Source organism: Thunnus maccoyii, chromosome 9 (assembly GCF_910596095.1).
Source record: "Thunnus maccoyii chromosome 9, fThuMac1.1, whole genome shotgun sequence".
In the NCBI taxonomy this organism is placed as follows: Eukaryota; Metazoa; Chordata; class Actinopteri; order Scombriformes; family Scombridae; genus Thunnus; species Thunnus maccoyii.
This window is the reverse complement of record NC_056541.1, coordinates 20,783,103-20,844,050: the sequence shown is the minus strand read 5'-3', so window position 1 is coordinate 20,844,050 and position 60,948 is coordinate 20,783,103. Positions and strand designations below refer to the sequence as shown.

Genomic DNA, 60,948 nt, shown 5'->3' with positions numbered 1-60,948 from the left:
GCTTATACTACAAGTGAGGAGAAAAATATTTGTGCTCAGATGAGACAAGTTTTTCAAATGTGGGAACTGAAAGAGGCTACAAAGGCTCCTCTGTCCCCTCCTGGTCTCGCAGACATGACTCAGGCTGAGAGAGGGAGATGATGTCTCGAAGTAACAGGCCTCCCTGCTTTTGGCTGTGATGCTGCAACAGCAAAATCTAAGGAACAAATCTTGGTCTGCTTGAGTCATAGAAAGTGTACATAAACAACACCTCTCGTCTGGTTATAGGTACCAAACTTTCTGCACTTACATGTCTGTCTATGCGCTTGTTTGCAGTTGTGCTTCTTCCACTCTTTATAGCCCTGTTGTGGGAAAAAAATAGGAAAAAATTAAAATAAATTGGTAACAGCTATATAAAACAACCATATTGATATATTATCGTTCACCAGTTCACAATGTAACCTTCTGGAAATAACTTGAAAAGCCAATTTTAAGAAACATACATGAAGTACACCCCGTATTATCAGTTGACACATGTGGAAGTGTTGCTTGACAGTTTGAAACAAACAGCGCCACATGCAGATGTATTAGTCACTCTCTTAACTGCCCCCACACTGAAAACATTGCACTTATGATAACTGGTGAAAATAATCACCTATGGTTTACAGAGAGCTCGGGAAACAGTTTGTATCCAACACAAACACTTGCAGAAGGATGTTAGGTTTCTCACTTTGAAATATTTTGCCTTCCTTTTTTGCCCCGTTGAAGTCATGGGAATGTTTAGGTTTAGATTCACATGTCAGTTCATTTGTCATTTTCATTTAAAGAACGGAGTCTTTTCCAGATTTAATAGTATTGCAGATTTAGGAACACAAACTTTGTTCTTTTAAGGTTAGTCACTATTTATCTACCACAATATACACTTCTTATTTAAGCTTATCTCATCCTTTACAGCCATCCAATCTAGATTGTATAGTAAGTAACACATCCAAAAGGTAATTAATATACATGCCCCATACAGCTATTTCATTTTGGACATCAAGTATAGCAGCTGTGGCCACCCAAGGTACTTACTAATAGGAAGTACTAAATACAGTGGTAAGTACCTAGAGATATAAGTTCAGAGGAGTGGTAATAGTTGCACCAGAATTACAGACATTTGTAGACTGTTGTGTCCATCTATCTCTCTTTCTCTCTCTCACACACACACACACACATGCACCACCCCACGCATCCCCTTGTTCTGTGTCCTAGAAATGTGCATTAAGGGATGGTAACAAGGTCCATATGTGGTCACTTCCTCCCTACTGGCCTAACGTGAGGGTGGAAGTATTAACAGGTCGACAGAATCCGTTGATTTACTCTCTGAAGGGAGAAGAAGTCCACGAAGAGAGAGGAAAGAGAGAGAGAGGCTTCCTTGTGTAATAACTTACATTGACATCAGGATGTGCATAAAGCAGTGCACCGGGAAGTTTTTTTCTTCCCATCATAGATCATGTAATTGGTCATTAGCATTTGGTGAGGTTGATCCCAAATTAAGACTGTAAATAACCAAGCAAAGCAAAGATACCCAACATCAATGGTTATAATTGTGTTTCTAATGGTTTTTGAGAGAAATGACAATTTGATCTCTTTTCAGATGTTGACTCTAAAGGATTTTTCATAGTTGTGGATCAACTTGTTTCTGGCAGTACTGTTCCTAACTATGTTGCGGAACAGTTCACAGTTTATTATACGAGTGCAGTCAAGCATTCACAAGGCAGATTTGGGTAAGAGGCAGAATTTCAAACAGCAAAGGGATGAATGCAACTTACAAAGAATTTAAAGCAAAGGCTCATGTAGCATATTGCATCATGTGGGTGCATTCGTGAGAAATTCATTTGTCATAGGGATGAATGTGCTTCTTTTAAGGTTCACTGGAAGTATGCTTTCCCAATGATCCCAGATATCAGTTCAGATATTAGAGATTCAGATGACTGTTCACCATCTGTTCATTGGGTATTGTATGAGTCCACACATGACGCAGAAATACAGGACCAACAGGAGGGAAATATAAACCATGGAGTTTGTAGGCCCAATAGAATGTGATAACTCTATAAAAAAGAGGCAGTTCCTGTGGATTTAGAGGCACTTTTCCTACAGCCTGAGCTTTGTGTTGTTTAGCGTTGTTGGTAACTACTGTGACTGATCCTTGAATACAAAGTTAGGATCCTCCATGTGAGTGACAAACAACTGCCAATGAAATGAATGCATTGTTGTCTTACTTAAAGCATTGAAATATGACATGCACAACACCCACAATCCATTTGTTAATATTTTTCCCATCCAGTCCATTTGCATCTAATTAAATGAAACATGTAAACAGTTCTTGTAATCTGTGAGGCTCCAACACAAACAAATGATTTATTGTTAATAATAAAATCACAGCAGAGAGTAAAACTGGAGGGGAGAAGTTAATGATCAGCACTTTGCATTAACTGTCCCCAGTACAGTACATTAATTACATTTAAAACCATTGGCGATGCTCAGTTTCCCATGAAGGCATACAAAGAGTGGCATTAATTATTGACATATGTTGGAGGATTAGTAACACATTCTTCAAAGTTGTGTTTGTTTACTACTGTCTAAGAAGGGTTCGAGTCATTCTCTGTGTGTAACAGACAAAACGCTTTTTGCACAATCCCCAAATGTGCCATATTTCCTTGTATTTAATGCGTCATTGTGGGGATCTGTCTCTGGGTGTTGTCACATGTCGTATGATAACTATAACAACACCCCAATGTTGCGCCAGAGGTAGATGGCAAAATGGGATTCCCCCAAAGTAACACAGCACTTTTGCATAGGGGCACATTCCATAAGGGGCAATAATTCATAATCCATAAAACAGTGACTATCAACTAGATTCAAATTGAACAGTTTCCTTCTGGAGTGTGCAGACTCTTACTTTTCTGTCTTACTGATAAGTGTCAACTAAAAGAAAATGGGACATCCATAATGATACACAGGCCACTTTGGGCTCAAAGAATGTGACATGTAGCTTCAAAATCATTTGATTTCCTCAATCAGAATTTAACCTTTCAGACCAACAAGTCAAACATCTACAGTAATGTATAGCAAAAATAATGATGGCCCAGTGTTTAAAACTGGAGACGTACTGTAACAGTTAACTATGATGACAGCAAAATCAATGTGATTCTTTGATTTTCTGTGAATGTTTTAAGTGCTTTCTCTCTCTCTTCGTCTCAGCACCAGGTGTTTACAGTTTTATTCTAGTGAAGGGAAAATAAAAAGGATGAGCATTTGTCTCCAAAGTGGCATGTAGCCATCTGAGTCACACAGAGATGTTTAACAGTAAAAATGGCGTTTTAATTGTTCAGCCAACCCGGCGATTTATTCATGAAACACATTTTACATGTGACAGAGGGCAGCTCAATATGTAGAAACTCAGTCTCATATTCAACACAAGACAGTTCAATATACATGTATATTTAGCTACTGTATGTTAACTTACAATCTCAAACTCACCTACCTTCCCTTCCCTTTGTCATAACAAAAAAAACATACTTTTCATTGTAGAATAATTACCATTTAGTGCCTTAAAATGGCAATCAACATGAAACTGGTAAATGAAGCCGATTTATAAAGACAGAATTTTGTGCCTTAAAGCAATGAATTATTGTAATAATAACGATATGTCAAAGACTGAATTGGGCTCAGACCAGAACCAGCAGAGTGAGTGTGCTAAGACCAGAGCCAAGGCCTCTCTGACCAGGTCCGTCAGCCCTAGTCCAGCACAACAAGCGTAATGAGAAACACATGGTTCCACAACCAAAAGCCAAGTCAAAACTTAGATCAGTGTGTGTGTGTGTGTGTGTGTGAAGCAGAGATGCAGAGATATACTCTCATTAAAACTTTTGCATCCACTGCTTTGTTAAGAGAACTTTGCACATATACAGAGCATTAAACATGATGTTCAACACAATTAAGACTCTTTCCTCCTCCCTCTGTATTCTGTCTTCTACCTCCATCTAGTGGTTAAAAGTAAATACAATTCTTCTACAGCTTTCCTGCTCTGTAGGAAAATCTTTTGTTTAATGCATAATATTTCTTCATCTCTATAACAGGGTGTAGGTATACATGTGTGATTTATATTTGCATTGTGTGTTATTAGTTGGTTGTTTGCTATAGCAATATAGTTTTTGATAGTAGTAACATCCAAGTCTGATAATCACTGTAGACTGCACAACAAACAGTGTGCCAGCTGTTCAATAACAGTTTGTCTTTTATCATCATTTAATAAATGGTGATTAAAGATATATTCAGACCTGAGACTTCATTACCATATTCATTTTGATATTAGTAAAATTAACATTAACAACCAAGAACACTGGTTTATGATCATCATTATAATTTGAAAGTGAGAATACAAAACACTCCGGCCTAACCTAAGTGCTAATGAGCAGTCACTTCTCTCTAACCGCCACAAGAGGGCGCTGGGTCACTGTTGCCTAAAAGGGAGGGAGCAACCAGGTGAGTGTTTCTCAAGGTCAGGATTACACATCACACTGCTTATTTCAGCAGGTAACTGCGTTTTCTATATACACATCAAGACGGAATACAAATGAAAATCCTGACGAGGGAAGACTTTGTCAGAGAAGATGAAACCAAGCTGAGGGAAATGTGCTCAAGAGGTATGATATTACAGCTAAAGAACACTTGCAATTTTCCTGAAAATACATATGACTTTACTTAGATAAAATGTTTTTGATGGATACAATCATGATTCTGTCCTGTTTAACTGAGTTACTCACTAACAAATCTATCTAACTGCTTATGATTTGCTTTCACAATTCCAATCACATCAAGCTGAAACTAAGGATGCCGCTGGCAGTGAAAGAAGGCATCACTAATAATAAGCCCCTCGCGACATAAACACACACACACACACACACACATATACACGCACACATATACACAGCCTACACTGTGTCAGGGAATGACAGAGAGAAGGGTTGGTCTGTCTTCAGCAGGGGCTGCAGTGGTTGCACCATTTGCTCACATGCTGGCAGATGCACACACACACACACACACACACACAGAAACCATCTCTGAACTCAACCATGAGAAAAGGATCTCAGCTGTGGAAGAGCTGAGTTAGCCACACACACACACACATACACACACACACACACATACACACACACACACACACAGAACGCCTGAGCCCCCATTGGTCGGCGTCTCTCCACCCCACCGCGGGAGTCTCTGAGGGGTCTGCTGCAGTACTCTGCTCTAGGGGCCTGGAAACGCTGGAGTGAGCCATTTTTTTTCTCTCCTTACTTCTATTTTTGGGCTAGATATCGGAGGACCACAGCCTCCCTCATTTTCCACTGTTTTCCAACGAACTGGTTCCCAGTGTACGCTGCCTGAACAGCTTCAATCCCTTCTCTGCAGATACAAAGAGCAGCAAGGCCTTGTAGCTCAGAAAGGCAATATGATACTACTGAGACAACAAGAATCTGTGCAATAAGCTAGCGAGGAAGGACGCATAAATCGTGCCTCCACTGCAGGGCCCAGGGGCAGCAACCCAGTGCTCAGCCAGCCATGTAGACTCAGGCCACAGCTAAAAGAATTTGGAAAGGACCCTTCCTGCAGCCCATCCCCCATACGAGAAGACATGATTTAACTAGTCTCCTCCCAAGTGAGCAAGGAATCCATGACCAGAGCTGTTATGTTTTTAAGTCAAACGTCCTGATTTACAATTTCAACCCTCTGTTGTAACAAAACTGACTGAACAGCTGTTTGTGTGTGGTTAACAACACTGCATAATAATTAATAAACAACATACTGCATTGTATTTAATTAGCAATAACATTGTGACGCCAGGAAAATATTTAAAAAAAAACATCCTGGATCTTAACCTAGTGTTTGAAAAGGACCAACTACCACAGTTTGTCTACCACAGTTTGTCTCACATCACACATCACAAAGGCTATTTAGAGCTCCCTCTACTTATCACAGGGGTGTTACACCTGGGGGAAAACACTGCAAATTGTAGGCAGGGGATAACAGGTGGGATGTTTATTCTGCCATTAATTAGTAAACACAAGTAGCACTGTAGGTCATAAGAAGAACTATCATTATCATTATTTTGAAATGCATAATGGAATTTTATTAAAACATGCTGACACTAATAAAGTGTTACTTCTACATGTGTCTGGTAATGTAGTGGTGGATTCCTACATTATTCACACAGAAAATGACCGTAATAATCAGGCTGTAACATAGAAACAGTGACACAACCTGGCACAACCTGCAGAGGATCAATCAATCTCATCAGGGGAAAGCTTTTCAACATCAGTCCTGGAGTGAAACACAAGAGTATCTGCCCACATTCATAAAATAGAGGGAGGTCCCTAATTCCACAATAGCCTATAGGGCTTCAGATTCATGTAGGAACCTGTCAGAGGGAAGAAGCATGTTTATGAATGAACAAGCTGCTTCTCTGCCCGAGTTCAGTGTGTAGTTTGTTGAGCAAACGGATGAATAAGGGCTCCTGTGTGATGTGGAAACATCCATCATTGCATTTTATTCACGTTGGGTGCGTTTTTACGCATTTCCTTATTATGGATGCACACATAAAAACCTTAATAAACTTTAACACAATAAAGATTTTGGTCGAAACGAGATCATTTACAATTTAGGAGCCGTGTGCAGTGGCTATTAGAAAGTTCACACACTGACAACTGTGAGGTTAGACATTTGATTGACAGTGTATGATTTTTGATGTTTGGATTTTACGCATTGGTTTCTGTATCTCCGCGGCCTCTGAGATGGGTATCCGGCTTATTGACAGTGGTGAATGCCAGCGGGCATTAGAACAGCAAGCGGCCATCTGCCAGCCTAGCGAACTAGCAACCCCACCAGCTGCAGTCGCAAAACGCCCTACAAAGCAGGACATGCATGCAGCTTCTGACGTCTGCGGCCACACTGCGCTACAAAGCCCAGAAAAGCCAGGAGCGGAAACAATGAGAATCAAGCTTATAGACGCCGCATAGGTCCACGACCAGCAAGTTTTCTCGAAGAGGCTGCCGTTAAGTGCACATCAGTTCATTTCGGATGACCGGTTTGTGCGATTATTTTTCCACGGTGAAAAAATATACATAAAAAGACTCATGCAGGGGCACTTTAATACCCCGACATGGCGACGGCAAGAAAAGGGAGAGAGCTTTTTACTATTTTGGAAACTAGCGCGGACACAGAAAGTACCACGGTGTGCGACAGCCAAGACTCTCCGCTAAATCTTTCAGCCGATGTGAAGTGGTTTGAAATTCCTTACAGAAAGCCAGACTCGGACGAGGAAGACGAAGTGCGGGAGGAGGAGGAGGACGGCGAGGGGGAGAATGGATTCACGAGCACAGCAGCCGCGGCGGAGACTGCAGACGCGGCCAGCTTCATCGCAGGAGGAGGCTGCAACATAATTTTGGTTACTGGTAGTAATGGGATCAAGCACGACGAGGAGGAGTACGCAGAGGACTGTTATTATTCTACCTCCACTAACTGCTCTGATACCACCTCAAACGATTCGGATATTGATTTCTCCGATTTGGAGGAGGAGGAGCGCAGGAGTTTTTTCAGCTTTGAAGATGACTTGGACGAGGATTGCACTTCTCCCGACTTCTGGGGTGAACCTGACCAGGTAATTTCAATCGAACCATTCTCTGCTGTCAGTGGCCCTCAGCACTCGCTGGGGGACGATGCTGACACCCGTGACTATTTCCGGATACTCTTCCCAGATTCTCTTTTTGAACACATGGTAGAACAAACAAACAATTACGCCCTCTATCGGCAAAGGAGGAGTGGAAAATCAGACCCCCACTGGCACCCCACTGATGTCAGGGAGATGAAAGCTTATGTAGGTCTGAACATTCTTATGGGCATCAATCAGCTTCCAGATACTGGCATGTACTGGGCCAGTGACATTTTCATAGGCAATGCAGGCTTTAAAAAAACAATGACAGCCAGGCGCTTTGAAAAACTCACCCAGTATCTCCAGCTGTGTGACCGTGAGTCTGAGCCTGTGCGTGGGGAGCGTGGATATGACGGCCTCTTCAAAATCAGGCCTCTCCTTGATGTGGTGGAGAACACCATGTGGGATGCGTACATGCCCAGTCGCTGTTTGACCATAGACAAGTGTGCCATTGTGATGAAGGGACGTTTCTCCCCCACCCAGTACATGCCCTCCAAGCCCCTGAGGAAGGGGCTGACAGTGTGGATGCTGTGTGACTCACGCTCAGGCTACTGCCACCGGGCCAAGATCTACATAGGCAAGCCTACTGAGGATGAAGTAGTGGCCTCCCTGGGCTACAGAGTTGTGACCTCCCTAGTGCGTGGCCTGGAGGGTCAGTACCACCACCTCTTCATGGACAGCTTCTTCACCTCAGTGCCGCTCCTCCAGAGGCTGCTGAGGGACGGACTATACGCCTGCGGGCCCACCCAGCCGGGGCGCAAAGGTTACCCAGAGGTCCTCCGCCCCCGCAATGTCGGCAAGCTGTCCCAGGGTGAGTTCTACCAGTGCCAGCGTGGCAACCTGGTCGCTACGGTGACACGGGATGTGAAGGTGGTTAGCTGCCTGTCCACCAACTCTGCACCAGGTATTGTGGGTATCAGTCCAGGACAACAGCAGCGTGAGACAGATGGGGAGGGTGAGAGTGACAGCATGGACAGTTCAGGTTTGTCTTTCGGTGTGCCACGACCTCTGCCCTTGCTGCTGTACCAGGAGAACATGAGGGGTGTCAACCTGTGTGACCAGCTGAGGGAATGCTACCAAGTTGGCAGGCCATGTAAGAAGTGGTGGCGCTACTTCCTGTGGTTCTATGTCAACCTTTGCATAGTCAACGCCTACATCATCCTGAGAGAGAGCCGAGGGGGCACGCCGCCAGCCGGCTTCAACGGCAAGCAGTTCACTCAGCGCCACTTCCGGGTGCGCCTGGCACAGCAGTTGATTGGAGACTACCAAGGGGCAAGAGGCATGGAGCGGGCAGCACGCAAGAGACATGCAGACTCACCCATAGAGTACGGACACCGCCTGGAGCGCATGTCAGAGCGCTCCCGTCGCTGCAGGAACTGCACCAACAAGGGACTTCGACATGAAAGTGTGTTCGGCTGCAAGATATGCAATGTCCACCTATGCAGGGGAGGGTGCTTCTCTGAGTTTCATAAATAAAATTGAACTGGTTTTTGTTTTTATATCCTTTGTGTAATCAAACAACTTGTGTCAAGGGATTTTTTTAAAACAGTAAAACAATTTGTAATTCCAAAGGTTACCACTACAAGTGCACAATATAGTCATACACTTTATGTAGAGCTAGTTTTAGGATAGAAGTATTATTGCACGTATAACTAGAGAAAAATAAACTGAGAAACTGTAGATTATTTGAATTAGTATAGAATGTTTTTTGGCAAATTGCCTTCTGTAACACTGACAGAATTGCCTTGTGTCACTTTTTATACGTTTAAAATATGATAAGGATTTATATGAAAAAGAAGAAATCAAACTTTTCTGCACTTACAACAGATCAGAAAATGTTTACTATGGAAAGTTTATCTCTCTCCTTTTCCAAAATAAATACTTCATTATGATGTACTTGATTGAATCATCTCTTTCTTAATGTGATTATAAGGCATGGACAATGCATTTACATAGCTTTGAAATAAGTTCAGCTTTAGTCACTCCTGTTCCTTCAAACACATGAAAAACTGTATCTGTGGGCCTTGAAGGGGACACAGCTTGGAGCAATTAGAGAGTAGAAAAAGCCCCTCAGTACTCTCCAGCCAACGGACCCAGTGATGCCATTTCTTTCTCCAACCGCACTACAGACACAGAGCCATCTGTGGCCCTATTACACTGGGTCCAAACCCAAAAAGTGGTACTTGTCACTGACATGATTGGAAAATAGTAGAAAGATGACAGAAACACACTTTTTGAAAGAAGAATCTTTTATGACTGATCGGTGGCGACTGGACACTCATTTGAATCATGTAAATAAACACATACACATAGTAAGGGTGTGTTGGATTAAAGCTGCTCCTGCTATCCCAAGAGGGGAGGACAATTAAATTTATAAATATTTCTAGAAATATTTATAGCTTGGTGTCCAACATAATGTGTATTTTAATCAAAGCTTTTCTGCTCACTCAGGATAGGAAGGTAAATGATGTAAGTAGGCAAAGATAGGCTGCTTCAGCAGGTCAGACTAACCGTCTCCTGTCTTTCTTCTGAGGTCTCCTTCCTCTCTCTCCCTCTTTAGCACACTGTCTCTCTCTCTCTCTCTCCATCCTCAGGCTCTACTGTGCCACACACACCCGCCCTTCCCCTCACTCCGCTCTCTTGCTCTCCCTCAGCCGTTCCCCAGCTGGGAGAGGGTTAGTCAACTGGACGCCCATCCCACTGATCTGCGGGAGCCCCGTGGGGAGTTACCATGGCAACCGTGGCCGATGAAGACAGGGAGTCGCCAGCAGGCCCGCATGGTTGTCATGGTACTCGCTCTGGCTACGAAGGTGGGAGGTGCCAGAGGCCACACCTCCCAACCCCTTCTCCAAAACTAGGCAAGGCTGTGGTGTGTGTGTGTGTGAGTGTGTGAGTGTGTGTGTGTGTGTGTGTGTGTGTGTAGCGAGCTGGCTGGCTGACAGCCTGCACACTGTCCGTGGAGCCAGACTGGTTACCAGGCAGGCTCTGCTACAGTGCAGCCAAGAACCACGGCTGCTGCCAAAAATGAACCACACTGCTGCTCTGGAGATGTCTTCACGCAGGTGTAGGATTCAGGGATCAGAGGAATCTGTCACACTGTCTACTGCCATCATACCAAACAATACTGATACTTTCTATTTTATTAACGAACATGAACCACACTGCTGCTTCATTTTTATGCAGGTGTGGGAGGTAAGGATTAGTTAAATCTGTTGCGTGTACACTGATGCATAGAACCATATTCTGATCTATTCAATCATATATTTTGAGCATTTAGTTTCCATTTTCCCAACATTTGTTGGGTTATATCAATGACTGTCCATCTTACTCCACCCATGTAGTCATTATACTGTCAAAGTCATCACAGTCACTTACAATAATTGAAACATAAAAAGCAGTTTAAAAGCTTTTTGGACATATTTGAATGTGATTTCATGTTTCCACTGTTTTCAAACAAGTGACACATGATGACAGGTCACTTGCAGCAGATGTGAGCTGAAATATTTTTCAATTCCCTCAGTAGCAGTGCAGGGGACATGTACACCAGAGCAGTGGAATCCAAAGCCTGCATTGGTCACTCTCTTTCTGTATTATTAATGGAGTTGAGAGTTGAACATTGTTAGTTTTCTTCTCTGTTTTGTGGGTTGAAAATGAAATCGTGAGGGCCTGCTTGTGCTGAGTCAGAACCAAACACTCTCTCTCTCTCTCTTCCTCTCTCTCTCTCTCTCTCTCTCTCTCTCTCTCTCTCTCTCTCTCTCTCTCTCTCTGTCTCTCTCTCTCTCTCCCTGGGTAGGTGGGTGTGCTGTATGTGGTGTCACAATAGCCAGATCTAATGTTTCCAGGATGGATCCCAACCATAGAATGCTCAGCTCTCAACATGTTTCCCGTCCCTGGGCAGGGAAAGATCTCTGAGTCTCTGTCAAGAACATGGGCCTGGTTTCACTTAAAAACCGCCGGTTGGGTAACACATGTACTGCTAGAATCATGAATGTGCCTTTGTTCAATACTTTCCTCTGTTGCAAAATGAGTCCATGAACAAGGATGAGCGTGAGAAACCCCTAATGTCTAATTCTCAGCTTGTACTGTTTCATTGTTTGTCTCTCTGCTGTGTTGTGTGAATGTTCATCCTATTAAAGGACTAGTTCATCCCAAAATCATGTGTGAGTTTAAATGCATTGAAACACAAAATAGGTTGATAAAATTGAGATTTTGGACCCACAATGTAATTGCTGACTGGTTGCAAAACACTTGGATAATTCTGAAAAAGATGTTTGAGGCCACTGATACTTTTTGCATTTTGGAGCTCTCAAACAATAGCCTCATTGACATGTGGAGGAAATGTAGAGCTGAAACAAGACCAGACACTATGGAGTTTGTCTTGTCATTGATTTAAAAAGAACAGCTGAAATGTCATTTAATACTCTTTAATTGATCAACTGTTACTGGTAGGCGACTCTGTGGCTTACATCTCCATCTGGTGGACATATGAACATACAGTCAGCACATTCTCTGACATTCGGGTTGGTTTGAACCTCCCCAAGAAACATTCACTTATTTAAATGCATCTACATTGAGTGGACACACTTTGCTCTTTTCAGTTCTGTTGCTCCTTGTCACACAATATGCTGTCTGCTTGATCTAGGGCATCGTTTTAACCAGGGAGCTTTCTAAACCACATGGATCTCTGGTTTTTGTTGATGTGGTTTTGGCGAACCCGACAGAATGACCAGAGGGAGTTTGATCTCCGGGTCTCTTGCCAGAGGGACATCAAGAATGACCTGCAATCAAAGAAACATAACTTTTAATCCAGTTTGTAGCTCCCGGATACCAAATATAACTGAGAAAATGCAAAAAGACTTACTTGAAATACTTAAATCCAGATAGATTTTATAATAATCCTGTGAAAGCACACTAACGTTGATACTACATTTACAGATCTCATCCGTCTTTCCCACTTTTCATTGTGCAGTATGAAAACTTTGCTCTGTCTTTCTCTGACCACCAACACCAGTGTTTACTGAAAACACTGTCCTAAAACTATATGAGATAATAGCTTGACAGAACAGGTTACGCTGAAATATGACACTTCTTCCTACATGTACCTTCATTAGTGTGTGGAGGCGAGTAAGCCTTGAGGGCTGTCCCCTTTGACCCTTCCTCCCTTTTTCTCTCCCTGTCATACAGCCACTGTGTGGTGCTGTTGTCTACATGCATACTTCTTGTGATCTTAACAGAAACTCTAGCACGGAAATGTTTTTGCAACTACTCTATATTTGAATACATCATCAATGAAATATTAAAATTACTGTGAAGTCAAAAGGAGTTGTTCCCTTTGCATCAAAGACAAATCAAAAACTAAAACCAGTTCTCATGCACTAAATAATTAAGAGTGTGAACATTTGCATTGCATCATTACTTTATGACTCAATAATGGAGTCTGGTGCGAGACAGTGTTAACAATGAATGAATCCCATTATATTTTTGAACACGTACAGTATATAAGTACCTTGAGTCTGTACTCGAGTTTCATCATGGAGCAGTTGAAGAAGGTTGGAGGGAGCTGTGGCGGGATACTCAGAACGCTGGTTATAGTCCGACTGGTCTCAGCTGAAACAGAGTGTCCTGTCCCAAAGAGGATGTCATTTGTATGTATGATCCTCTTGGACTGAGCAACAAAAGTCTGCTTCTCACACAGGTAGAATTTGGGCGTTACTGTGCGTGCTGAGTTGTTGAGTACTTCTACAGAGACTCCCATCGCCTCACCTATTTATATTTAAGGAAGAAAAAATGCCATTTATGTTTCAGTTAAGGCCAGTCAGATAAAAAGATATCAAGTCATTCTTAATGAAATATGTTTACCTTGCTTGAGTCCCATTTTTTCTGACATAACATTCATAGTAACCTTTCCAGAGCCCAAAAATAAGATGCTGGTCGCATATTGTTGCTCCTAAAGAGATAAGATATCAGGAAGTGAAATCTCTGAATGTCAGTTTAAGCTCACATTAGCTGCATTGTCATTTATTATAATGTTTGCTACTATTAACTGAGGTAAGCCTTTACAAATTTAACTGGCACACAAGTGGAAACTAAAAGAAAAACCTATTCCAAGTTCAAGAGAAAATCAGTTCCATACCTTAAGTCCAATAATTATTATTTCTGATTTGGAGGCAAAGGGGAACTCAGACTTGGTTAGAAAAGGGAACTCGGTCTTGGTTTTGTGCACAAGCCAGATTGACTGAGTCAGCTGTGCTCGCAAACTGTATGTGATCTTGCCCCATTTTCCCTCATAACATGAGGGCATATCTCTGTAAGGAAATGATCCAAATAAAAAGGGAGAAGTAGTTTATTTCACCAGCTGGTAAGGGAGTGTTTATATTAAATATAAATTCCATATAAATGGGTAGTTTAGAGAAGGACACATACACATTTGGAATCACAAAGGTGAAAGGGTACACATTTCTCCCAGGACCAATGATTTCTGAACCTTATAAAAAGAAACATTTTTGTGTTACCTTTGCATTACTTTTTGCAGACTGTAAAATATTCATCAATTCAAAAACACTGTCCAACAGACAAAAGCTACAAACTATTCCTCTTTTGGTATGAGTAAGAAACTATACAAACCATCTCCTTTGTTTTTATCCTGAAGAATAATATGTTCAAAATAAAAGTATTTCTTCTTGTCTCTGTGGACCACTGTTGTTTGTCCATTTTGATCTGTCCATGTGACCTCAGCTTTCCCTTTGGCTTTGACCGAAAACCTCTGTACTTTGGTTTCCTTACTGGTCACCACTATCACTCGTCCGGAAAGGATGTCCCCAGAAGTGAAGGTTCCTTGCTCATTCAACTTGTTGTACTCCAACAACAGATGCTTTACAGTCATGATAAGACCACAGAGGGTGATTCACCTTTTGTCCGGAATAAATCCCATTAATTCACTGGAAGCAGGTTTAACTCACTCCATGAACCGAAGCACCAAAGTGGAGCCCTATTGCCAAATGGCAGGGATGCAGGCAAGGCTGGCATATGCACTGTAGCAGAGGACCTCTCCAGAACCTGTATCTGTGTCACATATGGTCATGTGATCACGCCACAAGGTGTCACTTTCACATAGGTAACTCTAGCCAGCAGCTTTGCAGACTAAATTAGGCTAAATACATTGAGATAGCCATTATGGATGCACACAAAGACAAACGATTATAACAAAAGAATACCATATGTGTGCATATTTATTGGTATTCCTCAATAAATATGATTGAAAACACTGTCAAATCTACAGTGCAGCATTGTGCAATGTACATATTTTGTCAATGTACTGTTTAACATCATGTTTACGAAGTTATGGCATTCCCCACTGGGAATATTTTATGTCAGTTACAAATTATAAAGGACAGAGAGAAAGAAACATGAGGTCAGTATCGCAACTGACTCAGATACCATGGTATCGCCTACTGTTAATTTAAGCTGTTGGATAGACTGACTGACATCAACTGGTAGCTAAGTCCTGTGTCCACTGTGACCACTGGAAGACCAGAGGAGGACATGGTGAAATTAAAGTATGGTAGCCTTAATGTGCCAAATCAAAAATAAGGCTCAATATACAGTATTGGTACAGACCACTTAGCTAGCTTTTGTTGGCTAGAGTGTCCACAGAGAGAGACTGTCTGTGTTCTTTACAGAGTTGTGTCTTTCTTTAAACATCTTCTCTCTAAATTAAGCAAGATGCCATTAACACTGGCTTTTCACTTTAGTACTGAGTACTGTAGTACTGGCTTGACCACAACCCAGCCTAGCTAGTTAGCCGGCTAGGCATGTGCAGCCTTGTTAAGTGAAATAAAAGGGGAGGTTATTTACTATGTCTTTGTACTCTGTGTATTTACAGCAGCAGTCTTTAGTTGATTGATTCAGAATTACTTTTGACATTGTATTTGCTCCCGCCACCAGGGGCTGACTAGCTAAATTTGGTAGCAGTTGTTAAGATTGCTGGGAGAGCATTGGGCACGTTTGGTTGAAAGGTGAGAGGGTGGTGACTGGTAACATGACAACTCCAGTGTTATGAAAAGTGACATTATGAAATAAAAAGTGACATGAAATAAAGGTGTCAAAAAAGGACATATAAAAATTTTAAAAATGATTTTAAAAAATTAACTCCTATAAAAGCTTATATTGAAATAAGAATGAATAAATTACATTTCTTTTTCTTTTTTTTTTTGAGTTTTAATAATTTCACAGTTCACACATTTATTTTACACAATGTAGCCTATTCATGTGAATATTTGTCTCATAATTTATGTAGGGCTCCATACAAAGTGTGTCCTGCTATTATTTACGATGACTAAAACTAGCGTCATAAAAGTTATGGGTTATTTTTTCATGGACATTAAATACATAATATTTGTACAACAGTTGACTTCCAAAGTAGGTATGCTCAGCCTTCTAGTTCTCGCTGCCAGGATGCAGCTGTGATATGGTGCCTGTAATGTCCAGTGGTGGAGGGTGTGGACTGAAGGCAGGTATTTAAAATGTTGTTCCATTTTTGTCAGGATCAGTTAAGGAGGGGTACATTGCGTATGCTCCATAGGGAGGAGGGAGATCCATAGACTGGGATGCCGCTTGTTGTTGTGGTGCGGTGCTCCAGGTAGGTTGGTTTGGGTTTTGAAATGCTTCAAATCCAAAGGCAGCAGAGGCAGGTAGTTTTTTCTCAGCAGGGACCTCCGAGGCAGGTAGGACGACTATTGGGAGTTTGATCTCTGGGTCTGTAGCACATTTGATATCCAGATAAATCTGCAAAAAAAGTTGTTTTTTTCTTTGTGAGATAGAAATGTTGATATCCATATTTGGATAGTTCTTTTATCAATCTAGTTAAAGTCAGTGAGGCTTCTGTTTTTTTAATTACTTTCTCTTGTCACTAGAGGTCCCCTCTGGTATAAGATTTCTCTCTCCTGAGTTTGTTGAGTTCATTCATTTGCAGCTGTGCTGATTATGTTTATGTGTTCTTCCTTTTTATAAGTCACCAGTATTTTGTTGGTCATTTTACTAACTGTCAATGAGAAAAATCCTTCCTTTTTCCCTTTATGCATAATGTTGTATCATGGCATGGCTAAAGTGCTAAGTATTTCCTTTGAAAATGTTTGTTTATAATATCAGTATTCAGTATCAGTATATAAGTAAAAATAAGTAAATAAAAATAAGACCCTTCAGACAATGAAAACAGGAACAATGAAAAAACCTACAAGCTTCCCATCAGCAGCTGTTCTAACAATTCAGTAATCAAGCATAACAACAAAAGTATGGCTCAGAAAAAGGAAATCTTTTCACTATACAGTGCAGTTTACCTTCACCCTGTACTCCAGCTTGATTATGGAGCAGTTCAAGATGGAGGTGTGTAGTTCTCTGGGGATGGTGATCACCTTGGTCACAGTCTTGCTGCTACCAGAAGCAACAGCCTCAATTTTCTCCTTAAGGATTTCCTTTGTGAACATTCTCCTGCGACCCTGGGCAAAGAAACTCTTCTTCTCGTACAGTATGAATTTGGGCTTCACAGAACGACTTGATTGATTTCCAATTTCAGCTGTGACTTGGAAAGCCTCACCTACAAATTAGAGAAAAGAAAGTTAGTCAATTTCTAAACCTAGACCCACATCTGTAGTTGATAGCAGTTACTATTCTGTATACACAGTGAAGAGCTTAACCAGTGGCAACATAAAAAGGTGCTAAATTGTTACCAAAGTCACAAAGGAAAGACATTACTGAGTAACTTAATACAAGACTGAAAAGCAGTGTTTTGTCGTCCTCTTTAGTTGAAATGTTGAGTTCCGTTGAACCGGACCACACCCAACAGTGACACCACAGTGGTCTGACACACCATTGAGCACACTTCCACATGACAACAACTACTAAAGGTCATCAAAAACAGGATGTTCAGCTGATGTTTATTTGCTCTGTGAAGAACAACTTCTTAGTGAACATGCATCTTCTCTGTGACTAAAACAAGATGAATTGCAAAATATCAGAATCAGAATCTGTTTTATTATCCAAGTATGCAAGCATACAGAGAATGTGTCTGAAGAGCATAGAAGAATAAAGAATAAAAATAGAGCAAAAGTAAGGTAAAATAAAGCTAAAATGTATTAAAATGGAATAAAAAATCTATTTACAAAATAGAATTATAAAAATTTAATTTGAAATTAAATATTGAATGTATTATGGAGAAAGCAACGAAATATAACAAATAAATAGAATTATACTAGTTAAGACATAGTACAGAAGTTGAGAACGGCCATGCTTGCAATTATTTTTTTAATGCCTTTATCTCAAGATCACAAGTTAATTTATCTCGTGATCTCGGAAAACAAAAGGCAGATTTCTCAAGATAACAAGATATTTTATCATGAGCTTTATCACAGGTGGAGCTCATTCTCATTTGTTCGTTCCTGTCCATCACATGGATAGAACAACTATTTAGATCAAGCACAAAAAGCCATAGTCATTTGTTGGCTCTTATTCCCTCTCTCTACCTGACTCTCCTTTCTCTCATTAAGTCTAATAAAATGGAAATGCTTGAAAGTAGTATTGAGTAGTTCTTAGCTTCCGTAGAATGGGATGTAAAACTAGAAATGAAACACCGACCGTGCAGAAGAAATATGGACTGTGAAGAAATGAAGTGTATGAAATAAATGAAAGTGACAAGTGCAAAAAATTAATTATATAGCAGTGGAGATGGAATGCAATGTGCAATGTAAAGTCCAGTTTGATAACAGTGCAGTTCAGCTATTTAATAGAGAACTCAATCAGTGAGGAGCAATCACTGTGAAACAACAGAACTATCTGCCTTTTATCTATGGTGAACATTCGCACATAGACTCAGCCCAAAGTTCACCCATCATGCAACATGCAAATCAATAAATATATTAAACTGTTGGAACTGGGAGGAGCACAGCTGGTTATTAGCAATAATTAATAATCATCTGAGATAATTATTAAAATAATAAGTATGAATTAATAATAACGGGGCACCATCCAGAAATGGGACAAATAACCAGAAAGTGACATAGTCTCATAAAAGAGTTCACCTTGAATGCCATGAGTTCAAGCTCTGACTCTCTTAATCAGCCACTTTTCACAATATATAAAGACTGTTATATATTTAAAGAAGAAGAAGAAGTCTTTTGTCACTATTGTGTTTATGTATTGTGAAAAATGGCTGATTGAGAGAGTCAGAGCTCGAGCTCAAATCTTCTTTGTTCACCTGTGAATGTTGATATCCCTCAGATTTTAGCATTCTAGGTGAACTCTTTTATGAGACTACCTCACTGTCTGGTTATGGGTCCTGGTTCACAGGTGGTATCCCGTTATTAATATTATGTTAATTCATATTAATCATTTTATTCATTTTAATAATTATCTCAGATGATTATTAATTATTGCTAATAACCAGCCGTGCTCCTCCCAGCTCCAACAATACTGTAGTAAAAGTCTGGCTAAACTCAACTACAATATTATAAAATCTGCCAGAATCTGTTAAAATACTCAAAACAATCATTAAAACCATAAATGGGTGGACAGAATGAAACCTCACACTTTTTAGTAACTGAAGATTAGCACCAAATGCCCACTTCATCCCTGCTTCAATGATGGTAAAAAAATAATAATAAGAGTTTTCTTCTGTCTTCTCAGTTGTTTACAGACACTATCACTCCGGCATCGATTGGTATGTCCCAGTAATCTGAGGCAGCAGGTACAACCACATTCTTCCCATGCCTGAGCCATAGGACAATGGGCCAACATTTGTTGTTGAACACCTATTGACCCTCCCCCACACCTTACACCCTATGTATCCTGTTGCCTACAGTTTCCTTTTAGGTCCGCATCATGGCTCCAATGACTCTCAGTGTGCAGCAGGTTTGACCAGCCATGACCTCCCTGAGGTCAAGGCTCACATTTCCTTTAACAATCTGTTCAGGGTCTCTATGGAATAAGCAGCTAAAGGAAGAACAGTTGTTGCAGTGTCATCCTACCATCACAATTCAGCTCATAAGCAACACTAATCAACAGCGTTCAGATGGAGAGAGCCCTGTGGGAAAAATATCTTCCATTACCTGGTTACTTGGTTGCATTTTTGCATATTGGTTGCATATTACAAACATAATATACCTGGCAGATAAATGAAAGTGTCAAGTGACTGTACAAAGAAAGGATGTGAATCAAAATCCTTCAAGTGCAGGATTTTTGACAGGACAATGTAAGGAACAACTTTACCAGATTAGATTATTACCTTGCTCGTATCCCATCCGCTTAGTGCGAACTTCCATTGCAACAATTCCAGAGCCAAGAAATTTGACAGTTTTATCCTTGCAACCATACTGAGGTTCCTAAAAGAACAGATCCCCACTTTAGATGAATGCAGTCAGATAACTGTCTCTTCTGCATTTCATTACATGATTTAAGATTAATGATTTCTTACCATAAGTCCAGGAATGTCCATGTCTGCTTTGGACTCAAATGTGAAGTGGATTTTAGCTTTTTTTGTCAGCTTCATTGATTGTTTGAGCTCTGCCTTCAGCTTATGGACAACTTTGCCTGTGCAGGATTTGAACGTTGATGGCATTTTTCTGTGAAGTACAATGACAAAAAAAATTTTTAATAATCTGATGAGAAGTAAAATAAAGATTAAATTAACACAGGAAAGAATAGGTACCTGTCAGGAACCTTGAAGGAAAAAGGAAACACATGTCTTCCTTTACCAATGACTTCGGTGCCTGGAGTGGAGTTACTTATCATTATTAAATAAAATCTTTAGTATCAGTACATTATAGTGATAATGGTTCATTTTCCAAAAGTGATGGCATTAGTTACAATGTTTCACAAATCAGTGAATGTATTAATTTGATACGTTACCATCTCCTCTTGCTTCTCTCAGTATATGATGTTTGACATCATAATATTTCTCATCAGACCAGTAAACGTGATGTTGATATTGCCCGTAATGTTCAGACCAGCAAACCCGAGCTTGTCCTTGTGCAATGAAAATTAGCGACTGGATTTTAGTTTCTTTAGAAACCTCCACGATGATTCTTCCATTGATGGTATCTCCATTTGTGAAGATGTTTTTGCTGTTGATGGCATCATATTCAACTGACAAATTTTTGATGGTCATTCTCCAACAGGTAAGTACATAATAGAACTAAATCTCTTGTAAAACCAACACGAACCCCAGGCTTTGTAAATTCTGCGCAGCTGCACTCAACTTATATCTGATCTCAAACAGACAAATGTTGTTAAACCCGTTTTTTTCGTATCACCTGTGACTACAGGTGTGAGACACGCATGCGCACAAAGTGACTGGAAAAATAACATGCACTCACCGCGCTTTAAAAAAAATGAAAAACAATAGTTTAAATTGCGATTGCATGGTCATAATCAAAGGAAAACATCACACCGCGGCTGAACATGAACAAGCTATCTGACAGCCACCTCAGTGGGCGGGGAGCTACACCTGTGTTTTTAAACTGGGGTAATTACTGTCGCATGCTGCGCTTCCTCAACGTGTATCACATGACATAATTTCCAGTCCCGTCAAAATTTCCATTTACTGCCCATTGCATGTGTATCATGATGGAATTTCATTTCAAAGAAGTGTGACAACTAAGTTACTAACAGGAAGGCAGTAGAAATGATATGACTGAGTTAAGGAAAGCTGTTTGACCACCTTTCAGAGCAGCTAAAGCTTAATCTTTTAAAAAGGCAAGTGTCTGTCTCTTAAAGACAATGTCATTATTGTAGCGGATAATTCACCGACTTCACTGTGAACACTTTCAATTAGGAAGAAAATATATATTTCATATATTATTCTGAAAACTGTCTGTGAATTGTCTCACACAGCCACGTATGTGTGGAAAAACACATTACTGCTGATTTTTTTTTTCAATCAATTTCCTGAAATGAAACGCTTAGTTTCAGTGAATGCTGCATATATAAACCCTGAAATGTAATTGTGATTAGTTTTGGTGTGTGATAAAATCACACTGATTTCCAACGTCACAACCAGATAATAATCTTCATGTCAAATGTTATGTCAGTCACATGCTAGACCTAAAAGCAAGGATGTGGCACATTTCTTCATGTTTAAGCAGAGTTCACAGTGATATAGCTTTAAGGGATTTATTTTTCTCTGGTTTGTGCCTGGTTGTGTTCATTTTTTTAAATCAATGTATCATATAGTTTATTAATCACAATCATAAACTGGTATTTTTATTTGAAGTGACAGGAAAACATGAGGGAGACTTTCACCTATTAGAAACAACTTTTTCTTATTTTTAGCAGAAGTGTAATAAACCAATTTTACCTGCATTATGTTTACCAGATGAGACACTGTGTATTTACAGGGTTGAAAATTTGTTTTGTGTAAATATTCATAAGATATTAACCTACCTCTCAGTTATGTAGTGTGGAATAAAAGAATACAGACAAAACAGGAGCAAATACTAAAATATAAGACACTTAAAAAACATATTGTATGGACGTTGAGGTGTATATTTAAGAACAAAGACGACTTCAGTGAAAATAGGTAAATTAAATGTAATGGCCTATAATGGCTTTTTATTTAATTTGTACAGAGGAGAAAGTTCCAAAATCCAACTCAAAGTGCTTTAGACGTTAACGTTGGTTACACACATCCCTGCTCCCCCATGTCTTTTGGTTGAGTGAAATGTTTTTTACCTCTACTTTGTAAAAGTGCTTTGTACTTTAAAGCTTGTTTTGGAAATAATGCTACATATTTTGTTGCTACTGTCCAATACACACAGTATATAACTATAGATAGTGGTTTCTACCAAACTAGTTAACTCTCAGAAATCACCCTTCTATCAAGCGAGGTTAATGAATACTACTTGTTTTTAAGTATGTTACCATAGTAATATTAATACTGTATAGCAAGAGTTATGTAATAAAGAAAACAAAACTCTATAATACATTGACAAATTAATGAAGATAATACAGGTTGACATTTGAAATAGCAGTAATTGTAATTTCCTTTTCTGTCACTTTACTCTGTTTCCTTGAAATGTCCAAGTATCTTCAGCGTCACATCACTGGTATTTATTGCCATAATCCGTCATCGGAGGGTACATTGCATATGCACCATATGAAGGTGGGGGATCAAATGGTGGAGGTGCTGTTGGTTGTTGTGGTGGTACAACACCCCGGACTGGTGGGTTTGGGTTGCCAAATGCTTCAAATCCAAAGGCAGCAAAAGCAGGTGGTGGTGCCACAGCAGGAGCCTGAGAGGCTGGCAGGATGACGATGGGAAATTTGATCTCAGGGTCTGAAGCATATTTGACATCCAGATAAACCTGTGGAAAATATTGTTGTTGTTATATTGTTGATATTTTTTCTTAATATTTCCAACTAATCTCTCAGACATAAGATTATGCTTATTATGCACTGAGGATGTCGCTTAACATATTCTTGTTTGCTCAGATCATTTTTCTTTGAGATGAGTGAAAAACGCGAAGCAAATCTTGGGTCTTTGCTCCGCAAGGTTAAACAGGTCTGTCACAATTATTTGCATTTTTCTGTGTGCACAACCCCCTCCTTTAGCAAGCACTTAAAACAATGAGAGAGGGATGGTTTCAATAGCATTTGGGCTCTGAAAAGCACAGCTGTAAGATTACAGACAAATGTCATGATGTTTGTAAAAGGCTGGTGAGCCAGGAGAATCTTATCTAGATAAATAGACCTACTAATAACCAATACCCCTTGATTTTTAATTGTCAACATCACTGCTACATAACTCAGAGATTAAATATTTAGAGCATAGTATCACACTTGCTAGAGAAACTTCAGGGAGTGGTAGATGTTTAATCAAGGATAAAAAAAACAATGTAGAATTTAAGGATTTAACAAAAACTTTTTTTCTACTTACTTCTTTGATGATAAATTATTACAAGGTCTAATTTGTATTGACATGCTACTTTAGATTTCCTTTCAATAGTGTTAAAATGCCAGATAAATAAGCAAAAATGAATGTTAATAAACACTTTGACAAGAGACCTAATTTATTTCTTATGCAGTCACATGAGAATAAGTACACACACATCTGTCAGCCTCCTGAGGTGCTTACCCTCAGCCTGTACTCCACTTTGATGTTGCTGCAGTTGAGGATGGAGGGCTCCACATCATGGGGGATGGGGATGACCCTTGTGACCTGTTCGCTGGCAGACGCAGGGATGGGCTCTCCCACCTCTTTAAGGAGGTCGTGAGTATAGAGTCTTCTCTTCCCATTTGCAAAGAAGCTGTGCTTACTGTACACACAGTACTTTGGCTTGATATGACGAGATGAGTTGTTCTGAATGTACGCCAAAACCTTTAATCCCTCTCCTGCAAAACAAACCAGCAATGCCTCACGTCAAACAAACTTTGGTACGAGACTAATGAGTGTCAATATCACGTTGAGCGCTCTCACCTTGGAAGTATCCTGTTTTTTCAATATTCACATCCATGGCTACTCTTCCTGAGTTGAAATATTTCAATTTCTTGTCTTTAGTCTCGTGCTGTGGTGTCTGAAAGAATACACAAATTAATAAATGCAATACAACGAACACAATGACACTTAAAAAGGTATACCATGTAGGATTTTCCTAGAAAACAAAGTATGACCCACTAGAAGTGTGTGGCGGTGTATTTATCTGCAGAGACTCTGCCCTCTGCCTGTATTTTATTATTATTTTGCTGTGTTCGGGACGCTTCTGGGCGGAAACCTTTGGGCATTGAGTGTGTAGCTCCTAGCTAATAACAGTGCGCTGGGTGTGAGGTCTGGACTTGTAGCGTAGTAACCAGGTTACATCGCTGTCTATGTCTCTCTCCTTTGTTCCCCTCTGCTCTCTGTCTCTGGTCTGGGCCGCATGTGGCCACATTCATTTAGTAGTGTAAAGACAATGTGTCCTGGGCCACATTGAAGGACCACGTACTCTACTGACCTCCTCTATTTTTCTGCAGACTAGGCACAGGAATTGCATTGCTGCCTCCTGGTCCAAAGTTATGTTAAACTTTTTTTGATAACAGAACAAAGAAATGCATTAATTTTGTTTTTCTATTTTTCATGTGAATTAAAAAAAACGTAATCCACCACCCATTTTTTCCTGTTCTTCCCGTTCCCCTAACCTGTTTTCCTCTTCAAATCAACAACTGAAATAGAAATTTGACCAAAACCAGAAAAAAACTTTTTCGCTTGTCTATCTACAAAAATATTTCAGTAGCTGAACGTTACTGAATAATTTCTTCTGTCCTGTCTAGTTGATAACTACAGTTTTTAGTTTTGCTGTGCTGCTTGACATAATGAGCTCAGGATTTACCAGGAGGACGGCTGCTTTACAGCAGTGACAGCAGTAACAGCAGTAACAGTAGCAGCAGTAACCTGGACTGTGTGTGTGAGTAACAGCTGACCTATTGGATGTGTAGAAGAACACAGAACATTAATTAACATTAGATCCTAACCGATCCTGTCTGCGTGTCGGGAGATTTAAATAATCAGTGAAGTTAGGCTGCTGTGCCTTGTGTGTAAATGTGCACAGTGCCTCTCAATGGCCCAGCTGCTGGGAGATCACTGCATATAACTCTATATTTGTTATACATGTATATATATATATATATATATATATATATATATGTATACAAAAAAAGCTTGTGCTAATTGAGCCAATTCAACAGGTGTAATTCTAAATTAACCAAAATTCATCTCAACCATATACACTTAGGTATAAGGCCTCACAGTGTGCTCTTGTCGGTAAAATGGAATATTTTGTTTACATGTCTAAGCTAGTGTTTATGCAGCGTGGGTCTGCTGAAGGCAAACACCTACATGTCCATGCAGGTACTAGATAAGGATTGAGTTTTAGTCATTCAGCTGCCACAACTAACCCACACAGATTTTTTTTCTGTTGGAATGACAAGAATGATAAAGATGTAACTCAGCACTTACCATTAGTTCAGGGTCACTGGTCATGTCCACGTTCGACACAAAGTTGAGCTTAGTTGAATCCTTCTTGTTCATCCTCATTGATCTACTCAGGTTGGCTTCCAGCAAGTACACAATATTACCGGTATAAGCCTTGAAGGAGGAGGGCATTTCCCTAATGCACAACATCGGAAGGCCAGAAGGACAATTTTACATGAATTGTAAGTCTGTGACACACTTCTATAAAAACACACTGCTGTTTCTTGGTGGTTGCAAAATCTGACAAAACTGTTTTTTCAGAAGATTATTCAAGTACCATATTTCCAAATTATATGACTTGGGTCAGTGTTTGAAAAACTACATATGGAGAGGATAAAGGGCTATAACACATTTTGGAACCATTAAAATAATGATTACTTACTGAGAAGGGATCTGAAAGGTGAATGGGTAGACATGGCACCCTGGAGCAACAACATCGCTGTCTGATAAACAACAAGACTTGCTGTTGGTAATGAAAGGAATGTTCAGACATCTGTCTATTTTACAGCTTTTACAAGTTCTCAGGATTGGCCATTTAGTTGTAGGGGGACTTTGGGTTGGGGGTACTAAGCAGTTTAAACTTTCAATCAGAGCTGTTTGAACACGCTTCTCCAGCAGCTGGTCAGATATAAATACAAACTTCTCCTTCAAGCTTCTAAACACTTTTTCACAAGCTCCTTGGTTAAAAAAAAAAAAAAACAGACAGAAAATGTACACTTGCAGTACTTTGCTAATGGCAAATATGGATTGTTACAGGTTTGTGATTGGACAACAGAGTGTGTGATCAACAAGGTCCCTCAGCTCACTAAGCCTAGAGGTAACTGGGGTTGTAAATTTGAAAAATCTAATCAAGTAGATGAGAAATCACATCTGAAAAAATATGACTGCTGCATTTGAAATCTCTATCAAGCTGTTCTAAACTGATTAAAAGCCACAACACAGAAACACACCGGGGCCTCAGCACAGACTGAGACACGACTGTGAAATACTTACATATTTCTCCATTCTGATTTATCAGTGATGTTTGGTGGTCGTCTTCTAAAAAAGGAACACACTTAATCAATATTTGATACTTGGGCAAAAAAATATTACCACGTATAAGGCTGCAAACAAAAATGATTGACATGTCAGTTTGTCTGCAAATTATTTTGTTGAATCAATATAATAATAATAATAATAATAATAATACCCCAAAATCAAAGATGTTCAGTTTATTATCACATAAAACAAAAAAAAAGCAAGAAAGTTCAGAAGCCAAACGTAAAGATTTGTTTACATTCTTGCTTCCAAAAACGTCAAGGAACTAAATGATTAATAGGGTAGTTGTTTTAGTTCTAACCATATATTTACATTTGGTGGACCAATTATTTTTTATTATCCATTAATATGCCAATTATTTTAACAAATTACTGATTAATCATTTGGTCGATAAAACATCAGATAATGGTGAAAAACACCTGAAACACTCATCAAAACATCCTGAAGTCCAAAGTGACGTCATCAGCAGTCAAAAACACCCAAATATCAAATTTACATTTTTCTAAGACCAGGAAAATCCACAAACTCTAAACATTTGAGAGCCTTGGACTAAGGAAATGTTGGTATTTGTGCTTGAAAAATGACTTAAATGATTATTCAATTATCAACATAGTCGCCGATTACTTTTCTGTCGATCGACTAATTTATTAACTAATCTTTCCAACTCTAGGTGGAATCCTATTTTGACAGTATAACTATAGTGTTTTATACAAAATTATAACGAAATTACAGATAATATATTAGATTATCTTATATGTACTTTTCCATATGTTTTCCGTGTCAACCATCATCCATCTCAACTTTCATCTGTTACAAAACATTAAAAGTCCAGCCCACAGCGGAAGAAGACGCTTATTTTGCACAGCTTCTTATCGTGTGTTGGCATCCATCCACAACAACCGTTACAAACTGAGACCGTAACCTCAACCCCGAGCCTTTCCGCAAAGCAGTCGATCTATCTGAAAGGTTTAACTCTGTTTTTTAGAATAGATATAATCTCATCTTTACTGTATGCAGGTTAAACTTCTTTGCATGCAGAAACGAGCAGAAGTTTGAACTAGATGAAAAGTCACTTACCTTGGCTATATTTGTCTCGGATAAAGTAATGTTTGACGCTGAAATACTTGTCTTTGGAGTGGTAGACAACAGTAACTTTGCCGTGCTTCTCGGTCCACATGACTTCGGCTTTCCCTTTGAATTTAATTGACAGGGATTCTATTTGGCAATCTTTCTCCACTTCCAGCGTCACTTGGCCTGTCACGAGGTCGCCATTGGTAAAGGTGTTTCTCCCATTAAGAGGATTGTAGGTGACTTTGAAGCTCTTCACGGTAGAAGACATGGTGTGCAGCGTAAACTGTGAAACTTCCAAAGGAATGTGGGGCAAACAGGAACCGTCTGCGAAGGGCGTGTCTCAATGCCAAGGGACAACTTCCCGCGATAACGCCCCCCGCCCCATGCATTTAGTTATCTATTAATGCACTTAAACTATAGCCTACCTATCCTCTCCAGTCACCTTTCAAATGTTTCTCTGTCTTGTTGTTGATTTGATATCTCAAAAAGTTAATATATCAGTTTGTTACACAATGCTGCATAACACAAAACGTATAAGGTAGCCTATGATAAAGTGACTTTTACTGAGCCAGCATGTTAATTGCCAAGCCTGTAAGCACCTGGACGACATAACATTATAACCAGATGTTTAATTAAATATTAAATTATAAATCACTTAGGGAGGAATTGCCGTGCAGAATACAGTACAGATTTGAGGCCTGATAAATGAAAAGATGACTGAATGTCTTTGTTTTTTCAGACAGCACAACTCAAATATTCGCTGCAGCGTTATATTACATGCATACTGTTAAAATACAAGCTTAACTTGTAAATCCATGGCAAAGTGAAAGGTATCTGGTGCAATGGTTCAAATGAAAACACCTTCATGTTAAGCCTATGGACATGCAGCACAGGCTGAAATAAGACATACTGAAGTATCCCTCAGTGTTTGCTGTATCATAATGCATTATGAAGGTTTACAGAAATGTTTACCATGCATTATGATATGTTGTGATTATGAAAAACCAGCAAGACATCAGTCATGTGTAATATAAGCTAAAAAAAAATACATAAAATTATAAATTATTATTTAACATGTTAAAATATTTTCAGAAATTTTTCAAAATTTGTTAAGAATTTTTATACTTTTGAGCATGTACATGATAAGTATCGATATTTATAAAGTGAGTAATCTCTTTCACACAAAAACCCAACAACAATCAAACTTTTGGAAGGTTTGTCACCCAAAATCTTCTTTATGTCCTTCCATCAACTGTCTACACAAATACACAAGCAACCTTGTTGACATGACATCAGTTGACAGGTGAAGAGAACCTGTGAAATTTGCTGTAGACAAAGACGCACCCGGCAATAAAGAAATGATCTTCTGCTTTTGAACATTACATAAGCTTCCTGTCCTAATCACAACCAGCATGCGACTCAAACAGGTTTTATTTCCCAGTGGAAAGCAAATACAACTCAATGATAACAATAGAGTTTGGCAACAGCTGGTCTTCTGACTGAATGTTTACCTTGTGGTTTGTGGTTTGTCCCGTAATGAACAGTTTATTCAAATATTTTCCAATTATGAATGAGAATAGTTTATGGATCCACAGAGGTGCCTTGTGATGTGCAATGTGATGTTTTGTTAACATTTGCACTCTTCTCTATAAGTAAGGAGAGTAAGGGGGGTAAGCAACATATATGTGGGATTCAAAAGTTTGCCTTCAGCTCTTTTGCTTTTTTTTTAGGCTGGACCTCTTTCTTTTTCCATAATATTGATTTACGTATATCAGGTTACCAAGAAATTATGTTCCATATTTAGAGATCTGTGTGACATAGTTATCATAGTTTTTAAGTTGGTCATTTTAAGTCTTCTGTTGGGAGATTAATAAAATGGATATGGAAAGAATATAAATTCTCAAAGTTGTGTGTCTCTGGGGTGTTTCAGAGAGGAGCTATAAATTATGCTTTTTCATATTTTATTTATTATATTTAAAAGAACCAATCATATAGTAGTCAAAGCCATACTCTTTATTGATTATTATTTATTAATTAGAAAACTCTCTTATCCAGAGAACTCACATTGTTGCTCAGACTTCATGATTAAGACGACACCGTGAGATCAAGTGAGGAACGTATTTTAGTGGCAGTCAAATCACTCAATTGATTAAAGGAGCTGATCAATAATGCAAGGGTTACTACAAGAAGTACATTTTGATGCTGGAGTGATGAGCTTCACTTCGATTTAGATTTTTAAAAAGTAGCGGAGAGCTTGTCTCCAAACAGACTGGACAAGAGACAGTTGTCTTTCAGTAGCACTTATATGTAGATTGTCTAGAGTTGATAGTTACAAAGCATCAAGAGGAACTGCAATACAGGTTTACATTTTTAGACAAAACTCGGTGTACAGGGATCTGAAAGGTGAATGGGTAGACATGGCAGCCCTGGCCAACAGTTTTATTACCTGACAAACATTCAAATGAAGTCATTTAATGGGGCTTTTATCAATTGCTATTGCAAAGTTTGTAAATGTGACCATAAATTATTACAACTCTAATACTACTCTTTGGACACTAATGGTCTTTGTTAATTGTTCCCAAGAGGAATCAGGAAGACAGAAGTGGAAGAATGTTTAACAACAAACTGTTTCTGTTTTAATCTCTTTGTGTTTCCATTGTTAAAGACATCAAACACATCACATATAACTTGAATGTTTGGTTTGTTAGGGTCTTGATTTTCTTCAGTCCTCTGATATGTATCTTTTTTTGAATGATGATGGTGAGACTGAACAACCTTAAATCTCGCCAGTTAAAATTAGTAAGTACCACAAAAGGATACAAAGATATAAGACAAATGTGTGATAAAAATTAGATAAAAATGGAAGGCACAGAAAGAGAAGATGCAACATTTTGGTGCGATATTCAAAAAAAGAAAAAAGCTGAAAAAAAAGTTTTATATCATATGTAAATGCTTTTTTAAGAGCCACACAAGACTGACTGACATAAATGACCTACTTACCTTACCTTGGCCCTTCTGAATGATACATTTCTTGATACTAAAGTATTTCTTTTTCTTATGGTACGTTATGACCGTTTGTTCATGCATTTCAGTCTATTCAACTTCTTCTCAGCTGCACATAGAGCGCATCTATTTTGCAGTCTTTCACCAGTTCTGATGTAATTTGTCCTGTAATGTAATCACCACTGGTGAAAACATCACTTCTGTTTATGCGGTTATAACCCACTGAAAAGCTTTTTACAGTTTTTGACATAATATCTGACTGCTAAGCAAAAGACCTGACTAACTAATACTGCTGTGGCAACTGCCAGGTGAGGACAAAGGTTTCTTATGTTGTATCTATGCATACAAATAAAATTATTTACATGTTCCTTGCATAAAAGAATGCAGTGGTAAAACAATATAGTTTAATGAATGAGGCACTTTCTGTGTGTGGGTGGCCACAGCATTACTGGCAGCATATGCTACTACAGACCACTGCTGGTTATATGTAGATGTGTCTACATGAGGATATATAGACACATCTCAAACACATCATAGGTACAGATTGTGTGGGCTAAACATGTAGCTATTTCAGTGTATGCAAATCTCTACAAGATATCAGACGTGAAGGCAAAAGACCAATAACAATCTCAAGACAGAAGAGCGCCGATGCACTGAACAGATGATCCCAAAAATACGACGTACTGAGTACTATACACGCAGCTAAATATTAGTATATGGAATCCAGGAGAAGTGCATCAGGACACCTGGGGTGTGTATAGAGTATTAACTTTCTTGAAAGCTTTAAGTTTGCACCATAAAAGCAAAAACATTTTTTTAATTGTATCATATTACAGTTGAATGTATTACCTGTTACTGTTATGGAGGAACTTTATAGTACAACAAATAATTAGAAGTGAGTTTTTAATGAGCTATAGCCTCATGTTGTGTGCTTCAAGCTGTCCTGAACACAGATGTGGGTGTGTGATTAAACCAGTCGTCAAGTTACTGTCACCAGTCCAAGAGTGACATTGCAGAATTGGTACAGATGTTATTACTTTCTTAAACTTTGACAGTGATATAGTCAGTGCTTGTCATCATAGTTATCATCCAGAAACAAAAACAGTATGTGAGATATGTGTGGTAGTGACACTCATTTGACAGGTTTGTGGCATTATATCAAAAAATGGGTAAAACGATTTGATACAGAAAGCAAGCACGGAATGTACAGAGAGGGGTCTCGTCACTCTGTAATCCAGCACATCACTGCCCCCCATAGGATAACAGATACACTGCACCATATTTTCATCCAAGGGAAAGCTGTAAAAGGCTGATAACAAACAGTGCTGCTTGAAAGTTTGTGAACCCTTTAGAATTTTCTCTATTTCTGCATAAATATTACCTAAAACATGATCAGATTTTTACACAAATGTCCTAAAACTAGATAAAGGGAACCCAATTAAACAAATGAGACAAAAACATTATATTTATTCATTTATTTATTGAGGAAATTTATCCAATCTTTCATATTTGTGTGAGGCAAAAGTATGTTAACCCTTGCTTTCAGTAACGGGTGTGACCTCCTTTTGCAGCAATAACTTCAACCAAACGTTTCGGGAAAATGTTTATCAGCCCTGCACATCTGCTTGGAGGAATTTTAGTCTGTTCCTCCTTACAAAACAGTCTAAACTCAGGGGTGTTGGTGGGCCTCTTTGCATGAACTGCCCACTTCAGGTCCTTTCACAGGATTTCTACAAGATAAAGGTCAGGACTTTGGATCGGCCATTCCACAAAATTAAATTTCTTCTGCTCTAACCATTCTTTGGTAGAGCAGCTTGTGCGTTTAATGTCGTTGTCTTACTGCATGATCCACTTTCTGTTGAGCTTCAGTTCACAGATGGATACCTTGACATTTTCCTGTAGAATTTGCTGGTACAACTCAGAACTCATAGCTCCATCAATGATTGCAAGCTGTCCTGGTCCAGAGGCAGCAAAGCAGCCCAAACCATGATACCACCACCATGTTTCACAGATGGGTTAACGTTCTTATGCTGGAATGCAGTGTTTGCTCATCGCCTTGCATAATGCTTCTCGTTCAAGCCAAAACAGTTCGATTTTGGTCTCATCCATCCACAGAACATTTTTCCAGTCACCTTCTGGCTTATCCTTGTGGTCTTAGACCACAGCAATGTTCTTTTTGGAGAGCAGTGGCTTTTTTGCTTGCAATTCTGTCCTGCACACCATTGATGTTCAATGTTCTCCTGATCGTGGACTCATGAACACTGACTGTAGCCACTGCAAGAGAGGCCTTTAGTTACCTTGACGTTACCCTGGGGTCCCTTGTGGCCTCCCAGACTATTACACGCCTGCTCTTGGTGTGATTTTTGTTGTTCAACCCCTCTTGGGGAGGGCAACAATGGTGTTGGATGTTTTCAATTTGTACATGATCTACCTGACAGTTGACTGATGGAGTCCAAACTCTTTAGAAATGGTTTTGTAACCAGCCTGCTAAGCATCAACAACTCTTCTTTTAATTCCTCAGAAAACTCCTTTGTTCAAGCCATGACAAACTTCCAAAAAACTGTGTTGTGAAGCTCAGATTTTGATAGTGAAGACCCGGATTTCTTTTCTTTACATAAGGCAGGATCTCTCAGACTCACACTTGATTGTCATCCAATAAATTGAAGCACCTGACTCTAATTTCCCCTTCAAATGAACTGATAATCCTAGAGGTTCACAGACATCTGCCACACACGAATATGTATGGATCATTTTCCTCAATAAATAAACAAATGAGTGTAAGGTTTTTGTCTCATTTGTTTAACTGATGTATCTGTCTCTAGTTTTAGGACTTGCATGGAAATCTGATCACGTTTAGGTCATATTTATGCAGAAATAGAGCAAATTCTAAAGGGTTCACAAACTTTCCAGCAGCACTGTATAATAAATAATAAACATCTCGACAAAAGCATACTAGCATCCAAATTTTGTTTAATATTAACATTACATATGTTTATCTTACTGTAATAGGATGACAAAGTCAAAGAATACTTTAAATTTTTACAGAGAGCGAATGAGTCTCTTCATAATATGAACTTTAATCATGTTTGCACACGTACAGGACTCTAAAGGTTTGACATTAGAGAGAAAGCCAACAAAAGAGTATGCTGAGTCTTATGCACAGTTGAGACAAGTTCACCTTAAATAATGAGTCATTACAAAATGACAAACCAACCTTCAAAGTAGGAAATAGCAAACAGCCAATAAATTGTGACTGTGGGAAAGAAAGGGTATTTTGACTTCATGTACTTTCAGCATGAAAGTATTCACACCCATTTTAATTAGGAGGGGTAACAGGATGAGCGTGGCAGGAAAGAACGAGGGGGGATGGGGAGAGGAAAACTGTCTTAACCCAGAGGCGCTGCTAAAGCAAGTTAATATGCTCACCAACTGTGGCTGTCGAGATGTTAAATCACTCTGTATAAGAGCTTGTCAATACTGACATTTAGTGTCATGTATAAAAAAAAACATTCAAATCTTTCTCACACAGCGGCAATATAAAAGCAGAAGTCTGCAATTTGAATCAAATACTGAACTTTTCATAAGAAATCAGTAAAATGGTTGGATGTTAGGAGCAGCTGTTATGAACTGTAAAAGCCTTCTGAAGTTTAGTGAGCATTAACAGACTGGCTCGCTTAGAACGAGTGCCGGCTGAATAACAAAGAAGAGGCAGCTTTCCTCAAGGAAATTAAGCTGATGGTGCTCACTATGATACATAATTAAAAGATTGAGTTTAGCTCACGCATTACTTGCGGTGTTGCCTCTGCTGAAGGGAGCAGAAAGTAATTTGGTGCGTGGCACTAAAGCTCAGCCGAGTATTCATCTACTTGTACTCAAATTCTAATTTAGTCAGATTATCAAGTAAAAATTGTTTCTAGTCACTTGACACACAAAACAATATGTATGACAATTGTTAATATGTTGAAGCCCACAACGGAAGTTGAGATGATAAAATACAAACTTATTAAAAATACAAAATTAAATCTAATTACTTTTCTCATTACATTTATAGCAGGTCAATGTAGATTCCTGATAATATATAATTGAATAAAATTCCTTAAAGAATTTCCAGTTAACATCTACGGTACACACAGTACTGTAGATAAAACACACACACACTGAAAATGACTGATGTCATTATGATGTTATAAGGCAGTTTCTTATTAATAATTGATAAATCCATAAGTAAGTCCATGTCTGTCTTGCCAATAAGACTATATTAAACTTTCTGAAAGCCATTGCATCTCTCTCTAACCCTCAACATCCTCACAATCATATTCCTCATAAATGTTTACAATCTACTTATAATTTTTATCATCCCGATTTTCCATATTGTCAATTTGCTTTTTTGGTCTATACATCTGTCCATCGTGGAAGAGGGATCCCCCCTCTCTTGCTCCTCCTGAGGTTTCCTCCATTTTTTCCCACATTAAAAGGGTTTTTTGGAGGAGTTTTCCCTCCAAAGGGAGAGTTTAAGGGCAGAGGGTGTTGTATGCTGTACAGATTGTAAAGCCCCTTGAGGAAACTCTGTTATATTTGGCAATATGAATAAAATTGACTTGATTTTCCACAAAGTCAGCTTTGTCTTTTTGTCTTTTATCTGATGTATTCAAGAGTCACTTGTGGTAAGAACAAAGACATTTTTACATATTTACCATGTCAATAAGTAGCTCTTCAAAACAGAGTTTGATAACCAACACTGACAACAATATCAAATAGGTCTTGTGAAGACATGAGGACACCATGTTTGACAGTCTTCGTAACAGTAAAAAACCAATACATACTGTTGAAAGTAAAATAACACAATATATTGAGGTAAGGCAAGAAAATATAATGTCTGAGGCGGCAAATATTGAACCACACAGAGAATTATAAAACATCAAGCAAGTCATAATAAAATAAACAGTTACCACATTTGATCTTTGAAGACTAAAATAAGCAGCTAAATAACACAGAAATAAACAGAATAATGGTGAAGACATTTTAAAAAAGTAACAGACAATACAAAAACAAAACATTTGTAATCACAGAAGTGATGTTTCAAGACAAATTGTGCGTTGTGCAGTAAACGGTAAATACTCAGTACCCTGGCCAGAGACCTGTACTACAAAGCAGGATTTGGGGTTAGTGAGGTAACTTCAGGTTTAACTCTGGGTTTTCAGGGTTACAATGGTGGCTCACCTCAGTGGAAACATTTTATTGCTTCAGACTTTCTATTTCCACTCTGGTTTTAAAACAAAGCTTCTAACAAACAGAGAGATCATTTATGACACTAAACACATAATGATGATTTTAGCTGCATTTTTATTGTGCAAAATTGATTTTATCCCCTGAGTGACAGCTGACAGTGTGGATGATGATTTTACACTCTGATTCCATCACTGCAGCTCAGAATAACATGAGACAACTATGTGATAGTAACTGGAAAATAAAAACGAAAGATTGTCTTTTATTATAAAAACAATCCTTACTGTTCATTGGCTCCCATGATTATAAATGCAACATTCGGGTCAGATAGACCTCATCAGTCATTAACTATTTTTCCACTCTTTGCTTCAGTAGCAGAGACAGTCTGGCATTACTTTAACGTTTTTTTATGTGACATAATCAGAACGGTTTCTTCATCATCCAACTAAATAGCAAAAATACTCACTCTATACTTAAGTCATATATAATAATTCCTACATGTATTTTAAGCCTTAGCCTACTTTTAATATTTGGAAATTATTTCTAGTGTTTCTGCAGCTTCTTATTCTGTTGTACGATTAAAGGCTCGTTTACATTTCACTTCATTGAATATGACTTTTTTCTGTCCCTGACACAAAATTGTTCTGCAGGTATTTAGTACCACTGTTTCATCTCATATCATATGAAGTTCTTCATTCATGGTTCTGATGATGCTGCTCATAATTAACAACCCTGCCTCTTCCACATGAACATGCTCGGTGCTGATAGGAAAACCCAGAGTTTACTGAGATGTTTGATAGCCAGCTTTGTTATCTGGATGGCCAATGTTACGCTCAGTGAAGCCAGATAGCAAAGATATCTTGGGTATGTTGAACTTGCTTTGTGGTACAGGTCCCAACTGAACCTGATACAAAGACCTTGAGGAATAACGCTCTCCCAGTAACATGTCAGACAGAGAAATTACAGTACATCGTGAAATAGAACAACATAACCAAAGAGCATTTGAAACATTTCAAGATATTCTCAAATATACTCACTGATAAGTTGGGGGAAGAGACTGTACAGGGGTGTCGCAAAGGATGATGGGAAACAGCACTGTGAGGTCGGGGGAAGCTCTTACTCCAAAGGTTAACTGTAAGTGAGAAAAAAACAAGATGGACAGACTTAAAATTCATCATTTGATTGCATTAAAAAAGCAAAGTTTAATTGCAAAAGCAAAGTCTGTTGTTGGTACTGACCTCAATCATGTAATCAACCTTCAGGATGCTGCAGTTGGAGATGGTGAGTGCCGTTAAGTTGGGAATAGTGAGCATGATCTCAGTGCGCACGTCAGAGATTTGAGCGCTGATGGGCTGTCCAGTCACACACACCAGATTTCTCTGAACTAGTCTTTGATGGGACTTGTTGTGGGTGTAGAAAAATTGCTTCTGCTGCAGCTTCGCCTTTGGTGTAGCTGTTCGAGATGAACCATTACTGCACATGCAGAATATTCTCACAGTCTCACCTGGAGGAAGAGTAAACACTGTTACTTAAACTGACTTCTCTGAGCTTAACCTTTATGCTGATTTCATTAAACAAATGGATGAATGGATGGTTGGTGGAAAGAGTACCTGGGACGAAGGCTTTCTTTTCCAAACTCGCTTTTATTGTGATAAGCCCTGAGGTACACCACAGGCAGCACAGTGTCATGCTGTTGGTGCCTGAGAGGGGAGCCTGCAGACAAACAACAGAGCAATGGACATAAAAAGCATATAAGAAATTTATTTCTCATCTCATCCATTAGCTGTGTAAGCCTGAAGTGAAAGGCAGGCAGGCAAAGCTGCAGGTTTACTGTGTGTTCCCAAGTCAGTGATAATTTAACTGATAATTTAATCTGAGAATATGCACTGATGAAGTACAGCATCATCGGAGCCTTCACTTCACTTTATCTCGAGGCTCGGTCTTAAAGAGGGTCACTGTGTCAACGTCTAGTTTCCAGATCTTTATTGTTACAGTTTTATGGTTACATGTTGCATATTCCTGAATTGTGTTCCAGGAAGACTTTACACACTGCACAGAGATCTTACCTGCAGCTCTGGCTCGTTGGTATTAATCCGGTTTACAAAGTTCAATTCTGTCACAAAGTCTTTGGACAAACGCCAGGGTCTGTAGATGCTGACTGTCAAGGCGTACGTTATTTTTCCATGAGCCCCACTGAAGGTAGTCGGGAAGTCTCTGCATTGATGTAAAACAACAAAAGTAGAAACAATGAGATGCAATCTGTAGACAAGAGACACTCAACTTTCATGCAAGAAATTAAAAGGATCCAATAACCCGGTGGTCACATGGTAGGAAACAATATTGATGTGCCTTGGGTTCATTTATCTATCATCAATAAATATTTTTCTCCTTAAAGCTGACAAGTCATTCAGTCAACATGAGTTTATCTTAAGTAGCATATGGGGGCGAGTTTATGCGACAAACACAAAAAATCACAACACCACATCCGAAATGGAGACGGCTCATACACACCCCTGAGGAAGCTGACATGTAAATGGATACACATGCGTGCCAGGCGGAAGTCTTGATGTGCCACCAACAGCTGCAAGGAAATAAGACGAACTGAGTGACTTCACCAAATAATGACTGATTATTTGCACTATTTCCATGTATCCAAACTCAGTAAGTGACTGAGTGAGTGCATACCATTGTTTTCTTGCACGATAGCGGTTTTTAAGTTGAAGAAGTCCAGTTTTGCATTGAAGTGTCTCCTATGGCTTCTCCTTTTTCTTCCTCCTCCTCCACCGGTGGACCAGTGGACACGCGCCATTCCAGTCAGTGTCATCATTATTGAAGTGATCTTTATCTCCTTTGAGAGCTCGAAGGAGAGATTTCCTCTTATCAGGTCGCCACTGCTGACTGTATTCCTCTCGTTCAAAGCGGTAAAATTCATAATGAAGTTCTTGAACGTCTGCTCGAACATCGTGAGATTTTTTTGTTGTTGTTGTTTTTTAAAAAAAACAAAAGTTTCCCTGAAGTAATCCAGTTGCTGAATTCAAATGGATGATTACGTGACTATTTACGTAATAATTGGGGGGAAACATACACTACGCCTCAGATGTTTGCACTTACAAAACTGCATTCCACAAACAGTTGACTGTGCGCAGACTCTGAACAAGGCGGAGGACCAGCCCCGATTTCAGGCGTGGCCATGGATGTATCTCTGCTCTTATAACGCACCCATAGGCGTGGCCCCAGAGTCCCCGGGCACTTCTGCAGTAATGGGTGCTCAATGGGATTGTTGTGAAATGAATGAATGAAAATCTGCGTTAAAAAAAAAAAAAAAGGTCATAAAATATCCAACCACTCGAAGAATGAATAATGTCACTTATGTGCTGATTCAGCTGTACTTTTCAGCTCTTGATTAAATATTCAATCAAAACACACAAGAACAGACAGGAAATCTCCTTTAAATTGTCTCAGCTGTCTCTGGAGAATGTCACACAGGTCTAAAGCCTTGCCGTCATCCTGGACACTGACTTCACTTTCCAGAGCCACTAATAGTGTAATTAAACCCAGATTTGATCATTTTAGAAATATCGCGAATATAAGGAGCATTTTATCCCAGGAAGACGCTGAAAAACTTATCTATGCTTTTATTTCCAGTCAGATAGACCACTGTAATGCACAGCTCACAGGAATAACGACAAAGCATCTAGACCGGCTGCTCTGCAACTGCTAGTTTTAACTAGAAAAAAGGGTAACACTTTATAATACATCCTGCGTTTTACGGTGTAACTTCCCATCACTTACCATGTAATTTCCCGGAACTTACGGTGTAACTTCCTCGTATGAATCCATACATATAAAATACTTTCTGGTTCTTACTGGTACATAAATGTAGGTACAGCGGAAGAAAACAAAACAACGAGAAACAAGGGAGTAACAATTAAGGGTTTTAAAGTGTAACTTCCCAACATTTACCATGTAACTTCACGGAACTTATGGTGTAACTTCTTCATATGAATGAGTACGTTACATGTGTATATGTGTACTAAGATCAAATGTTTTTGCTCATGACAGTTATGACAATCATTTTTTATGCATGTGTGTTTGACAGGCAAGCTTTACCCACACTCAAGAGATTTATTATGCTTATGTCTTCCACTTCATTTTATGAATTTGAATAGAACAAGTCGAGAAATGGGTCTATACTTTTGAAAATTAGCTCCTAGCAGCCATGTTGGTCCAGCACGGCAGCAGCTCATAACAAGCAAACTTACCTCTCTCCAGTGCACAGCTATGAAAGACTTGTATTGTCATCTGAGGATGAAAAAATAACAATACAGTAATGTAATAATACACATAGTATATCTTTAATTACACAATAATAAGGTACGCAGGAAGTTATGAAAAATGATTTTATTCTTTGATTACACATAAACCACAACGTATGTGCTGTTCTCCCAGTCTTACTCTGTAGGTACAGACTAGTTACCCTATAAGTACATGGTAACAACAGGGAGCGGGCTGGATTATGTTCTCCCATCCTTACTTAGCTGTTTGGTTCTGTTACCTTTCATGTCACAATCTAACAACATGCAACGTGTCATTAACAACACACCAGACCAACATTTTGAACAGACAAAGAGAAAACATTATTGAACATGATTAAATAGAATATGTTTCATTTATAACTTCTTAACTATATAAACTACTATAATACAATATAAATATTCTATATAAATTGTACTAAATAAAACTTTTAAAAAAGTTTAAAAAAAACAAAAAACAACAAGAACAAAACAGGAAACTATGTTTAAATTGTAAATGTTACAGACCAACAACAACAACAACAAAAAAACAATTTTCAGGTACTTTGTTCTTATGTTCTACATCACCACTTCAGTGGGAGGAGTTCGTCATTTCTTTGCAGTCTTTTTTATTTTGGTCTTCAGCTCAGGGCAGGAATCCACAAATCCTTTAAACTGCAATACGAAATCTTTTAGGTTTGTCCCTTCAGTGCAGGCGGAGACAACAAAGTTTTCCCCTCCTGAAGCTATATCCACCTGTAATCACAATTATTGAAGTGTATTACAGTATAGTGAAGTCTAAAACACACATGCACACAATTGTTACATAACAGCATTCATTACATTAACCCCACCCCCCCAATCCACACACCCACAATTGAAAATGATAGTTACAAGTTATTCTGATATTACATAATTTGTAGTAGTGAATAACAGTTTTTAAAAAAGCACGATGGCACCACAAATACAGGTGGAGCCATCATTGCTCTGTCCACATGATCCATGGTTTCAAAGCCTGTGACACACAGAGATTGATTTTGTTTTTAGATTTGATTCTGTATGTTTTTCAGGACATGCTCATACCTGTGTATGGCCCACTCAGGTATGGTCAAGTGTTATATTTCTTTCCCGTACTTATTAGGTGTTAGGTAATAAACAGTACTGTACTCTAGGTTTAATACACAGTACAAACTATAACTATATTAAATAAAAAAAACAGACATTAACGTTACTCCCTAAAGTAGAGTAAAATATGCCATCTAAGGTAACATATTCCTTCAACATTTAATTTAAAACAGCATGGATCATGTGAGTTTACATCCTGGACACAGAGGTAACTTGTAACCTTGCCAAAGTCCGCCTAGCATGGTGGCTAATTAGCGATTAGCATAACTCACGATTAGCATGCTAATACACATGAATTTGGTTGTTAAGACTTTACCATAAGGCAGGCAACACATTACGATAAGACACACAATGTTGCACATCATAAATATGACTGCTCACCTAACAGGAGAATATGACAGAAGCAGGTGATTTGAGGTTAGTCAATGCAGATTGCGCAGCTGCCTCTCGCAGGCTAAATGCCACAGGTACAGCCATCTGAGCCCGCCCGTCCTCTTCCGCTAATTTTTTTTCCCAGGATGGCGAAGTCACGACCCGCCCTACTCTGCCTCTGATTGGTTAGTACTCGTTGCCTTCATTGGTTGGGTTGGTTAGGTTTAGGCATGAGAAGTGAGATTGGTTAGGATTAGGGTAAGAATATCATGGTAAACCAATCAGAGGCAGAGTAGGGTGGGTCATGACTTCGCCATCCTAGTAAAAAAATACCAGTGTGTTTGTGGTTCGTATACAAACCGACGGTCGTAAAGTAGTACTGGACTGTAGCATGGATGTGGCAGTTAGCTTACGAGAGCCAGTTGCTCACTCTCTACATTCACTAACCTCAAATCACCTGCTTCTGTCATATTCTCCTGTTAGGTGAGCAGTCATATTTATGATGTGCAACATTGTGTGTCTTATCGTAATGTGTTGCCTGCCTTATGGTAAAGTCTTAACAACCAAATTCATGTGTATTAGCATGCTAATCGTGAGTTATGCTAATCGCTAATTAGCCACCATGCTAGGCGGACTTTGGCAAGGTTACAAGTTACCTCTGTGTCCAGAATGTAAACTCACATGGTCCATTTTAAATTAAATGTTAAAGGAATATGTTACCTTAGATGGCATATTTTTCTCTACTTTAGGGAGTAACGTTAATGTCTGTTTTTTATTTAATATACAGTGAGTTATAGTTTGTACTGTGTATTAAACCTAGAGCACAGTGCTGTTTATTACCTAGGCCTAACACCTAACAAGTACGGGAAAGAAATATAACACTTGACTATACCTGAGCGGGCCATGCTGAAAAACATACAGAATCAAATCTAAAAACAAAATCAATCTCTGTGTCTCCCAGGCCTTGAACATAAGAACAAAGTACCTGAAAATTGTTTTTTGTTGTTGTTGTTGGTCTGTAACATTTACAATTTAAACATAGTTTCCTGTTTTGTTCTTGTTGGGTTTTTTTTTTTAATTAAAATTAATCATTTTATAACTACATTTTGATAGATTAGTTATGAGTTATTCTGTTAAGTTTTATATATAGTTTTTGTTAAGTTTTAAGTATAATAGTAGTTTATATAGTTAAGAAGTTATAAATGAAACATATTCTATTTAATCATGTTCAATAATGTTTTCTCTTTGTCTGTTCAAAATGTTGGTCCGGTGTGTTGTTAATGACACGTTGCATGTTGTTAGATTGTGACATGAAAGGTAACAGAACCAAACAGCTAAGTAAGGATGGGAGAACATAATCCAGCCCGCTCCCTGTTGTTACCATGTACTTATAGGGTAACTAGTCTGTACCTACAGAGTAAGACTGGGAGAACAGCACATACGTTGTGGTTTATGGGTAATCAAAGAATAAAATCATTTTTCATAACTTCCTGCGTACTTTATTATTGTGTAATTAAAGATATACTATGTGTATTATTACATTACTGTATTGTTATTTTTTCATCCTCAGATGACAATACAAGTCTTTCATAGCTGTGCACTGGAGAGAGGTAAGTTTGCTTGTTATGAGCTGCTGCGGTGCTGGACCAACATGGCTGCTAGGAGCTAATTTTCAAAAGTATAGACCGATTTCTCGACTTGTTCTATTCAAATTCATACAATGAAGTGGAAGACATAAGCATAATAAATCTCTTGAGTGTGGGTAAAGCTTGCCTGTCAAACACACATGCATAAAAAAATGATTGTCGTAACTGCCATGAGCAAAAACATTTGATTTTAGTACACATATACACATGTAACGTACTGATTCATACGAGGAAGTTACACCATAAGTTCCGGGAAGTTACATGGTAAATGTTGGGAAGTTACACTTTAAAACACCAATTGTTACTCCCTTGTTTCTCCTTGTTTTGTTTTCTTCCGCTGTACCTACATTTATGTACCAATAAGAACCAGAAAGTATTTTATATGGATTCATACGAGGAAGTTACACCGTAAAATGCGGGCTGTATTATAAAGTGAAATACGACCATATATCACCTGTGCTGAGGTCGTTATATTGGCTTCCTGTAAATTTTAGAATAGATTTTAGGATTTTAATGTTCATTTTAAGGCCCTACATGTTCTGGCTGGCTCCACAATATCTCACTGACATGCTATCAAACAGTTAGACCCCTCAGGTCATCTGGAATAGGCCGTCTGGTTATTCCCAGGGTCCCCCTTGAAAATTGGTGAAGGTGCATTTAGCTTTTATGCTCCCAGCCGCTGGAACATCCTGCCCGATCATGTTAGATGTGCTCCAACACTATCCTCTTTTAAAACTAAACTTAAAAAGTTCCTTTTTAGATGCACGTTTAAACTTTCTGAAAGCCACTGCATCTCTTTCTAGCCCTCTTTATTTGCTTGACATATTTGCGATCATATTCCTCATACATGTTTACAATCTATCTATAATTTTATCATCCTGATTTTCCAAATCGTCAATTTGCTTTTTTTGGTCTGTCCATCATGGAAGAGGGATCCCTCCTCTCTTGCTCCTCCTGAGATTTCTTCCATTTTTTCCCATGTTAAAGGGTTTTTGGAGGAGTTTTCCCTTATTTGAATTGAGGGTTTAAGGACAGAGGGTGTTGTATGCTGTACAGATGGTAAATCCCCTTCAGGAAACTTTGTGATATTTGGCAATATGAATAAAATTGACTTGACTTTCCACAAAGTCAGCTTTGTCTTTTATTTCATGTACTTAAGAATCACTTGTGGTATGAACAGAGACATTTTTACATTTTCATCATGTCAGTGATATAACAATAATAATAATAATAATAATAATAATAATAATACTTAATTTGTTTATATAGTGCTTTTCAAAACATCCTTTACCAAGTGCTTCACGTGCAAGGACAAATAAAATAAACCAGGAAAACAATCATATGTTGACACGGATACAATCTCTTGTTCAAGTAGCTCTTCAAAACAGAGTTTGATGACGAACACTGACAAGAATTTCAAACAGGTCTTGTGAAAACATGAGGACACCATGTTTGACAATCTTTGTAACAGTAAAAATCAAATATATATTGTTGAAGGTAAAGTAACACAATAAAGTGAGATATAGCAAGAGAATATCATGTCTGCAGTGGCAAATATTAAACCACACAGAGAATTATAAAACATCAAGCAAGTCATAATAAAATAAACAGTTACCTGCTCAGGAGCAGGTTAACTTCAGAGTATCAGATCACAACATGTCAACACCCTGACCACTGACCAGTCAGATCAATGGGAAAAAGAGTCGTAATGGAGCACATGTGTAGCTGCACTGTCAAGTCTGTTGTTGGTACTGATCTCATTCATGTAACCAAACTTCAGGATGCTGTGGTTGGAGATGGTGAGTGGCGAAGCGAGATTAGTGGGTTAGTGAGGTATTGAGCCTAAAGCCAGAGTTTTCAATATCACAAAGGTGTCTCTCTTTTAACCAGACTAGATCACCCTTGTAACTTATAATGCAAACTTAACCTGCTCCGGACCAGGTTATGTTCTGAGTTTCGGCTTAAATCAGCAATAAAAATCAGCCTTTCACTAACTACTTGATTTGCTGCCAAGTCCGTTTAACACTGCTAGTACTGTAGCTATTAGATCACCGATTAGCAAATTGGTAAGTCTTTTATTATATTAACCATTTGATTTGATATGTCATATTGTAAATTTGTAATGGTGCAATAGGTTAGGGTTACTTGTGGGATGGGATTTACAATATATTAAACTGTATTTCAAATTGTAAAAAATAAATAAATAAATAATAATAAACTAAAAACTTATGAAAAAATACCCTGAACAACAATTAAATTGATTAGTCTATTGGTATTTATCACAGATAATATTCAATCTATAATATTCACTTTGATTTGGCCAGAACATAAAGTGATTTCCACTTATCCTTCATTATGGGACAGAATCAGGCCTAAATGCACTTCTTGAGTACAATGTTTAAATCTGCTGCATCAAGTTTAAAGTTTGAGAGCTCTGAAGGTGGGAGGCATTGAGAGAGCATTGAGTGGTAAAATAAGTATATTAAGTAATTACAAATTAGTTTTTTAATTAACAGATTTACACGATCAGCAATTTTCTGCCAGCATTCCTCTCTCGCCTTATTTGCAGCAACAGTGTTGCTTTTTGCTGTGATAATGTATTTATATTATGTTAAATGTTGAACATGCTTCGTAGTTCAACCCTATGGGTTAATTTATCATCATCAATAAATATTTTTCTCCTTAGAGTGGACAATTCATTCAGTCAACATGACTTTATCTTAAGCAGCATGTGGGGGCGACTTTAAGCGACAAACACAAGAAATCACAACATCACAACCGAAATGTTGACGGCTCATACACACCACTGTGGGAGCTGACATGTAAGTGGATACACATTTTTGCCCGCCGGAAGTTTTGCTGTCCCACCGGTAGCTGCAGGAATACGATGAACTGAGCGACTTTGCCAAATAGCCTAATGACTGATTGTTTGCACCATTTCCATGTATCCAAACTCAGTGAATGAGTGAGTGAGTGCATACAACCGTTTTCTCGCAAGATAACAGTTTTTAAGTTGAAAAAGTCCAGTTTTTCCCTGTAGTGTTGCCTGTTTTTGTTCCTCTCTTCACCAGCGCTGGACCAGTGGACGCGCGCCATTCCAGTCAGTGTCATCGTTATTGAAGTGATCTTTCTGTATTCCTCTCGTTCAAAGCGGTCAAATTGATGTTGAAGTTTTTGAACGGTTGCTCGAACATCGTGAGATGTTTTTTGGTGTTGTTTTTCTTGTACAGACTAAACTGTATTCCTCAATCAGTTAGATGTGCTCAGTGCGCAGACTCTGAACACGACCGAGGACCAGCCCCGATTTCAGGCATGGTCCCGGGGCCCCAGGCACTTCTATAGGAATCAGTGCACTACGGGACTATTGTGAAATTAATGAAACTCTGCGAATGGCGTGAAAAAAGTCATAAAATACCCAATCACTTGAAGTCTGAATGATGTCACATTTGTGCTCATTTGCCCTTTTCAGCTCTTGATTAAATAATTAAAAACTGTTTAAACTGCTTTAACACCAGCAACTCACAGCACTGCAACGTTATATTCTGCAACATTAACAAGAAGTTGTAAAGGGGGAAAGATGCATTAAAATCAATTAGTGCCTCATTTAATTATAGTCTATATAATAAAATTAAATGTATTAAATGTTTTGTGACAGTACAATTTAGGGCTCATTGATCATTTTCAAATGTGAAATTTAAACATCATATTAATGAATCACTCTACAATGAACAGTAATTAATTAATCATATTCCAATTCCAATAATGAATCAATTTGAATTGTTTAGTTTTTGTAGTGGGCTTCCACTACACTAAACAACAACAACTATGGTGATTATGTAACAGTTAACTTACCCACAGTTACTCTAAATTCTCAAATATATTTCAAGAAATACAGTTTACATTACAGAAATCTATAATAACTCTTGTCAAAACGAAGAACGTCTTTGAATCGCTGAATGGTTTGAATTTACTAACCCTAACCTAATCTGAATTGAGGTTTTGCATTTGAATACACACATTCTAAAAAGTCTAAAATTAAATTTCTTTAAGTGGTACCAAGTAGACATTTTCTCTCTAGTCAGACAGACACTCAGCTTCTAGTAAGAACAACAAAGTTTGAGATGATTTACAGATTGGAGGTTGTTATACAAACATCTGAAGTTCTGGAGGCAAAGAATAGTGTTGATAGTTATGTCAAATAATAAATGGTAAGAATCTTGATAATTCATGAACAGATCGTCCATGTCAGCAGGTCATGGAGACCCCCTTAGAGCACTGGAGCTCATGGGCCAAATCTGGACCTCCAGCAGGAATATTTGCCACAGTGATGAAAGCTGAAGTTTTGACTTTCTTAGTTTACATCAGAAAATTGTACATAATTTTCCACCATTCTACTGTAGATAAAAAAAAATTAATACAAGGTTCCAGTAAATCCCAATAAATATAACTATCTATCACTGCCCCCACATGGAGAGAGTCATTCAACCATGGTTGCGCCATGTTATTGGAACAGAGCATAGTGCTGAAATCAAGTGTAATAAACCTTCCAGAAATTAATTTTTATGTGTGAATTCTAACACTGTTTTAATTCCACAACTTTAGCCCATTAAACCATAACAGATTTGTTATTCATGAACACAAACAGACGGCAGTCTTAACAGAAATGGTGTGTTGACGCAACAACAACAACAAGACTTTCAATCAACCATAAATGAAGCAGGCCACTTTTAATCATGTGTGGATGACCAATAAGGACCGTCTCTAGTCTCTAGTCTCGAAGTGGAACACAGAATTTTTACATTCATGTATGAGTCATTTTTAGCCAAATGATTGTTAAAATAAGCTGTTAGCCCTCATATGCTAATGGGGAAACATTATATCTTCCCTCATATACAGTCCTAAACAGTGTTATAAATCAATTTTATTCTTAAATTAATTCAAATAAATAAACAAAACGTATAGGCCTGCAATTCAGCTGCCCCCAATGAAAAGTCCCTAAAACACTGGCCTGTGTTTGAGCCTCATTACTGACCCCTGCTGACCAGAAAGCTGAAATTTTTTTGGCCAGGCCTACTAGAATCTTTTTTATTATTTTTTTGCACACGTTTGTGTCTCTAGATGATATTTTGAAAGCAAACTGGTGAATATTTTCTACAAAATCACATAACAACTTGGTGACAGTGGTGTGAAATAGGGGCTGAAAGTTAAAAATGTAAAGACTGAATAGCTAATATGTGATCTGCTCTGAGGGACATTTATCTGATAATGAAAAATGAAAACAATTAGTTTTGTTTGTTTTTTTACTTCACTTCATCTTTAATAAGTAATGAATCTTGATGTTTTGGCTTAAGGGCAGAGTCTTTCTAATTTTTGAATCCATTTAATTTATTTTTTCTTACACAATAAAATATCTAAGATATGATCTGCTTACAATCTTTATCATGAGAAAACAGATTGTATCCCTGACAGAAAATGTATTAATGACAAAGGACTTTGGCAGTACATTTTCATATTCAGAACTAATGCACATTTAGCAACATGGTTCTAATTGATCATGATCAAAATTTATGATAGTTTATGTTGCTGCAGACAGTGGACTCCCAGTGTTCCTAATGCTGGAGGCTTAGTGAGGCAACCACTTTTTGACTTTGATCACAAAATATTACTGCTGCTCAAGTAACAAGATTCTGTGTATCTAATGCAGCTGAATTCAACAATATGAAGATGTTTCACTTAAACTGCTATGTCCATTTAGCACGTGTGTGACCTGCGGTGAGTCAGGGCAACAGAATATAATTTGCTTTTGAGAGAGAGTGAGTTTTTCACTTGTTTGTTTCTTTAAAGGTCTGTTAACCTGAATTACAAGAATCAAAATCATATTTTGAAACTAAATTTCTTTCAAAAACATGTCAAGCCTTTCCTAAAAGGTTATTTCTTTGGTTGAAAGTAGTTCCAATGAAAACTGTTCAGAGTGATATTATCCATAGTAGTTTGGACATCGCTCCTGGAAAGAGATGGTTTTTTTATGGACTTTAATTATCTTCCAAAGCTGCAAGCACAGCGGAAAAAAAAAAAAAGTTTTAAGTAGACTGTACTCACATGAAGATATAAATCTGGGAAACCTGAGAAAATAAAACCAAACTATTTGCATACCACTTTCTCCCAATGAGAAAATGGGCTTTGGTTTGGTTGTTTATTTGTTTTTGTAATTTGGGTGAACTGACCCTTTAACAAGCAGTAAATATTCAACCACTAGATGGCACTAAATGCTTTATTGTGATGCTCACTATGCATGATACCGTATACATAAACCATAACTATACAGAACTTACTGATAACATGACTACTAACCCAAATGTCATATTTCCTCCAGATGCAAATAAATTATTTCAAAACTATAAGTAATAAGCTGCACTGTGGCATTATTAACATTATGTCGTGTTATGCTTTGATAACAAGTGGTTTAACTACCTTTTGATGGGTTAATGATACACGCTGCAGCCATAAAATGCTGATAACGATCCATTAAAACAGACAGCACAAGGCATATAAAAACTCCCGGCACAAGTTAACTTGACCACATATCTTTTCATACCTGCTTTAATTCTCTATTTGAGAAGGGACCAGAACTGCCTGCTGTTTCTTCTGAAGTGTGACATTGTCTTTGTAGCACTACATATTGTAATGACTTGTCAGAGATTTGACTTCACCTCCTACAGATGTTTAGAAGTCATGTATTACTAACTGTGTAGACATATCGTCGGTGGAGTATCTACTGCATTTTAAAACAATATATAACTCCCACACAGCTGTCCAGGGATGGGTTTTTGGTAATAACTAAACCACACAGACAACTGCTTACAATATTCACTGTCAATAGATTAACAGCACTGTCATTAATACACTTCTTCTGCAGGATTTTAGTGGAGCAAACTATTTCCATTACACCAAACTTCCAGTACAAAGTTTGTAAAACCTCCATCTCTTGTTTTATGGTTCCATTTAAATTTGAGACTTTATCGAGTCAAATGTTTGCCAAGACAGTTAGATCAGAGTCTTTATGTAGTGCCTCTGCCATGTTTTGAAACAGGAAGAGCTAAAAAAAAATCCTTCAATAACAAACTTTAATCATCTCTGTTATTCAGTCAAACTGTCCATTAGCTACTCAAAGACTCAACATCCAAGCTTATAAACAGTGGAAAGAATTCATTGTTGCAATGGTACTGGGAGACCCAGATATGGACTTCTCATGAAATCAAGATCCCCAGCTGCCTTGCAGCAGGGCCATTTTGATGTTGTTAAGGTTTGCTCGTAACAGTCCTGGAAAGTTTAACTAATGGATAAGCTGTCAAACGCTCCTTTCTTCTCTACAAAGAAGTTTTTATTCACTTTTATTCATCAAAAACAGGAGAGTTAGGATTTAGGAACTATTAACAAGACTTAATAAAATGTTGTGTGATGGTAATCCAGTTACCTTTTTACCTTTTATAGCTGTTCTTCCATCAAATAAGATATCTTTGACTTAAAATCTTGAGCTTAATTTCATACAATTTAAACAAGTCCTGTTTCCAGTCTTTTCTGTGCTGTGAGAACATTGGCATCTGTGAATAGGTAGCATGGTTTTGTGTAGACACACTAATCTGCTAGAAAGGCTAGCTGGTTGTTGTAAATATCAGATGTAGATGAGTGTTTGACACCAAGAGTCTAAGCATCAGGATTTTTTGATGCCGATCTACATGTTGGACATGAGGGTGTGTGTGTGGGTGAGTGCACACACCCACACACACACACACAAACACACACGACCACTTATAATAGGCTTTGACTTTAGCTGTCTCTGATAAGGGCACCTATCAGGTTTAGTTGAGCTCACGGTGACTTGACTTTGCCTGCCAACTCAGTAAACCAACCACACACAGTATGACGGCTGCACACACACACACAGACACACACACACACACAAACATACACACATCTGCCTCGCCATCTATCTCTTTATCTCAGACATATCACATCACTTTGTTAATTGGATCATCCACACGGCAACAGTTGGTATTTTGATCTAATGGAGTCCTACGCTGGTGTCGGCTGAGCTAGATGACAACTTTATTTTTGTTTTTCTTGGTTCATTTCTTTGTCGAGCTTATGTTAGCTACATGTATCCCAAATACAACATTATGTACCATTTGGAAATGTGATATTTCCTCTGACATTCCCCACTCTGAAGCTGTATAACAGCCTTCATGAGCTGCTATAATGAGGTAGCAGGTGTGTGCAACATGCAGGATAAACCATTGAACCATCCATTGAAGTTTCTTTATATGTGTCAGTTTTTTATGTGAACTCAAATACGGTAATTACTCGAAAAGGTGGGGAACAGTGCAATATCCAAACAAACCTGTCATGACTTCACCCCTCTAGTCATGCCTCAATCTTTGCGTAATGATTTTCTATTTTCACGGTGTCACCCAGTCATAACCCTATTGTTTGTTGTACAGCAACCGAGTAGACGTTTCAGTTAGTTAGATCTAAATCCAAAGTGAAGTAAAAGAACCCAGAGGATAAGCCGCGTTATTGATCTGTAGTTTCTACACACCGCCTCTCTCCTCCAGTTAATCCACAGGGTCAGCTCTAATGACATTGAGGAGCTCTTCTGGCAGTCGGCACTGCTGCCATTTGCAATTTAGATGGAGGGAAAGGAGAAGAAGAGGAGGAGGAGGGTGAAAATGAGGAGGGAAAGTGAAGGAGAAGGGAAACGGGAAAGAAACAGGATGGCTTAAAAAAAAAGTGACAGGTGAAGGGGTTAAATGAGATGAGGGATAAAAGAGAAGACAGCTAGGAGGAAGACAGGCGGAGGATGGTGCACGACAGGAAAATGGTTTTGGGAAGGGAAAGATAGAAAATAGAGCAAGTGGATTTGAGTGACAAAAAGTCAGAATTTTAGTAAGATGTCACACAATAAATACTATTTGTAACTACTGTTTAATACAGTTACAAACATTTAAAAAAAATAGTTTGACATTTTAGGAAATATGTTTATTTGCTTTCTTGCCAAGAGATAGATTGATACCAATCTTAATGTTTGTACAGTAAATATGAAGCTACCACCAGCAGCCAGTTAGCTTAGCTTAGCACAAAGGAAAAAAATGGGAGAAAACTAAGAACTTGAGTACAAGTGTAAAAACAACACATGTTGTGGTTTTATGGGGGGTTTTGAGCCTGACTATTGTTGGCCAGGTGCAGTCACTTCCTGGAGTCTCCGCTGGTTGTCTGGCAAACTTCCAGTCTATGCTATGCGAAGCTAGGCTAGATGGCTGCTGGCTGTAAGTTCATATTTAAAGATATGATCTTGAAGGAGGCAGTTTGCCTAAACATAGCCCAAAAAATCCTTATTTGTTGAAATAGAGGGATCACAGTTGTGAGTGTTCAGCTTTCCCTTTTTTTTTTTTTTTTTTTGGTCTGCCTGTGAGCCAGCACCTCATCAGAATGTGCGTCAGTTTGTTTTGTTTTGTTGTTTTTTTTGCAATTTCATATTTACCATACAACTGTTAGAGTGGTATCAATCTTTTCATTTAACTCCCATCAAGAAAGCATATTTCCCAAAATGTTGAATTATTCCTTTAACCAAAATTAGGGAGATATGCAGTTACCTTCTGGTTGAAATGTCCACTATAAAGTTTAAGAAAGAAGCATCTTTTGTGCGCTACATAAACTTAACTGAAAATTTTGTGTTTAAATATTTAAATCTTCCAATATGGAGCATGTTGAGAGGAAAGGGTTAACTGTGTAAGATTGGTGCAGTTATGTGCTTTTTTTTTCTTTTTTTTTTTTTTTTTGCACCCGCCAAAAGAATTCCTGCGGCAAAACAGGAAGCCGCAGAGGGAACAGTTGGCAAACCTAATCTTGTGCAGATCCTCTGATAGCTTTCTTCTCCACAAACAATGCTAGTCCGGGCTGAAGAGGCTCTGGAGGGGTGCTGAAAGACCTGACAACCAAGCAGAGCCAAGCTCTTTGTCAGCCTCTGTCTGATCAACACGCAGACATGTTCATGTCCTACCAGGAAAAGATAATGTTTGGTCATTTCAAAACAGTCATGCCTCCCACTGTTTCACATACTCCATGGTTGCTTTCGCTTTCTCTTACTCAGAATAAATTACATGTAAAATTGTTCTGTCTGTTTCCATCTTTCCAAAAGCATAGGAGCATGTTGAAAAGGATGTCTTGTGAGTGTACAGCTTTATCTGTTGTATCTTTTTATCCATATCCACACCCAAACTGACTACAGTCAAGGTCAGTACACTCTGACTCTACTGTAGTTTTTCTCTGGCAGCCCATCATCTGACGTGTGTCAGAAAAAGAGAGAGAAAGTCTTTGTTTGCCTGGATTCATGTCTGTATGTTAATCCAGTAACAGCCGGTCAATCCAATAAGTGTTATATACGAGTCAAACAATGGGAGAAGACCTGTTTGAGGTTTCCTGAAAAGTTTACCACATGATGAACTCAGAATGAAAGAATCTCTTTTTTTAAAGGAGCATCACAGTTCGCTTGCTCTGCGGTCAGACTTAAAAAGCTAATACTGCCACCATGATGTCATTACCACAGACCCAATACTACAGTTAATGAGTCAGGAACACTGTGGAGTCTCATAATGCAGCCTACATGTCAGTCTATGTCTGTCTGTCTGTCTCCTTGTGGTTAACACACAAACACCCCAACACACTGGCATACAATGGAACTGACAGCCCACATGCTATATTCATGTCTAAAGTTCATGTCTATAGCACTGCTCTATCTCGGAGAATAAGTGTTACCTCAGTAAAACAAAAGAGGTGCTTTGTTCCATTGTCGGGCTAAATCCTCCCTCAGCAATTACCGCTCACCTTCCAAAGACCTCGGCGAGGAACAGAGCAACACTCTTTCTTTTAAAGCAGGCAGTGGAGCATGAAGACACAGGCGCTCTACAGGCAAAGATGGATCACTCCTCTTTTTTCAGCTGGCTGTACTGTAAGCTTTAGACAGAATGTTTTGATTTTGTGCTTCTGTTGGTGTCTGCACCGGGTATTTTGTCCATGTAGGATTGTATGTTAGTAGAAGAGTGGGATTTTTATGAAAAATAACTGATATTTTGTCAAATATTTAAAATAAAGAGTAAATGAATAAATTGGATAACTCAGAAGGACATAGATTAGAATTAGGATTTTTATGTGGAAATCTTTTACACTTTGAGGTTGAAACAGTTTTATATTCCAGTGACTCTCATTTGTACTTTTCCTCAGATATTGTATTTTCTCCTTATCCCCTTTTAGCTAAGGAGCTGTAGGTACAAGTATAATTATGTATATAATGCACAATTATTCCCACATGAGAGACAAGCAAATAAATGTCATGTGAGAAGGTATAAAATAAATATTTCCTTTTCCTCATGAAGTTGTCATTTTCACAAGGGAGGACTTCGTTATGTCTTGAGCCTTGATTTTTCCATCGACATGACGTTCACTTCCCTTGGCAGCAAAACTTGTTCTTGATTATGTGAATCTTTTGTGTTTTCCTACATACAAACATGCCAGAGATGAAATAAAAAATGCACACCATGCCCTAAATTCACCTCATGATCATCACTCATCACAGCATTGCTACTGCAGAATTAAGGAGTTGTCTGTCAAAGCTAGGTCAAATATTTGCCTGGAGCTGTCCGGCTGTTTCAAAAACAAATCCGCCAGCCTACAACAGAGATCCTTGAAATCAAATCCAGTTGATCTCCCCCCTAAACTCCACTTTATGACTCAGTGAGGAAAGAGACGCTATCACTCAAACCACTGTACTCCTGACTCTTACTCAACTTGTTCTCATTTCCTGTTTAAGGGGAATGCAGCTTGATCGCATTATGAGCCACTCAATCACAAAACATCATACAAGAAAGGTTCTAATAAAAAATGAGAATGCTCTTATTTCCAGCAAAGTGTCCGTAATATATATTTTGTCCACATGATGTATGTTTCAGAACCGCTATCCCCTCCTGTCTCTCACCAGCATACAGCCACACAGCAGTTGTTTACATCAGGGCCAATGGGAGGCTTCTAGACGCAAAGGGTCTGACAGTCTATCAGTGGAAGAGGGTAGTTAATATGGGCACACAACCTCTGTCCTGACCTTGATGCAGGACCATCCATCATCATCTAGGCTTAGAGAAAAGAAGAGGTTGAGAGGTGTATCCAGATGGACACTTTAACCCAGGTTAGAGCCTTTACGTCCAAGTAAACAGCCACTGTCCGCATTTATCGGAGAGCATAGTGAAGTGAGAATTAGGGGTAATATTGGCCAGAAAACACTGCTGCTATTGTTATCATATAACCATACGATAAAACACGAGCACATTCATTTAAGTCAGTAAAATATATGAACTGTAGTTTGATTAAATATGATTAAAGTGTGATTTGAGGCTTCCTCAATTTTATTCTGTTAATGTTAATTGCGAGGTGTCATCAAAGATATTTTGTAATCAGTTTCGTCAACCTTCTCAGGCTCAAAACAACTTCAGAGATTTACAGTTCAGTCAGACATGTGTTAAGAAAAAATGCTTTAAACTACAAACTTTACATTTTTGCTTTCATATTAAAGTCGCTCTGCGTAGGATTTGAATATTTGTGACTTTGGTGCCCCCCAGTGGTAGTGTAGAAAAAAGTCCCTGTGGCAGATAAACACCTATACATCTCTCCTCCTTCCCCAACCATTCACACAATGGAAACTAACCCAGACTGTACTAATGTTTTACTGAACTGTTATTCTGATGTCATCGAAATAATTTGAACGCTATTATCATACAATAATTGTACACATAGGGGCTTTAATCTGCACATTTACTGTAGGTGAGGAAATCACTTCCTATTCACTACATAGTGGACTATATTTACTGTCCGCCATTTTATTTTAGTGTCTGAATTCTGAGTGTGAAATTAACACATTTGATAGCGCTCTCTAAAAATTCTTGCAATGAAACAAAAAATGTAGTGTCCATGGCTTTCTGCTAACAATCCCACAATTCAACTTTACAGATGAGGAAACTACTTAATGTCTATTCAATAGTGAATGATTTCCAACACAGCCAAGCTGTGAGAGCTAAGACAAGACACATTTAGGTGTCTTACATACATTTTTTGACTCTTGTTTCCACGTTGTCCTCTTAAAATCAAAATTTTAACCACCATCAGTGTTCTTTGTGATTACAATATGACCTGCCACATGTCCCAAATACTGTCAACCCAACAGACAAACTGATGTGAGATGGTTTTGTCAGCTCTTCGTTACTGGAATTGCAAGGTAATGTTTAAACTCCATTCATTGTCAAATATTTATACTGAAAAACAACCAAGATGTGAGGACAGAGGGTAATTATTGTGCATTATATGAGCACAAAACTTTCTAAAGTGATGTAAAACAATGAGGACATGCAGGAAATACTGTAAGTGCATCTTCAGTAAAGTTGCAACTTCCCTTTTTTACTGTGAATACAGGCAATAATATATATACACTTATACAAGCAAAGCAAGTGTTCTGCCTGGTGAGTGTGTGTGTGTGTGTGTGTGTGTGTATCGGTGTATCACCTGAAGAATGCCCACAGTACTGTCTGTTCTTTCACTTAAACATGTTGTACTCTTTGGAGAAGTCTGGCTTGGGGTCATCTCAGTATTGCAGATCAGAGAGTGTGCTTTTGGCTGACGGCACAAGAAGCGTTGTTTCTTTTTCACACACACACACACACACACACACACACACACATACATGGACACGCACTCACACACACGGACACGGACACGCACTCACACACACATACACATACACATACACACTCATCCAATCCCCACTCTCTCATTTTGTTTTTTTGGGTCGCACTCATCTGCAGCCTTATTACCCAGAGTCCTCTGCAGCAGCCCAACCGGCGCTCCGCTGCTGGAGTGTTCTGTTAGTCACATCAGCACCCAGCGCACGCTCAACCCAGCTCAGATCATCAGGAATTTCACCGATGGAAAACCTGCTCAGAATTCAGAAAAAGGCTGTGCATACATCTAATTGTGATGGAGTTTTCAACCCCGGCTCAACTGCTCTTTTCCTCTGCTTAGTCCCAGGATGAAATGCTGTTTCATCTCACCAGTGTGATTAACTGAAGAGATGAAATCTACAATAAGTGAGAAAAGTCTGTTTTGCATGCACAAATCAGGATGGTTGAAATTTTCTGCCCTTTTAGGTAAATTCAAATCATCATGACAAATTGTGACCATTTGAGTCCTCAGTACAATAATTTAGCGATAATTATAATGAGTAGAGAGTTTTTGGAGTTTATATTCACATTTGCATTATAACCATTAACACTGTATCTTGCATACAGCTCAGTCAGTAAAATAAAGTGATATCATCTGTATGATTTCTGAACATCTGTTGAGTAGAAATGCCAGATCCCCTTTTAGTAGTAAACCATTTAACAGCTGCCCAATTAAAGTATGAATCAGCATCATAGTCTGTAAAATGGTCTAAGAGATGCGGTGTATGCTCTCCTCTATTATGCAGAAGTTCTGTCTCTGTAAAAGTAACTGAAAGCCTGCATTTGTATTACCAGTTTTTATACGTCGTAGAAGCTACATCCTTTGGCCAAATTAGAAACAAATGTTGTTGTATCAGAGCCACATGTACAGGTGATAGACAAAAATGTCTATCTTCTTTCATGTTGAACTTTCAGCACTCTTGTTACTAAGTGAGTGTTGTCAAAAACTTCACCTTTCAAGGGTGATCAATCAATTTCATACAGTACACATTATGCATCTACGATAAATACCTTTTTGAATTATATCGGTTGGTTGATTCTCTGCAGAGAACTGACAGGTTATTTTGCAAACAAGCATTAATCTTTTGCGTAAACTAACATCAGTACAGAAGAGTAGGCACAGCAGGTCCCATATTTTCAGGACCACTTAATTTTAGATGTTAAATCAACGAGATGTAGAATGTATACTAGACATGCTTATTAGGATGTTTTCACCTCCTGCTTTCCTGTTGCATCAGCTTGAGGAAGCAAACTTTTTTTTTTCTTTGAATACTTGAATTAATTTCATAGCTTGGATGATCTTGAGGCTGCAACTTTTCCATGTTGATTCCAGTTAGATAAACTGTGTAACTATGTAATTGTGTTTGTATGTCGCCCCTGTTTACACCGCTGATCAACTTACAACCAGAGGCAAGTTCTTTGTCTTGGTTATATTGGAAGTGTCATTGCGCTTATGAAGTTTTTTCACCAGTCATGTAGAGGGATTTGTAACTTTTTCCACAGTTAACAAAACCCTTGGTCGGGACACCCTCTTCATCAGCAGAGAGGAGGGGGAGGAGGAAACAGCAAATGTTGTTTGGAGCAGGCAGTTTCAAGACGCCCCTGGACCAGATGAGACTGGGACCAAAGAGTTTTATTTCTTTCCTCCTATGTACTGCATACATGTTTGTGTTTACATGTGTGAGCTCGCATGTACACATTTGTGAATGTGAATCATGTTTGACTGACTGTACAGCACATGCATGTGATATATGTGATATATATATATATATATATATATGTGTGTGTGTGTGTGTGTGTGTGTGTGCTATGTATATAGTATGTATCTGGCACTTGCACGGCTGACAAGACTGTAAAGCAGCTTCTCTCAGTTTTTCAAAGGAGAGCATTCTCCGCAGGGGGACAGACATGGTTGATTTCACAGCAGGTTGAGGTGATGTAAAGATCACACAGGTGCAGAAGATACTGTAGCTACATGGGTTGTGTGAACTACAGAATGCTTTGCATTCAGAGTATTTTTCATATTTTACCTTACATGCAGCTAGGAGACCTGTTTATGGTTTACTTTTTGCTAATATTGAACCTGAATGCACTGTCTTCATGTGAACTAAAATTAAATACTTAAAGATCCCCTCCAGACATGTATTAAAACATAAAAATACTCTTCCTGAAATAATAATAATGTGTTTCTATAATAATGGTTGTAATAATGGTTTTTCTACAAAAAACATATAATTACCCCATTGAAATAAATAAATGACATCTAGTCTTCTCCCTTGTTAAAAAATCCAGAATCTGTGAAGATGCAAGTATTTTTTACTTTAAAAGTTTAACTGTTGGACACAAGTTGCCTCCTACTTCACTGTAAAGTTCTTTGTCATTGTATGTGCACTGGAGGCTTCGGGTTTCCACATCATATTTGTGTAAGCTGCATATTGGACCATGACTGACTTCCAAACCAAGTTGTGATGTCACAAATCATGCTTGTAGCCCCGCCCCTTAAAATCAGATTTTCAGTGAGCACAGAGAAACTTTCCACTTTCAGCAGATGAAGGTGAAAACAGCCCTCTAGTATCAAACTCTGCACATACATCATACTGCACAGTGAAGCTCAAATATCCAACTGCAGGAACAAGGAGAAAAAACATATTTTTCAGTGGAGGGGGACTTTAAAGTAAAATAAAAGGAAGACACTGTCACCATGCCGTCATCATATGTAGCACACCACTGTCCACTTCAAAGATCCACTGTTGATATATCCTCAGTTCTGACTCCAGCAATTACTCTTTTGAAAACAAAAACACAGTGTGACAAGGTGTACTATTGTTCATGCTAAATTATTTACTGAGCCACAAGCTTTTGTAAACTTCAGCGCCAATTAATCTCAAGAACCTCTTTTGTGTGAGAGCTTAATCGTTTGCTAATTAACGTCCTTACTAACAGACACCCTCAGTGGAAATATATGATTACATAGCCCATCGAAAGGCTCAGTAAACAAAGGCTGTTTGCTAAAATGCCAAAGCAGTTGTTGTAAAGCTGGAGAGGGGCAAATCTATCATTTGTTTGTGTGTGTGTGCAGCCTACAATGTCTGAGTGTGTTAATACTTGTGTGACTGAGTGATAGAAGAGAAGCAGAAAAAGTGAAATACAGAGCAGAGATGGAGAAAAATAAAGAACAATTGTGATTTTGGGGTGAATTTTGGTTTGACTGTGTACGTCCTATCGATTTCATGCATTTAAGTGAACAAGTTGGCATGTTTATAAGCGACAGTGCTGAGAGTCAATGTACGGCCTAGAATAGATGACCTCAGACAGATGGCTTGGTGCTACAGAAATGAGAGGAAGGACCTCGTGGGTGGACCGAGAGACAGAAAGAAAGAAGAAAGAGAGGAAGAAAAAGAAAAAAAGAGTCTTTTCAAGGCATTGAGGCTACTGAGATCAGAGAAAAACACTGATTAAAACAAAAATAGTACACACAGTATAGTATACAGGTGGAGCTGGGGGAAAACAGTGGGGTGGTAAAACTAATTCTGAAGAAAAAAATTTTGGTGGCAAATCTGAAATAAGATTCGGGAAAATAAATGGGATGAAATTAGTCTTTTTTGTCTCATCCTCACATTTCTCTGTTTCTCTCTTT

At 38.5% G+C, this 60,948-nt stretch overlaps 4 protein-coding genes and 2 long non-coding RNA genes across 6 annotated transcripts; 1 reads left to right on the top strand and 5 right to left on the bottom strand.

Moving 5' to 3' along the window:
• Positions 1–12,173: 12,173 nt before the first annotated feature.
• Positions 12,174–14,776, bottom strand: LOC121904446 (arrestin domain-containing protein 3-like). Its single transcript, XM_042422200.1, has 6 exons — positions 14,354–14,776; positions 14,153–14,213; positions 13,863–14,034; positions 13,589–13,676; positions 13,236–13,492; positions 12,174–12,507 (listed from the first exon to the last, which is right to left on the bottom strand). The coding sequence occupies exons 1-6, from the start codon at positions 14,610–14,612 to the stop codon at positions 12,397–12,399; spliced, it is 948 nt and encodes a 315-aa protein (XP_042278134.1). The 5' UTR covers positions 14,613–14,776; the 3' UTR covers positions 12,174–12,396.
• A 1,153-nt stretch (positions 14,777–15,929) lies between these two features.
• On the bottom strand, positions 15,930–21,207 carry LOC121904156 (arrestin domain-containing protein 3-like). Its single transcript, XM_042421722.1, has 6 exons — positions 20,627–21,207; positions 20,427–20,487; positions 20,193–20,340; positions 20,004–20,100; positions 17,065–17,321; positions 15,930–16,513 (listed from the first exon to the last, which is right to left on the bottom strand). Exons 1-6 carry the CDS (start codon positions 20,883–20,885, stop codon positions 16,247–16,249), a joined length of 1,089 nt encoding a protein of 362 aa, XP_042277656.1. The 5' UTR covers positions 20,886–21,207; the 3' UTR covers positions 15,930–16,246.
• Positions 21,208–22,296: 1,089 nt separating this feature from the next.
• Positions 22,297–28,166, bottom strand: LOC121904005 (arrestin domain-containing protein 3-like). The gene is made up of 7 exons (XM_042421481.1): positions 27,837–28,166; positions 26,715–26,756; positions 26,104–26,164; positions 25,707–25,857; positions 24,192–24,288; positions 23,850–24,106; positions 22,297–23,079 (listed from the first exon to the last, which is right to left on the bottom strand). The coding sequence occupies exons 1-7, from the start codon at positions 28,096–28,098 to the stop codon at positions 22,816–22,818; spliced, it is 1,134 nt and encodes a 377-aa protein (XP_042277415.1). The 5' UTR covers positions 28,099–28,166; the 3' UTR covers positions 22,297–22,815.
• An 8,444-nt stretch (positions 28,167–36,610) lies between these two features.
• On the bottom strand, positions 36,611–39,781 carry LOC121904154 (arrestin domain-containing protein 3-like). The gene is made up of 6 exons (XM_042421721.1): positions 38,745–39,781; positions 38,571–38,640; positions 38,126–38,273; positions 37,670–37,772; positions 37,298–37,563; positions 36,611–37,191 (listed from the first exon to the last, which is right to left on the bottom strand). Exons 1-6 carry the CDS (start codon positions 39,019–39,021, stop codon positions 37,093–37,095), a joined length of 963 nt encoding a protein of 320 aa, XP_042277655.1. The 5' UTR covers positions 39,022–39,781; the 3' UTR covers positions 36,611–37,092.
• Positions 39,782–39,999: 218 nt separating this feature from the next.
• Positions 40,000–42,015, bottom strand: LOC121904155. Its single transcript, XR_006098174.1, has 3 exons — positions 41,858–42,015; positions 40,917–41,107; positions 40,000–40,361 (listed from the first exon to the last, which is right to left on the bottom strand). It is a non-coding gene; the product is annotated as an uncharacterized LOC121904155 (long non-coding RNA).
• Positions 42,016–42,168: 153 nt separating this feature from the next.
• On the top strand, positions 42,169–44,621 carry LOC121904314. The gene is made up of 2 exons (XR_006098204.1): positions 42,169–42,331; positions 43,419–44,621. It is a non-coding gene; the product is annotated as an uncharacterized LOC121904314 (long non-coding RNA).
• The last annotated feature ends 16,327 nt before the right edge of the window (positions 44,622–60,948 follow it).

Bases quoted from the DNA above. Each gene is read 5' to 3' on its own strand.
- LOC121904446 (XM_042422200.1), bottom strand. From the start codon at position 14,612: ATGACTGTAAAGCATCTGTTGTTGGAGTACAACAAGTTGAATGAGCAA. The intron at 14,035-14,152 runs GTATGTGTCCTT...ATTTCCTTACAG, and splicing joins ACCTTTGTGATTCCAAATGT to AGATATGCCCTCATGTTATG. The intron at 13,493-13,588 runs GTAAACATATTT...AAATATAAATAG, and splicing joins AAAAATGGGACTCAAGCAAG to GTGAGGCGATGGGAGTCTCT.
- LOC121904156 (XM_042421722.1), bottom strand. From the start codon at position 20,885: ATGACCATCAAAAATTTGTCAGTTGAATATGATGCCATCAACAGCAAA. The intron at 20,341-20,426 runs GTACCTATTCTT...TGTACTTCACAG, and splicing joins TCCTTCAAGGTTCCTGACAG to AAAAATGCCATCAACGTTCA. The intron at 20,101-20,192 runs GTAAGAAATCAT...CTGTTCTTTTAG, and splicing joins TGGACATTCCTGGACTTATG to GAACCTCAGTATGGTTGCAA.
- LOC121904005 (XM_042421481.1), bottom strand. From the start codon at position 28,098: ATGTCTTCTACCGTGAAGAGCTTCAAAGTCACCTACAATCCTCTTAAT. The intron at 26,165-26,714 runs GTAAGTATTTCA...GTTGTTTATCAG, and splicing joins AAATCAGAATGGAGAAATAT to ACAGCGATGTTGTTGCTCCA. The intron at 23,080-23,849 runs GTAAGCACCTCA...TATTTTCCACAG, and splicing joins AAGTGGAGTACAGGCTGAGG to GTTTATCTGGATGTCAAATA.
- LOC121904154 (XM_042421721.1), bottom strand. From the start codon at position 39,021: ATGTTCGAGCAGACGTTCAAGAACTTCATTATGAATTTTACCGCTTTG. The intron at 37,773-38,125 runs GTAAGATCTCTG...GTTTGTCTGCAG, and splicing joins CCAACGAGCCAGAGCTGCAG to GCTCCCCTCTCAGGCACCAA. The intron at 37,192-37,297 runs GTCAGTACCAAC...TCTCACTTACAG, and splicing joins AGGTTGATTACATGATTGAG to TTAACCTTTGGAGTAAGAGC.